This window comes from Chenopodium album, chromosome 26 (genome assembly GCF_948465745.1).
Source record: "Chenopodium album chromosome 26, dcCheAlbu1.1, whole genome shotgun sequence".
NCBI classification, from domain to species: Eukaryota; Viridiplantae; Streptophyta; class Magnoliopsida; order Caryophyllales; family Amaranthaceae; genus Chenopodium; species Chenopodium album.
This window is the reverse complement of record NC_137859.1, coordinates 8,599,246-8,671,334: the sequence shown is the minus strand read 5'-3', so window position 1 is coordinate 8,671,334 and position 72,089 is coordinate 8,599,246. Positions and strand designations below refer to the sequence as shown.

At 32.3% G+C, this 72,089-nt stretch overlaps 7 protein-coding genes and 2 pseudogenes across 7 annotated transcripts in view; 5 read left to right on the top strand and 4 right to left on the bottom strand.

Moving 5' to 3' along the window:
• The window catches only part of LOC145618124 (putative mitochondrial import inner membrane translocase subunit TIM21), an 11,571-nt gene extending 7,138 nt beyond the window's left edge, over positions 1-4,433 (top strand). The window contains exons 4-7 of the mRNA XM_081672913.1: positions 518-696; positions 782-830; positions 1,821-1,940; positions 3,558-4,433. Of these exons, the coding sequence (XP_081529039.1) occupies positions 518-696; positions 782-830; positions 1,821-1,940; positions 3,558-3,716 (507 nt within the window). The 3' untranslated portion in view covers positions 3,717-4,433. The remainder of the gene's footprint in view (positions 1-517; positions 697-781; positions 831-1,820; positions 1,941-3,557) is intronic.
• Positions 4,434-5,502: 1,069 nt separating this feature from the next.
• LOC145618613 (auxin-induced in root cultures protein 12 pseudogene) lies at positions 5,503-6,542 on the top strand (annotated as a pseudogene).
• Positions 6,543-22,989: 16,447 nt separating this feature from the next.
• Positions 22,990-25,720, bottom strand: LOC145617172 (cytochrome b561 and DOMON domain-containing protein At4g12980-like). Its single transcript, XM_081671855.1, has 3 exons — positions 24,964-25,720; positions 23,902-24,156; positions 22,990-23,592 (listed from the first exon to the last, which is right to left on the bottom strand). The coding sequence occupies exons 1-3, from the start codon at positions 25,585-25,587 to the stop codon at positions 23,323-23,325; spliced, it is 1,149 nt and encodes a 382-aa protein (XP_081527981.1). The 5' UTR covers positions 25,588-25,720; the 3' UTR covers positions 22,990-23,322.
• A 2,828-nt stretch (positions 25,721-28,548) lies between these two features.
• LOC145617221 (uncharacterized) lies at positions 28,549-38,226 on the top strand. Its single transcript, XM_081671913.1, has 14 exons — positions 28,549-29,040; positions 29,552-29,661; positions 31,515-31,577; positions 31,663-31,852; positions 31,987-32,091; positions 32,189-32,319; positions 32,431-33,028; positions 33,108-33,173; positions 33,402-33,478; positions 35,731-36,009; positions 36,301-36,631; positions 36,721-36,873; positions 37,028-37,570; positions 37,878-38,226. Exons 1-14 carry the CDS (start codon positions 28,759-28,761, stop codon positions 38,064-38,066), a joined length of 3,117 nt encoding a protein of 1,038 aa, XP_081528039.1. The 5' UTR covers positions 28,549-28,758; the 3' UTR covers positions 38,067-38,226.
• Positions 38,227-38,959: 733 nt separating this feature from the next.
• LOC145616505 (ras-related protein RABA5e-like) lies at positions 38,960-41,882 on the bottom strand. The gene is made up of 2 exons (XM_081671241.1): positions 41,362-41,882; positions 38,960-39,463 (listed from the first exon to the last, which is right to left on the bottom strand). Exons 1-2 carry the CDS (start codon positions 41,696-41,698, stop codon positions 39,147-39,149), a joined length of 654 nt encoding a protein of 217 aa, XP_081527367.1. The 5' UTR covers positions 41,699-41,882; the 3' UTR covers positions 38,960-39,146.
• Positions 41,883-44,416: 2,534 nt separating this feature from the next.
• Positions 44,417-45,264, top strand: LOC145618359 (cysteine-rich repeat secretory protein 55 pseudogene; annotated as a pseudogene).
• A 2,455-nt stretch (positions 45,265-47,719) lies between these two features.
• Positions 47,720-48,508, top strand: LOC145618492 (cysteine-rich repeat secretory protein 55-like). The gene has a single exon (XM_081673261.1). The coding sequence runs from the start codon at positions 47,720-47,722 to the stop codon at positions 48,506-48,508; it is 789 nt and encodes a 262-aa protein (XP_081529387.1).
• Positions 48,509-51,420: 2,912 nt separating this feature from the next.
• On the bottom strand, positions 51,421-54,221 carry LOC145618048 (asparagine--tRNA ligase, cytoplasmic 2-like). Its single transcript, XM_081672825.1, has 6 exons — positions 53,644-54,221; positions 53,233-53,472; positions 52,531-53,136; positions 52,183-52,433; positions 51,888-52,076; positions 51,421-51,793 (listed from the first exon to the last, which is right to left on the bottom strand). The coding sequence occupies exons 1-6, from the start codon at positions 54,118-54,120 to the stop codon at positions 51,610-51,612; spliced, it is 1,947 nt and encodes a 648-aa protein (XP_081528951.1). The 5' UTR covers positions 54,121-54,221; the 3' UTR covers positions 51,421-51,609.
• A 13,167-nt stretch (positions 54,222-67,388) lies between these two features.
• On the bottom strand, positions 67,389-68,833 carry LOC145618614 (uncharacterized). The gene is made up of 3 exons (XM_081673390.1): positions 68,677-68,833; positions 67,977-68,241; positions 67,389-67,789 (listed from the first exon to the last, which is right to left on the bottom strand). The coding sequence occupies exons 2-3, from the start codon at positions 68,238-68,240 to the stop codon at positions 67,625-67,627; spliced, it is 429 nt and encodes a 142-aa protein (XP_081529516.1). The 5' UTR covers position 68,241; positions 68,677-68,833; the 3' UTR covers positions 67,389-67,624.
• Positions 68,834-72,089: the final 3,256 nt, after the last annotated feature.

Sequence of the window (72,089 nt, the reverse complement as noted above, 5' to 3'; positions counted from 1 at the left end):
GTGCTTAATTATTTCTTAAGATTTGTTACTTTCTCCATTCATTAATATATGCAACAATTTGACTTTTACTTTGGCCAACACACTACTTTCACCATTTATACCATTTGTTTGTATAAATTACTTTGGTATTAAAAGTTATACGTTGAGTTTAGTCCAACAACATTTCACGTGTTTACATTTTTTTTTCTATATATTAATAAAATTTTAAAAAATAAGGTCAAATGAACTATATAATTAGTGCATAAGCCAAATTGTTGTGATAATTAAAGAATGAGGGAAACAATTTTTAATCCTTTATGCAAATTGAATTGGTTGCCGGTTTTATATCTGTCAGTATCAGGTGTTGTTTATCTATGTGCATGGAAATATCAATTAGCTTATTTGACTATTTGGTATTAAGTTTTTACTCTTGACGTATAATGATCAACTAGAAATCCTACTCTGCCTGATACATCTGTTCAGCTGTGAGAGAGTAGTTTTATATTTTGATTCTTGCGTTTTGTATTATCATCAACAGGGAAAGAAAGATATATCCACAGTAGAAGATCCTTTTGATTCCCCTACATATCATATCCCAGAAAAACCCGTCACATTTACGGAAGGTGCATCCTACAGCATCGTGATTTTAGCAGGCCTTGGAATAGCTGCTGTTGCCGCATACGGTGTCTTTAAAGAATTAATATTTGAACCAAAAGAGTAAACACTCTCGCACTTCCTACTAATTTTAAATTAGTAAGTATATTTTCTGTCGTTTTGTTTATGAAGTTATGATCTGTTATAGGTACAAAGTATTTAACAAGGCGTTGGATAGGATTCAGAATGATAGTCAGGTTAGACATTAATTTCTATTGTACAAATTTTGTTCTGGTATGCATGTACCTATCTTGCAAGTTATTTCCTTGTTCCTTTATTATTGCAATATGCAACATTTGGAGCTTTATGCACCCCAACATACAATTTTAACCATCAAGGCATCAATATCTTCAATTGTTTGTATGTAAAAAATAAAAAGCTAGCATTTTACAAGTACATATCAAGACAATTCTTACAATATTCCACATGACTAGTTTTGTCCTTTGGTAAAATATCAGAGTTGATGATCGAAGGAAGTGTATCAACTAGTTAAAAATTCAATTGTTCAGTCTTAGTCTTTACCTGTTTGGTGTATAGAAGAATGAATGAAGTTATTTACCTGTTGCTTGCTGTTTCAATCTTTAAAACGCTGATCTAATTAAGAGGTAAATGGAGTTTGGAGAAAGGGATGTTCTATGCCTCTCCCTCTTCCGCAGCCAGTAAAAAATACTGTTCTAGATACTATTTTTGAGTAAGGTGTAATATTCTTGTAGCATGACCATATGATTGCCTTAGAGTCTTGATAGCTGATACAAGCACTCCAAGAAATGTCTCTAAGTATCTTGATGTAATTGCTAGTTGGTTTATTTTACTCTTTTCCAAGGCTTTAATTTGCATATTACGAGCTTTGCTTTCCTGAGAAGTTTTGTGTCATCTAGCATTAGCAAAAACGAAGGCTAATTTTCCTTATTTTTGGTTAGTTTAGTGTGGAAATCACAACCCAACCTATGGGCAAAGCAATGCCGGAGCGAATCAGTTGATCTCTAGAGTCTTAGTGGTGTGTCTTATTTAACATTTATGAATATGCACTCATAGAGTAATTGTTACATAATCTTTCTTTTTATCATACAGCTACTTGTCTCACATTGATTTTAAAGCCATTTTAGCTTAAAGCTTTAATTTCAATCTTTAAAAGATGCTTATACTTTCTGAGACATGCTAAAATAAGTTAAATTTGCCTGTTTTAGGTCAGAGTGAGGATTGGATCACCTGTTAAAGGATATGGCCAGGAGAGCAGGAATCGTGCTGCTCGCCAAAGGATTCCACATAGAGTATGGACTGATGAACATGGGGTTGAACATATTGAGGTAATTTTATACTTAATAACAATAACATTACTTCTTTTTTCCTATTGGGTGACTTCTATTCAGGTTGGCACAAGTATATTCTTAACCATCTTCTCTTATTTCATTATTTGGGGGGTGGGGCATCAATTCTCTCTTGCAAGTCAAAGAGGTTATGTGAGGAAGTGAACAGACCACTGACCAGATGGTCGGCAATTAGGAGCTGCATAAATGCCAATTAATTAATTGTTATTTCACCAGTAATGCTGTCTTAGCTATGAGATTAATATATCTGCATGGTATGTTGTTGACAGAAGAGGCATCGATAGATGCTGTAAATTTGAGCATTGTTCACTGAAGTGTCTTCTCCTTTGCTGACTCCCTGAGAACCTCTGTGCTATCTTAGTATGTACCACTCTAGGCCAATTCTTTCCCACATTTGCAACTTATACAGTATGAGTAGAAAATTTTCTTTCAATTAAGGAGTGTGATTCAGATCTTAAATTTAGGTGAAGGATTTTGTCTGTATAGAGTTGGACCCCTCTCCTGTAAGAAGTCAGGTACAGAATTTGCAATACCTTGTGCAAAAAGTTTGATAGCTTCCTGTAATGTTTGGGTTGTGTTTGCTGGTTTTGATGTCTCTAAGCTGGCTTCTGCTGCTTATCTCTCTAACGATTCCTGGATTAGTGTCCTAGTTTCTGCCTTTGTAAGAGTTTGCAGCAGAAGCCACCTTTATGGAACTTGAAGCCCCCCCCCCCCCCCCCCCCCCCACACACACACACACACACATCTGACACTTCTATATACTTATCGTGCTCTGTAGTGCGTTTGAGTCTAATGTGAAGGAGAAGAAGACTATGCTTATTCTCACCTTTTCTAAATACACCTCCATCAATTACTTGCATCACTCTCTTTGCAAACACAGTCCCAAATTACTTGTGATACTTCTATTTAAGGCATGAACTCTCTATTTCTTATCATTTTTGTCTTAATTTGAGACCGCTTAATTTTTTTCTATAATAGCGTTAAAAAAAAAAAAAAAAAAATAACGCCTCACTCACACCCTCAATAAATAACAAATCATTTTCTCGCTAACTACATTTAACAAAATAAAAAGCCTTACTGTCAGCTACCACGCAATAAAACATTTAGTCAATAAAGTGCCTAAAATCATGTGCCGGTCAAATTGTTGCTTATAATTCGGGACAGTGGGAGTGTCATTTTAAAGTTAAAGAAAACAATTGTCATCCCATTTTTCAGTAATATCATGCTTAGATTGCAATATCACGCTTTTTATGTGTATGTTTCAACATAAATGTACATTGTGTAAAAAGATCTTTGGATTAACAAGTGCATGTCGTGTCTTTTGACCATGTTTACTTCACTTATGCACCATCTGTGCATGCATGTTATTGAAGAAGAGTAGATACTTCCAGCAGGAGGGATGATAGTTATTTGTTTTGTGATTTTCTGATGATCATGCATGATACAAGTTATTTACTTCTTGTATTCCACCCCCGCCTTACTTTTTTCCCCTCCCCCAAAGAATAACAAAGTAACAAAATAAAAATTAACACGGGCTTTTTTGAATGGGAAGAAACACTAATTTGATGAACTTTTATTGCTATGTCCTTGATACAGGTGAATTTTTATATACGTGGTCCTAGTGGGAATGGAAAAGTCTATTGTGAGATGTTCAAAGACAAGGAAGACAATCAGTGGAAATACATGTATATGATTGTTGACATACTCCACCCTTCTCAAACAAAGTTGATCTTGGAATCATTTCTTCCAGCTTGAAAGTACCAGCAGGTATGCTAGGCAAGATGAGGCACTTTTATCTTTCAATTTTTGCCTGCGGAACATGTTTATGTGAGTCACGGCTTTGTTTTCCCACCCAAAATTTATAATTTGAGCCCCTTTGCCCTATTAGCTCTGTGTAATTACTGGTCCAAGATTAAGTAGTGCCTGAAGAAAAGTATAAATATTTGGCTAACTGCAGCTTTTAAGAATTGTTACAGTAGCCATGTACCTTATCAGTGAACACTGAAGAGTGGATTTTCCGATGTTTTTGGTAAAGTGATATGGTTACTGCAAGGGTTGGCTCTTTCATACATCAATTTCTGAATCTTAACTTAATTCACTCGTCGTGTTTTTCCAATCCTGAACACAGCATTTTATAGAATCTAATATGGTTGTCCAGTAAGTGGTTTATTGTCGCTATTAGTTGGGAAGATTGAAGACTTTTGTGGCTGAATGTGATTTTGATGTGGCTGTCTATTGGGAATGATATTTCTCATATAATCTTCGAGATGTAAATCAATCACAACATATCAGGAACAACTGAATTGTAATCATCTGGATATTGACCAGTATCAATGTATCAAGAATGAATGATTGTGATGTTGTTGGATGAATAAATCTTCAAGATGTTGATCAATTGCAACATCTCAGAAATATATCTAGAATGACTGAATGCACTGTGGTTCAATGAATTATACTCTTTTTTTCGTTACTGTATGTTTTTTTTTAGCGACGGATCCATGTAAAGGAGTTTGGTTTGGACTATACAATAATGTATTTGGGTTTTGGTAGTGATGTGGCAATTCTATAAATACATACTTCGTATTAAACCTGCTATTCTGGTAAAATACATAAAGAGGGTCACCCTAATTTAGCAGTTAAGTAATATTTTAAAAAGCTTATAAAGATTGCCTTTCTAACAAGGGTGGAAAGAGAAATTAAAGCATAGTTATGTATATAATGTATGGTTTGAATTTGGTTGATGTCTTTTGAAGGCTATGATCAAGTTATGTATTGTGAATCATATATATAATTATGTACTGCAAATTTTATGTTATTGGGCGATATTCTAGATATAGGATCAAATGTCGTCTACAATATTCGGCCTCTGTGGTTCTCTCTGCCTTAATGTTATATGACGGATGGAGTATATTTCTAGAGAAAAACAAGCAAAGTGTAGCTTTTTTTGGGGACATTGAGACATATTTTAATTTCAACTAGGATTCTAGGAAGGAACAAGGAATAATGGAAGGAAGTGTTAGCACATGTAGGGTACTAAATGTAACGTCTTTAAGGCAATCATCTATTACAATTAACTTTAAGAAAAGTCTCAAATAATGTAATTATTATACATAAAATGCTATAAAGAGAATAAAATTTTTGCATGAATCATTTTGCTTTCTTTAGCTACAAAATCAACTATAGCCATTGAAATAAAAGATTTACACGTTTTGTTTAAAAAAAACAGATTTACATGTTTTGTTTCAAATATAAAGATTTACACGTTTACACCAATGTATATTTAGTTATCCAATTTATACAAGGTAATACAAATCATTTTGATTACTATTTGTTTGTTAATTTAGCCCAAAATTAAAGGACCATCCTTGTAATAATTCACAAAATCTCTAAAATAAGCAAAATTCAATAATTTCCTTATTTTATTCAGAGTCAATCTTCTTGTATAGTAATAAATCATATGAAATCAACTGTACCTAACATTCTTTTCTTCTATATAAACCCCAAAAACTATCCTATTTTTTCCTTGCATTTCTATCACAAAATGTCTTCCTCAATCTACATTATTTTCTCACTTTCTCTATTCTCTCTCTTCATCCACCCTACATTCTCTCAAACCACATGCAAATCCCTTAAACTCTCCTCCAACGTTACCTTTGAAAATTGCAATGATCTCCCCACCCTAGATGCAGTCCTACATTGGACTTATGACACCTCCAAGTCCTCCCTCTCCATTGCCTTCACGGCCTCGCCCCCGCAACCCGATGGATGGGTTGGATGGGGCTTGAACCCTACGGCCCCGGGCATGAAAGGTGCCCAAGTACTCGTAGCTCACAAGGGAAAGGACTCAGTAACCGTAGACACATATGACCTACGTGATTATCATGACATCAAGAAGGGACCTATTTCTTACAACGTTAGCTCCCTCTCCGCCGAGGAAACTTCCGGTAAGATCACCGTGTTCGGCACGTGGGTCATACCCAAGGGTGAGTCAACGGTCAACACGTTGTGGCAGGTGGGCCCTATGACGAAAGATGGCATAGGAAAGCATGCAATGGAGCCGGCCAATCGTAATGCCGTGTTGAAGCTTAGCTTGACTGGTGCTGGAGCTCCTGGAGGATCTCCTGCCGGTTCGCCATTGGGTTCAAGTGCCGGTGGTTCGGCTCCACCACCAGGGACGGGTGCAGGGGAGAGACTGGTTTCAGGAGTTTTGGCCTTGGGGGCTATTGTAGTTTCCATGGTTGTTTAATAAACTTTATTATCTATTTCCTTAATTTTCTTTTCACAATTTAACTTTGGGTATACTATACAAATTAGAATGTATCATTTTTTTTTTTTTAAGTAGTTCTTTATCTTCTCTACAAAAACTTTTGATCTTTTTGTGCCATATTTGATATGTTACCAATAAATCAAGAGAGGAAAAGAGTCCGGCTAATTGTTTAATATTTTTATCAAGAAACAATGTATCTATCGTGTCATTTTACCATATTTGTCGTTTAAGGGTTTATGAGGATATATTTCTCCGGTTAGTTGTCGAATCAAGTCAGTTTACTAAAAGAAGGATTTTTTATGCCCCAATTTCTAGAGAAGAAAAAGAAAAAGAAAAAGATATCGTGGATGAGAAAATATAATTTTATTTCATATATAGGGTGAATTGTTTTTGGTGCAAATATAAAGGGTAAAGTGAGATGTTGGATTTTGGTCTTTTTAAGTCTTGAAGTAAGGGAAAATAAATGAATATTTGCAATTAGTACTACGTAAGAATACTATGAGCTCGATATTCCATTCTTATGATAAAATAATGTAATTATATTGCCTTTGAGGGTACTTAATTTTGAGTATGTGATTAGATCTGAAATAATGATATTTAGGTGGATGATGCATGAACGTACACTAATGAGCACATCTTCGGCATAAATTATTAGAACAAGTTCTATGAATTTTAGTAGATGAGATAGTCCCACATGAGAAGTCCACATAATGCTGATGAATGTTCCAATCTCTTAGTAAGCTTTTTCATCTGAAATAAGTTATAAATTGTTATATTTTATTCACCTTAAGTACAATTTAAACAACATAAAAATTGAAGTAGATTTTTGAAGACTACTTCATACATAAATACAAAATTTATATATTAAACGAATTTAAATAGTTCCAGTAATTTCATAAAGTTATACTCCGTAATGAAATAAGTTCAAACAAGATAAGTCAAACAAAATATCACAAAGTACTTGTAATTCACATAATTTTGCATTTCCAGATAAGTATCAGTATTAACACAACCCCTACTGCCTTTCATATATTATATTTTTCTGTAGTAAATTCACCTAATCTTCTCCATTATTTAGTGAGACTTGTAAAAATTAACTTATACAGTTATACTTGTAAGTTATTAAAAGTCAACCTATATAATAACGTGAATTAGTTAGACATATATATATACTTGTAAAAATTAGTTGGTGTGAAGGTTAATAAGCTAGATATTGATCAGCAGTTAGACAAATAAATAAATATATATATATATATATATATATATATATATATATATATATATATATATATATATATATATATATATATATATATATATATATATATATATATATATATATATATATATATATATATATATATATATATATAGGGTAGACAAATATAGTTATAAGCACATGTTTGCATGAAGTATTGAACATAATTAGCTTAGCTTGCACCAATTACTACTTGATTAAAGATTTCATAAGTCAGCAGTCAATTAAGTTTATATAGGAAATTATATAAAGGCCAGGATTATAAAATTCTACATGTTCTTGTCTTTTAAAAATAAAAAAAAAAAAAAAAAAAAATTTAAAAAAAAAAAAAAAAAAAAAAAAAAAAAAAAAAAAAAAAAACACTACATGTTGGTCTCCCATAAGGGGAAAACACCAACTTTAATATGCGGCACGAATCATCATGGGTTACTTCATGTGGCTGGCCAATTGGAATTACTTGATTAGTGTTATAGGTGTTATTTTATTAGTGTTACAGGAATTATTTAATTTTGTCATTGTTATAGTGGTTACTCGGTCATGATTACAGGCCTACAGGGGGAACTCATTCAGTGTTATAGTTGTTACTTTGTTATTTTACAAGTGGTCACATAGTGTGGTCAGCTGCACACAAAACACACTAAAGTGAAATATCTGATGCAACCATTGTAATGTTTTAGTGTCTAAATTAACCAAACTCAGGGCTTGTTCTCATACGTTGAAATCCAGTTCAGTTGAGTTCAGTTCAATTCAGTTCAGTGCAGTTCAACTTAATTCAGTTCAGTTCAGTTTAGTTCAGCTCCTAATTAATTTCTTTCTCTTATAAAATATTCATTTCAGTTCAACTCGGCTCAGCTCAGTTCAGTCAATGAGAACAGACCCTCAATCAATCAAATTTTTATACTTAGTATGAGATATTTAAACGAACGGTTAAACATGTGTTTAACAAATATGAAGTACTATAATTTAAAGATATCTTTATGACACATTGATACGGTTATACAAAATACCTAACATTTTTTTAATATAAAATATTCATATTTTATTTAGATATTTTTCCCTATTTTTTGCATGATGAATTGTGATCAACAATTCATTAATTCAATGAAAAATGTTATACATACGGAGTAGTTGGTACGTCATACTAAGAATTCCTGCAATGTGTTTCAGTGTATTAGTCACAGACGACAATGTTGACAATACCTTCAACTCTTCAAGTCTTCAACAATACGGACTTCTAGACTTCTAGTGAGTATATTGTACTTCCGCCAGTTATTGCCAAAATTAATTCCAATTTCGTTGTCTGAATTGCTTTCAAAAAGAATTATCACTAGTGAGATTTTTTTCATAGACTTCAACCAATTCTAATAGGACCATTATATTTTGAATTGCTTTCAAAAAGAATATTATGTTGTGAATTTGTGACCAAAATAATTTGATTAAAAATTGACATGTACAATATGAACATATATATATACATGAGAATTGACACCTTTTTTTTATTTTTATGTACAGGCCTTACAATTTGATTATTACACATACTAATTGTCACTGCTACTTCAATGTCTTATTCGTATACTAGTATTTATTATAGTATATTGAAATTACCTCTAAAACTTTTTTAATTAACTAACTTAAATGGCATCCACTTTAGACTATTGTTTTTTAAATTCATTAATGAATTTATAATCAACTAACTTAAATTCATGCTAAAAATAGAAGAGTATATAGGATAGAGAAAAGCAATTCAATCACTTATTTTTTTTTTGGTTTTTTTTTTTTTTTTTTTTTTTGAGAAAAGCAATTCAATCACCTTATTCAATACGAGTAATATACAAAGTATATTTTGTGTACAATAAAAATAATTTTAATTCATTAAAAATCAAATGAAGACATTGACACCTAATAAGAACATGAATAATGAAAATATAAAAAGTAAGTTGATCATAATTTAATTAGAAACATAAAACCTAGATAACTATAAATCGAATGAATATCATCACATGGCTAATTATTCGGAGCAGTATTAGTCCATAATTTAAGAATGTCAAATCAAGTCGACGAACAAAAATGATTCAAAATAACCCATGTGACGCCGGACCGCCGGGCATTCAACTCCATTTTATATTATACGCAATGCGGTTTCCCATATTACGCATTGTACGATTCCTTGGTAGAAATTAACAGTTTTGACTTATGACTTATGAAGCTGTGACTTGTGAGACATCTTAATTATCTAGAATGGAACATTATATAATATTCAGCACCGTAGTTAGAAGATGAAAACTCTACCACTGAAAATTTATTTGGAAAAACATAAATGTTGCCGATATAAATAAAACTATCTATAAAACTACAAAAGGTTTTGTGTGAGACCGGATTCACTTGAGACCGGGCTCAATAACAAAAGTCCAATAAAAAGGCGCGGGCTAACTAAACCCGATCGTGAGGCCCGCAAAACCAAAAAATGATAATGGACTCACGTGAGTCCGTCTCACCCAAAACTTTACCATAAACCTATAATTAAAAGTGGGGAAGTAGGGCATGTTCACTTTAGCTTCATTTCAACTCAGCTCCAATCAGTTCAGTTCAATTCAATTCAGTTCCTAATTTCCTTCTCTTATAATATATTCACTTCAGCTCAGTTCAGTTTGGCTCCAATTAATTCAGTTAGTAAATGTGAACATGCCCGTAGTCTATACTTTTTTGATAGTCATACTCACTTTAAATGAGTAAAGATCAAATATTTATAAAAAAAAAAAAAAAAAAAAAAAAAAAAAAAAAACCCACATATTCTTTAAATGAGTAAAGATCAAATATAAAACACACACACACATATAAACTATCCCTCACCCTCTAAAATATAGTATATTCCTTATATATATTAAAGGTTTAAACAGAGTAATTAAAGATTATATGATTTTTGTAAGGGTTTTTCCCTTAAAAGTGTTTTTCTAGTTTATTCTAAAATTTCTCCCTTTGTTGATAATTGAAAATTTGAAATGTCTTTCTATTTCTGTTTAAAGTTTCTCACTGTGTTGATAACTGAAAATTTGAAATGTCTCAACTGTCAAGTTTGGTCAACTTATGAACAATGTAAATTTTCCAATGAAAACAAACTTCATTCTTATTCCTACCAATATACAATGAGACAAAGAGTAGATGGCAAAATCCACTGCAAAATGACTACAAAATGATGATTAGCTTTGATAGTATTGGGCTGTAATCTGCTTACTATTTATAAGCTAGTTAGTTGTTTTGGGCTTTGCTTGTTTTAGATTTTCATCATCCTTTTAATATTATTGCGTTTTACTAATTTCTTCATGATTTCTTAGCATTTTCACTTTTCAGGTATGATGAAATATAGTCGATAACTCAATATACACCAAGCTTTATTCACACTCCAACTCAAGTCAAGATAAAAGTTCAACTTCATAAGTAAAGGGTGATTTAATAATACTTAACGTAGTATATGGAGTTTGTCAGGGCCTCTAAATCTCGGCCCATGTAGCCTTCGTTTTGACCCAAAGCCCAACTCAATGGTCTATGATTATTAACTTCTTATCTTTTTTCATCGTAATAATTATAATCGCAATAGTTTGACTTTTGCACTGTCTATAAGCTTACTCTTACTATACTTTTCAAATAACAAGATTAGTTTCAAAAATCAATTCTTTCTTTTTTAATAATCAATTCTTTCTACTAGCAAAATATGCTAATCCATGGTAAACTTAACCTATCTTATTTCAAAAGTTTCATCCGTATCATTATGCAAAAGTTTCGTTTTAATTAGTTGGATGCTATATAAAATAACAAAAATATTTATATCTTTAATAAATACTCCGTCCATCCCATAATATAGTTCATGTTTTCTTATTTTGAAGACCCAAAATGTTGTTCTTGTTTCTATTTTTGGATAATATGTAAAGACTATTATAGCCTCATTTTCTTAACTTTATTCATTGAACTTTCTAATTTACCCTTAAATTATCCACATGCCTTTTAAGAGTACTTTTTTCTACTTCCTCACTCTAACTTTCGTCTATAATTGTACTTTCGTCTTTTCATCCCTTGAATTATCCACTTATTGTCTTGTATTTTTTTGTCCAACTTTTATCCACTTTTAATGTATTTCATCCATTTTATCCTCTCATTTTTTAAATATTGTGAAAAAATACGAACAAGAACTATAATATGAGACGGGGGAATGTCGCTTATCAAATTTAATACTTGTATAATAGTGGTCAAACATTTAGTGTTAAAGATGTGCACGATCAAAACGGAAAGAACAACCAAGTTCATGTCACAACTATGTCATGCTTATGAATTATGATTGCTACTATATTACCCATAAAAAAGAATGAAAATAAATAAATAAATAAATAAATAAATAAGTAAAGGGTCATGTCATGTGCTTCATATTCGAGATTCGTGGATCACCTGATAAGAATTTGAGCAAGCATTTAATTCTTATTCGATGTTTAACCATTTAAAGACAATTCAATCTTTTATCAATTAACCTTTGATAATAATCTAATCCAAATAAGTTCCAGCTGAATTAACGGCTCATTTATGTAGGTTTGTCACTTTGTTGCGTTACAGTTAAACTGTACTTTTTCTTTTTCCTTCTTTTAGTTGTCAGGACTCAGGATTTGTTGTGGACTTGTGGTGCATTTAGATTTTAGAAAGCTACGTACGTAAGAGACAAATTATTAAAGTTAATTTGTGGATTATGTGTCCCACAATTTTATTAGTGATGATTAATCACATATTTACATGCAGAGTTGTATGTTAATCCTTATTTGAGTTCCATCCCGAAATGTATATGTTAATTACACTTTTCATCATGTAAATAAGATTTTTTTCTATATAAAAAAAATGCACACGCAGCTTTATATATTGTATATATATACGTTGTATTTTTTTAACTTGTTCAACATCACAAAAGTTCAGATAAACATAGACAATTTATATTATGTATTAGTAGTTTTAGACTAGTTTAACACTTATTTACTAAAATGACAAAAAATTTCTTGTGCTAATTTGGGAACTCAATTAGTTTACTCATACTTGATTTAGTGATCTAAATTTTCACTCTGATCACCTTAAATATCTTTTTCTTAAAAATATGTTTACTTTGTGTGTATTATATGAGTCGATAATCCCAATTGCTATCTCTCTTCACTTGACTAAGAAATACGTGTCAATTTCACTGATCGCCTTAAGTATGTCTTTCTTAATTAATAATGTACAAGTATTTACTTTGTGTATAATCATATGAGCCAATAATCCCAATTAATACCTCTGTTCTCTTGACTAGGAAAACGTGCTAATTAATTGCAAGTGTTCTTTTGTTGTAATTTTATACAAAGTAGATAAAATGGACATAAGTACTTTACTTAATTTGACGCATAAATTATTTCTATATACTTGTAATAATCATAATCAAGGAATAGAATGCATGTCACTAGTCACACTAATTTTTTGTTACTAGTCACACTAATTAAATGTAGGAATAATGAACTTACTGGTACTTTTAATGAAAGAGGAACCTCAAAAGTTATTTTATACGACTGATTTGACAAGCTTACTCCTAGTCATATGGACTCTGAAGTTTCTGGACAGCACACAAAGAACCCTTTATTTTATTGATCATGATGTAATGATTAGTTCATGATGACCTCATGTAACCTACAAATAGTTTGAAGAATTTGTTACCCCACAAAAAAAAAAATTATATATATATATAAATAATAATAATAATAATAATAATAATATAATAATAATAATAATAATATAATAATAATAATAATAATATAATAATAAAATTGTACGAGTAATTTGTTTGGCCATAAGCCCATAATAAGGTTTAGATATACGGAGTATTGCATTTCTAAGAAATATTGATATTTTATCTAATTTGGCTAATTATTAGGTTCAAATGTACTTGTATATCATTTTGACAGGTATTTTGCTAACGAACGCCCTTTAAAATATTACTTAAAGTGGTATTAATTTAGGAAAGCATGACAAAATCACGCGTCGATCAGTGTAATTAATGTTAATTTTAATTTAATCTTTCTATTTTTAGCTAGCTTATCCAACGTCCTTGGGGCATTTGTTAGCTTTTGCCTTTTAACAAATATAACCTTATGAAGAAACAATAACTTATTGCATAGTCTTGAGAGAAGACTATTCTAACATCTTGTTTGTCAATTGGTGGTTCGTACACCCGGGTGTACTGTGCACATGATACACCTAGATTAAAGCGGAATGAACATCGTATATACTTATAAAGAACATCATGAAGTTATAAAAGAACATGCAGATCACTGAAATATAAAAAACATAGTAATTTCTGATAAATGGTATTTTAAAAAAGGTAAAAGATAATTAGTAATTGAGTTTTACCAAAAATTTAATGTCAAATCATTTCAAAATAATTAGATCGATATTAAGAATTTGTCTATCCAAAATTATTTCCACCCAAATATAATTCAAACTTTCATCTTTAAATTTCAAAATTCAAAATTTAAGAACATATTATTCAAGTAAAAAGAACATAATTTATATACCTTAAAGAACATTCTTTGTAGTATAAAGAACATATAGTAAGGACTCAAAAACATATTTATTAGACTCCAAAACATAGTCCATTTAATATGATAAAAGAACATTCATCATGATATGAAGAACATCATCTTCAACCTTTGAAAATATTAACAAAACAGAAATATAGAAAAAAAATTGAAAAATACCTTCTCTTCAACAACAAATTAGTCAATTACACTTTTCAATTAAAAGATTCATGGGAATGATAAAATCAACTCCGTAATAATATTAAATCGTTTCAAAATCCAAAATTTATCATGACTTCTCTCTATAAAAACTTCATTTCACTCTTTTAACAAAAAAAAAAATGAATTTCTATATACCAAAAGTAATATTAAGTGTAAATAATAAATCAATAGATCAAGGAATATAAATAACAAATCAATCCCTTAAATCAAGGAGAGAATCGTTTTGATTTTTTTTTTCTTTTCACTCGTGCACTTTGTATTTGCACACAATGTTCTTTTTGTGTTTGTATAACTCTTGTATTTTAAGCGGTGTACCGGGTGTATAATGAAAATTTCATATCACATATAAGGTATAACTTAAACCATAAAGTCCATAATACATTCTAAAAAAATTAAAAGGGTTAAAACTTAAAAGTTAGCCGATATATATTAATTGTTGCAAATAAGAGATTCAGTATGGATAAGGCCACGGAGTATAATATAATACTAGAGTCGCGCTACAAAACTGATTGTTTTATGGCCTGATCTACTCGAGTTTAAACATCATATCAGTAATCTTGTAAAAAATGGATATATTGTAAGAGCACAGAAATGTATGAAACTATTTGCACTATAATTTAATTTGCACTATATAGGAAAAGTTATATAGAAATATAGAAATATTTGCACCAAAAAACATATAGAAATTGCTGGTGAGCTCAAGGAACCGCGAAATATTTATTAGGTGTGCTCAGAGTACGTAAACATTAAACAGAAATATGATTGAATAATCAAATTAAACATCGATCAAACTCTAATACAATAGTTTTTGTTCATTGTATGTATTATTAGGAAAAACAATTTTAAAAAAAAGTTTGAGACTATAATAAATCAACAAGATTCATCATAATTAGTGACACAAGTGATTGGAGTAGAAATCATAGTACCCTTCTCCAAACTACATGGGTGTGAAAATTCAACCATAATACCTTTACAAACAATCTTCATAGGGCATCCATGATCACTCGCGGAATCAATATCCCAATATTCACCTTCGATGATCAAGGCAAAGGGCAAAGCACGGTGTTTTACCAAATCCTTAACAATTAAATCAGCCGCTATGTTTTCAAGTTGTGTATCCCTAACACGAACATTACTTACTTTAATGTTCCAGTCGTTCTCTTGATAGAAAGGCTCAAGCTTAATAGGTGACGAGATATTCCAATGTCGATACTTTAATACCATCCGGAGAGAATCGAACACTTTGGTCGTGTGTGAAAACCATTTCGCCTTCTTAACAGATAGGTTTAGGTTTATATCCGCCGAGTAATTGTTATTGTTACTCGTATCAATTTTCATGGAAGACACATCAAAAGAATCAACTTGGAATCTAAAAGGAGGTAAGGCATAATTATAAAGTACTAGAAGTAGAAATATTAGTAAAATAGATATTATTATGAAGAGGATATACAAGCAGCAATCATCATCTGGATGTCTCGTTTTCGTGTTCTGCGAATTCCGGTTGATATTATTGTTGTTGAGAAGCGGCTGTTTCTTGGATTCACGAACATTATTACTCTTTTCATATTGACAACTATGACAAGCTGCCATGGTGTAACTTCGAGCACTCAAAGATTTTAATTGTTCTTCTCAAAAGAGTTCAATTTATACACTTGTACATAGTAATACTTCTAGGGTTTTATTTATATTTGTTAGAGATAATATCGGAAAATATATGTGTGATATATTTTCCGTATTGATCTTATTAGGAGAATAATATATTTAGGATATTTATGTTAAGATATTATTTAGAGAATATATCTTTAGGTTTATGATTATGGTAGTATATCTTTTAGGAATATTGTTTCCTATCTTATGTTCGTAGGTTTTGTATAAATACTCTACCTATTGATGAATAATAATCAAGCTAAGCAATTAATATATCACACATATATTTTCCGATATTATCTCTAACAATATTCGGTTATTTATTTATTTATTTACTAGTATTCATAAAATAGATATTTGGTGCATATTTGTTGATAGAATCAGGAAACTAATTCTATCACATCGGAAAAGCTAGAATATAGTGCGGATATATTTAATTTGATTGCATAGAATGATAGAATATTTAGAGGATATACACGGATAACAGAAAAATTTAACATAATATCCTTATTTTTAACATAGCAAGTACCCGTGAGTCCGTGACCCAAGAAGGGTTGGTGGGTTAGTGATGCGTCAAATAACTCAAATTAAACCCATCAAAGCATAGTTTTAGTGTCATAAGAATTTTTTTTTTTTTTTAAAAAAAAAAAAAAAAATTCATTCTCGTATAATGTAGTGAACTGAAAGGTGCTAAACTTTCTAAATAATTCGTGTTGATTACAAATGCCTTATTTGAATTTCCTCTATAATGCTCATGCATGTGTGCTCACAGCAAAAGGCTTGAGGAAAACGAGAAAAAAATGCCTAACAAAATTGACTAGCTTCACTTTCATAGAAAAAAGCATACTTGCCATGTTCTCCATCTTTCTTAAAGGAAAGGATTTTTTGTGAAAGGATTTTTTTGAAAAACTACCTCTATATATATACATAAAATTTTGTGAAAAACTACCTTATAAAAAAAATGGGTGCTGATATTGCCAAGGCAAAAAAAGTCATTTCCAAGGCTAAATTATTTACCCATTATTTGTAATCTATGAGAATCGATCTATAAATGTCAAATTCATTAATTTTGTAATCTTTTAATACCTTTTGTTCCAAATATTGTTTTATAATCTTTTGTTACTATAATTTAGTAGCTAAATATTTCAATTTAAATATTTCTCATTCTAAAGACAATAAACATAACCGGGCAAACCAACTAGTTATCATTCTCTGGAGAAATATATCGTACGTCCAAGGAGTTCTACATCATACGATTAATATCCATAACAAGTACGGAGTAGTAGTTTCTCAATGTTAGAGTAATTTTTTTTAAAGCTTAATTAATTTGTATATTATTAAAAAGGTTAAAACTTATACAGAGTACTATAACAAAAAGAGTAAATAACCACTTACATGATACTCCTAAGAGACTAAAAACAATCAATCTAAAAACACATGAGGTGCATTATGATCAGTTGAATTTGGTGCACTATTATCACCATGGGCTAGATAACAATTATATGAATCCGGTACAAGGAATAGTAAATTGTAAGAGTATTGACACTCTGTAATGGTGAATAATTAATGGAGGATTTTGACGAAAATAATTAGTTGGTGGAGTTTGGAAAATTTTTAATCGGAATATTTAGCTATTAAAAATTATAGGTAATAAAAGATTATTGGCAATAAAAGATTATTATAAGATTACAAAATATTTCATTGAATTAATACGTTTGACATTTATAGATTCTTATAGATTACGGGCAATAGTAGATAATTTAGCCTTGGAAGTCACTTTTTTGCCTTGGCAATATCAGCACCCAAAAAAATTGTTGTAAGAAACTACCTTATAAAAACTAAATGTTGTAAGTACTAACATGTGCTTAATTTAACAATGAGAAGGAGATCGAATCAGGGGTTATGTAAGGAGGCTATCTAGAAATTGGGTGGAAAAAGGAGAAAAAATGATGAAAAAGGAGTCATTAAATGTCTCTTATTCAATATAATAATTCGGCAAAATGTAACTTTTTACAACACTAATTGTTTTATTAGGCAGTTTTATAAGGAAGTTTCTTATAACTCCTATTGTTTAATGGGTAATTTCTTATAATTTGCAATTTTGTTACGCAAAACGAGTCACTTACGTTATTTTTTTGCTAATTCCGAGCGAAATTCGAATTCCTAAGGACTAAAATGGCCCTCTAAAACCTTAACCGAAGATTTTTCGACATGTAAACCGATGAAAAAATTGAATCGGGCTGCAATTTACAATTTATACGAACTTTTGGGCTGGAATTTACAAATTTCAAACTTTAAATGGCTGCAATTTACAAATTTTTCTAAGTTTTTGGCATAATGACACTACTTCATTGAAATCTATAATCATGTTAATAACATTATGTAGTTTTATATCTCTGTTTCACCAATTCACCACATGCTCTTTACAGTACTCGTAATAATATACTGATTATTATTGCATAAAAATAAAAGACAAAACATGGTTGAAACAAATCATATGCTTTATTACGCTTTAATTGATCTGCTATCATTCAAAACAGTTAGTTTTTAATCAATAATGCTAATTAATTGCCGTAAGCTAGGGTACGTATGTAATGATGTAACGTAATTGGTGCCATGCATCATATCGCTATGTTAGGGGATGATGCATCATGCATGGGGTGCACGTACAAACTCAAGTCATAAGTAACAAGAAAGTGATGCTTTCAATTAGTCCTTTTAATTAAGAACTTGGAACTATTAACACTACCTTTGTTCGAGACTTGTGAGCTAGAGTTCGATAGTTGTATAGTACCTAGCTCGATCTAGGTACACCCAAGACTAAATTTCTCATAAAGCTCTCCGAATGAGCAATTGAGAAGAAATTTAATTATTAATACTTCATATACTAGTCGTTGATTAATAATGCAGTTGGTTAATTGGGTAACATACTATAATATAAAGTAGAACTTATACGTTTGTCTACTCATGATCATTTGATCCCCTAGTGTCAAAACTCTAAAATAAAACACCCAGTACGCTTCAATAACAAAACTTTATAAATTAACATTGTTATATATAACCCCTGTGTTTCATTTTTAAAATGTAAAAGTCCCATCATTTAATCTAAATTTGGTGTTGGTGCTTTGTGTAAAAAAAAAAAAAAACAAAACAAAAAACAACTAACTTTTGCTTATAAAATATTCCCTAATTATGAAGACAGAATATGGCCTGGATTTATTACTCTATGCTCTATCATCAAAGTGTACACTTTAATAGATTTGCTATAATGCAATCTACTATACATTTAAGCACAATACTAATTAATTGCCGTAAGGTACGTATGTATGTATCAACGTATGTAGTGATGACGTGATGTAATTGGTGGCACAAGATCAAGTTGCTTGTAAATAGACTATAAGAGAAGTTTAGAAGGCCTAAAATATACAAAGTCAATTAAGATAGATCTGGGAGAAAACCGTGGACAAAAAATATAAGTATTAAAGAGAAAGTAATATAATGCTCTCAATTATCAGTCCTTTAGTTTATTTTTTGGTTTTTTTATTTTATTTTTTTTATTTATTTATTTTTTTGACAAAAAGTCCTTTAATTTAAGAAACATCAAACTTTTTTTTTTTGTTTCGAACTCTTAAAATCATACTTAGACCGTAAAATCAGACTTAAATATAAAGCTCTAGGCAGTAAACACACACAAAGGCGATATTATTTTATCTAAGCTCTCCAAACGAGCAAATAAGGAAAACTATTGGCTTTGATATTCATATACTACGTACTTATATCTATATATGAATACACCCGAATTGGCTAGTATATATAATAGAACTTGCACATTTAATTTGTACCCTTGTGTTGTAGTCATAACTCTAAAAATCTTCCAATCCTCTACATTTTAGGTCCTCAAATTAAAGTTATTAGCTTAGTTATAATGACTATTACAAAAGTAATTAAAAGCTATAAATAAAAAGATGTTTTGATCAAACCATGACAACTTAGGGTTCGTTTGGCATTGCTGTGGTTTTCTGTTTTTTGGTTTTTTATTATATGAAAGTATATAATATATGCCACATAATGAATCAAAAATTATATAAACTTATTAAAATCATAATATTTTTGAAAACTGGCAACAAAAAAGTGGAAACACCTTTTTCTTGTTTCCTGTTTTTGATTTATAGTTTTGAAAAAAACAGAAAACTGAAAATCAAAAATGATGCCAAACAAGCCCTTAACTAACCAAAAACGGAGGAATCTAATTCGAAACAAATTGAAAAGATGAAGATGACAAGATAAAGAGAGGGACTCTAATATTTTGGGGTGGGGTGGCGTGGAAGATAGGTGTGTTTCCTTTGCAAAGGAACAAAAGACAGAGAAATGATGAAAGTGAAGACAGGTTAGAATTGCACCATTTTGCTATTCAAATTTGGGGACCCCATTTTTTTTTTCCCGAGTCCTTTTGACAAATTTAAGTTAAATAATATCACACTCAAATCACTTTGAATTAATTAAATATAACTATAAGTGGCTTTTTTTTTAAAAAAATAGTTAATTCCTTATTGAATGATCTTTTCTATTCTATTGATGGAAATCTTTTGAGCTTTGGTCTAACATACATGATTCATTAATTAATTATACACTACTTCGATCCGTATTATTATGCAATTTGCTAATAAAGCTCACTCCCTAAGAGCATGTTCACTTTAGTTTAATTTCAGTTCAATTCAGCTCCAATCAGTTCAGTTTAGTTCAGTTCATTTCAGTTTCTAATTTCCTTCTCCCATAAATATTCATTTCAGCTCTATTCAGTTCAGTTCATCTCAGTTCGGTAAAATGTGAATATGCCCTAAATCCCTCTCCTCTTACATGACTTCCAATGTACTAAGTGAGACTATAAAATGATTAAAATCTACTACTATCAATACAAGTGACTAATGGAGTAGTAATATTATTTCTGAAAATTTCCATTGAGATGAAACTAACAAGATCTATAAATTATGGTAAAGCGACATTTTTTTTATCACAAATTAAAAATGAGTTAAACTTTAGTATCAAAGTTTGTATTTAATTATTTAAGCTTGTTAAATTATTATATTATACTTATATAATATTACCATAATCATCATTAAGCATGTTTTTTTCAGAAAACAAGCCTTTCTTTAAGGGTTTATATCACTTGTATGTTGTATGTACACTTAAGAGTTAATTGATACGAAGTATAAATTTTTTTATTGAAACCATACGAAGTATATATTATACTACGTAATAAAGTGTAAATATGTTGTAAGTGTATGTACACTTAAGATTAAATACGGCATAGATTGATAATATACAAACCTAATCAACTGCCTAAACTCTTTCGATGATTGATTTCATACTTGCATTTGGGCTAATAATCTTTTAGCACATCACTAATCTAGTAGTCTCCATTTGCTTTATTATTTATTTACCTTGGAAATGACCTAGATTGATAATTGACATGTCATTGATTTGAATGTTGCTTAAATTTAGGAGATTAGATGATATTTGACTAATGGAGTAGTTAAACCTTTCAATCCTTTTAATTTTGCTTAAATTTTGAGTCTTTACATATATTTAAAGTAACCTTTTAATTTACCGTAGCATCAATTCTCACAGAGTCAAAGATTAATCAGTCTTATATGAGACACACTATCTGTTGCTCGATCTTAAGCCATGACAATATATACTAATACAAATAAAGTACATTTCTCTAAGGGCTTAATCATGCATTCATGCATGCTTAATTACTTACTAGATATTACTATATAAACTTTCAACTCAATTTCATAGACCACAATTATTACACCTTCCAAAAGAAAATAAATTATATAATTCATCAAAAAGAACTTTGTCTATCCTTTATGAATTGTCCACTAAATTAATTATTGCATGGTTCATTCATTACATTTTTATATACAAATTAAATTATTAACTTTCCATTAAAAAAATATAAATAACAAGATGATGACTACTCTCTCTATTTTTGCTTGATGCACTCAATTCCTTTATTCCCACATTTAATAAAAATTACTAGTATGAAAATTTTGATGCAATGAAAACAAACATGATCCCTAAAAAAAAAAAAAAAAAAAAAAAACCATGAAAATTGAATGTATAATGACATAAGTATGTTTCTTTTTCCTATACATCAATAAATAATCATGGTCAATAATTTTCCCTTTAAACATGTTTCAAAATGTGTGCACAATTTCTCTTTTAACATTGTTCTGTAGTTCGTAATATTTAGAAACTTTAACAATTAATTACCACTTAGAAACTTTAACAATTAATTACCACTAATACATACGAAGTATATAAGAAAAAACATAGTCAACTAATATTTTATAAGAAATTTCTCAATATCAACTCTTATAGTATTAGAAACTTTTCATAAGTTTTACCAATGCAAGATTAAGTAAATTATGGTCAAGGGTCAAACTAATAAATTATAAGTCAACTTAACTACTTTGTATTTTAAAATGGATGAAATATTTTACCCTCCATATATAGTAAGCAAAATTTGTCAAAATTAGAGAAAGGAAAATTTGAAAGTGGTCGTACATCCTTTGCAATATGCCAATAGTACATCAGTACTCGTACTTGCTTCCATCTCGTTTGACAAAACTTGAATTAGTTTGGCGGCCTTCTTGAATGCAGATAATTGCTCCCAACTCATATCAGTAAGTATCAGTGAGTCAATCACCAACTTCTTGGTCAATTTACATTTACTGTTGTTTGTTAGGAAGTCTGAATTGTCTCATGTTGAGACGTTTAACACAGTAATTGCCGGTCAGAACCAAACACGTCAGTACGAGTACCATTGCTACCACTTTACAGAATACGAGTACTAATTATGTAGAGTACCGTTATCATTGCAAACATACTTTCGTATATAGTACGACTATAACATCTAATGGTACTATTAGTCCGCTTAGTGGTAGTGCCTTGTTATTGTTATTCACCAAGTAAGAGCAAAAACGAGCAGGAGTGCAGCACACATTATAAAAGAAATGTGAATTTCTAATATCATAGTAAGCAGTATAAAATCCTGTTCTAGGCTAAAATCTGAAATGTGAATTTTTGCTAAAAGAAGTAAAAGAATCTAGCACACTTACACAAACAAATGAAGATGGGCTCACATAATTATGAATATCTGCCTATATGCAACTATCTAAGATACATATGATCTTCAAAATAATCGGAAAATGAGAGTTTTTCTGTACCACAGCTATCTCAAACCAATATACACTAAAGACAGACAACAAGAGGGAGCCATATTCCCTGTCGAATAAGTTAACTATAAAGCATATTAATCATCTTACAGGCTTTGATGATCCAAAGAATGGAGTCGTCGTGTTTGAGAACTTTTTCATCAGCTGATCAAGCGTAGGGTTTGGTGGATCTACTAGATTTTTTTCGTAGGACAACGATCCAGGTAAAGACTTCTAGTACTGCAGTTATGCCACCCAACACGATAAGAATGGTAACGTATGTTGATTTCCATTTCTTTTCAGGTTCGAGTATTTTTAAGCCTTTGAATACATTGATGATTCCGAGGATAATGATGGCATACCCAATGCCGTGGTGATATATGTTCCAGTAAAATCTCAACTTGTGCTCTTTCTTTGGTCTTAGAAACAGCGCGAAAATCTGCAAGATCAGAGCAGTCCAAAATGAGAATAGCCCCTCAGCAAATGGGGCAAACAACAATCACTAAAGTCCCACAACTTAAGGGACCATTTGGTACCATACTAACATTTAGTTGAGTTATTAGACAAAAAATCAGAACATCATATCAAGAATTGTTAAGAGTTGCATTAATTTCGGAAATATCTGATGTTCTGAACCCTATTAAACCTTCAAATATCACAGGTCAAATCTACATTCAGATCTTCAAGGTACAAATAGGCTTATATCACAGTTGAATGAAGTGTTTATAAAACAGCAAGAAAGAGTTACCTGCAGAGTAGCCAGGGCGAAGAGGGCAATGCCAATGTAGCGATGACTCGAATAAACAATCCCTACAGACTCGCTTCCGAGCTGAAGTCCGGTGGACCAGCCGGCAACACCGATAGCATAACCAGAAATTTGACAAGAAACATGAACATAAAACCATGCAGGATCTGCAGATTCAAATGTTCTCATGTATCTTGCAATAATAGCTCCAAGTGGAAACAATAATCCCCAACTAATTGCATTCAGAATTCCATGAGTCTGAAAATTCAACAAACCAAGATACCAAAATTGTCAATATGATATCAGCAAATTAACATGAACATTTTAACAGAAATTTAATTCAAATGGGGTAGTTGGCAATCATAATTCTGACATGCAATTCAGGAAAACAATGACAGCTAAAAATTAAAGAACATTGTTTCAGGAATTTCTATATATGAATAAAAATTAACATAAAAAGTCAATTTCAGAATCTCAACTACAACAAGAAGTAGCTTTAAAGCTAACAGTGAGATCCCAGAAAATAAATATGAAATCACAAACATTTCTTGTGTGTTTGACCAGTAGTTCCTCTTGGTATGAACTATGGTTGACTGGTGGTTGATCAACACTGAATTTCAGTTAACACACATTTAACAACTAGTAGAAGTAAATGTCAGCTAGCTTAGTTGATTAAAGACTCGTAGTGTTATCTGAGATCGAATCCCGTCCACATCTCTCATTGCACCAAAAAGAGATATAATCAAACAGAAAGGCCTGTATTTAATGCTTAAAATTGTTCTAACAAAATTTATTCAAACACTTTCTGATCTGATCATCAAACAGAGCGTACAATCTACTACTATAATCTAACCATAACATCCAATTTCACTAATACTGCAATTTTTTTTCTTCTTTTTTATCAATTATGGATATATAGAGCACTACACAATTATATAGTATTTTAATTAAGTGGAAAGAATCATAATTGATCCATAAAAACCTCAATTTTCCCAGAATCTAAGAACACCCAAAAACAGAAAACAAACCAACAACCAAACTCGAAAGAAGTAACAATAAACCCACATTTCTCTTCTTAGTAGCAGCATCACTCGCAGTTTCCGACGCTTTACTGCCACTACTTGCTCCTCCGTTTAAATCCAAAGTACCTTTCGACTGAAGATTCTCGGGTTTAAACTCGTGTTTCTCAGGAAAACCTTTCGAAACACCAGGACCAACTTGCCAAACATGGTTAATCTTTCCAGTACCAGAATTTGCGACGCTTGCGAAAATAGTAATCGACCCATCAGCAGCGTTAAAAACCGCGCGTTTTTCGTAAACCGGAAAAGACAACTTTCCTTCAATAATGTCGGAATATGACGAGAGATTGAAGGTCTTGACAGACATCGAACCGTCGGTATCTTTGAAAGCGACAATGGCTTGGGTACCGGCCATGCCGGTACCAATAGGGTTAATGCCCCAGGCAACCCAGCCAGAAGCCGAAGGCGGGGTTGCCGTAAAAGCGATAGAAAGCGATTTATTCGAGTGGTTATATGAGTAGTGGAGTGATGAGGTGAGAGATGGGAGTTCGGTACATGATTTGTAGGTGGAAGTGAGCTTTGGGGAGGTGCAGGTTGAGGAGAGAGAAAGTGGGAGAGTGGTTAGAAGGAAGAGGAGAGAGAAAGTAACGGAGGAATGAAGAAACGCCATTGATGAAGAAGAAGAGGAAAGTGAGGTTGGGAAAGTAGAGAGGAATGGGGAAGGGAGAAGGGGTTAAATAGGAGAGAGAAAATTAGTTAGTGGAGGTGGAGTAGCCAATGAGAGGGTGACGTTTCGAAATTGGGGACAGAGGAGAAGTATGGGATTTGTCACGCGAATTTTTGTGTAATGAGTGAAAATTTAAAATGTTTAGAGTGTGTTTGGCCTAGCCACACCTAGTAATAGAGCTGTCAAATTGTCAATTTGGGTCAATGAGTTGGATTTGTGTCAAATTTCGTGTTTTTTTGGTTAGAGCGGTTAAAATTATTTGCGTCATTATAAAATATGCTAAATGAATTAGGGACTGTTCTCATTGACTGAACTCAGCTGAATTGAACTGAACTCAGCTGAACTGAACTGAACTGAACTGAACCGAACTGAAATCAGCTGAACTGAACTAAACTGAACTGAAATGAATATTTTATAAGAGAAGGAAATTAGGAGCTGAACTGAACTGAACTAAATTGAGCTGAACTAAATTGAGCTGAACTGAACTGAACTGAACTGAATTTCAACGTAAGAGAACAGGCCCTTAGTATATTGGGTTGATTTCCGTTCGAATTTGGGTTCTCTTTTTTTTATTCATATGAGCCACAAGGGCGGTTACAACGGGGGGCAGGGGAAATTCCAGCATATGCTGAAGGCAAGGATCGATCCCGTAACCTCGAGGGTACGAGATGGGAGTGCTACCATCAAGCTAACTCCACATCCTTGAATTTGGGTTCTCTTTCAGTCACTCGATTTTGGAATTGAGTCGGGTTAAAAATTGACAGGCCTAATCACACTCCTAAGGCTTTTTCTCTTCATTTTATTTAAAAAGTATAAATTGTCACGAATTTAATAAGATTCTTACATGATTATATAGTTTAGAGCTTATTGAATTTGGGTATGTAACCCACACTCCTGTTTAGGGTAAAATTTGAGTTTATTGGAACTTACAATCTATCATTATAACTTAGTTGAGTATAATGTAACTAATCTCCATCATCTAGACAAATACTCCAAGAACATCTTAGTCAAGTTACATATTGACTAAACTAACTGCATAAAATGAAAAAATTGCATCATTCCGTTATTAGGAAACTTTAATTCATGTAGTTTCTTTAGCTACTTAACTAGTATGTACTACATAGTAGTTACTCTGACCAAATATTTCTTATTTAAGCAAGCCCTATGCAAATACTACATGCTATACATGTAATGTATTGGAAACAGAAATACTTGCGTGGACCTGGTTCACAATAATATTATTGTGGACCCGAGGTTTATACACACGCAACTGACATTATATTGAACATAGTGACCTTTATTTTTAACATAGTAACCTTATTTTTAACATAGTAACCTTTATTAAAAGTTGTATAACGTTTAATACTATTGTAAACTTGAAGTATGACGTTATGACATTAATTTTAACATAATGACCTTTATTATCAATATTGACCTTATAAAATATTTCATTAAAAAAATTAACCTCTTATAGCTTATATATTACCAAAATGACTTTTATTTTCAACATAGTGACCTTCATTTTATTATAGTACCTTTTTTTTTTATTAATAAAATAACCATAGTTTCTCTAATGTTAGTGGTTCACAATAAATTAGTGTGAACCAGGTCCATTTAAGAATTTGTATATTGGAAAAACCGAAAAAGGAAGATAAATTACAATTACTCTTTAGTCTTTACCATATTGTAAGAGTTGTAAAGTTGTAGTAAGTTTGCTATTTAGGGAAGTATTCGTTATGTTGTGTAACAAGTTAAAAATGAGATTTGACTTTAGAATGTGTAAAGAATTAAATAAAGACTAAAAAGGTTTGAGGGTTAGGTGTTAGAAAGGAGGGAAGGGGAGAGGAAGTTGCAGTTGCACATACACAATGTGTGAAACAAGCTTTGTGAAATCAAGGACAACGGTGGGTTTAGGATTCCATCATGTGGACTCCTTTAATGACCTCCTTTTTATTAGCTCAACAATTATTTGGTGTATTGTCAATATTCCTAAACCTTTAAAGCTAAGATTTTTAGATTTGCATTGCTTTCATATATTGTAGCTTCATCCACACATGTTTGGACTTTCAATTGATAGAGATTAGAAGGATCAGAGTTTCGGTAGTTCGACCTAAAAGTCACATGTTAAAAATTTCAATTCTCGCCATTGAAGTTGCTTTTTGTGAGATCTATAGATATATGTTTGTTTCTTTATAGGTGCATATTATAGAAAAAATAGAGTTATTAGAAATTACAACTCTTATTAAAGAAAATTAAACATATCAATTTATTACTTCCAAAGTATATAAATACTTTGTAGATATTTAATTTTATGTCAAACAAATGATCACTCAGCTTTAAAAGTAAGAAAGTAGATAATATATACTCCTACTTATACTAAGTAAGAGATAATGGATAACCTTCGATTTTATAATAATGTTTGCCATGGAAAACTGTCAAACTTATGAGACATAACTTATAATTCATTCACAAATTTTTCTATGTGACACACCACATTGTTGTGTCAAGGATATGATGTATTGCAATAAGGTTAATAACAATATATAATCGGCGAATCGCAAGTCAAACTCGTGATATGCATTGGTAAATTTAAAATGAAGCTTACTATCAATACTTCAATGATCTACTTAGAAAGATTTAGTGGGGTTTTAATGAAAATTTTATTGTTTGAGTAACCTACCATATCATTAAAAATCAATAGATTATGTTGTGGAGTCTTAAAAAAAAAAAAAAAAAAAAAAAGATTATGTTGTGGACACCATAGAGTTTCAATTTTCAAACTTTCAATCCAATTTTAGCAACTTAATGGGCCAATCCAAAACAAATTAATGGGCCACCAATCTCTTTCAACACTTATCTTTCATAAAAAACAAAAGACAAAATTCGCAACAAAAAAACTCCAAAAATTCTACAATTATCGATTTCAATAACATTCCTAAATCGCGGGAGTTCGATTCCTCAGTATATACTTTTTCTCATTCCCCCTTTTCATATCTAATCCACAAAATTTTCTCACAACAAATTATATCTTCTTCAAATTACCAATTCAATTTCAAATTGAAAATTAGGGTTAGGGATTTCTACCAAACAATCGAAAATTTTCAATGATCAGCGATGAATGTCGAAGGATTACAACGCAAATTAGAGGGTTGGATCAAAGATCAAACTTCAAAGTTCCCGAAACTTCAACTTCCGCCATTGCCGCAGTTTCGAGGTTGGGTAGGAGTGAAGTGGCCGCCATGGTCGACTGATCGAGAACAACGTAGGAAGCTTCAAGAAGAGTATGAGAGAAGGAAGAAGCAACTTCAAGATCTTTGTCGCGCTGTTAAGGCTGAATCTGTTTCTGATTTGCAGGATATTCTTTGTTGCATGGTTCTTTCTGAGTGTGTTTACAAGGTTTTTTCTGAATTTTGAAGTTTTTGATTGTTTTTGTTTTGTGTTTAATTGATTGTTCTGAGTTTGAATTTGGAAAATTGCTGGAATTTCTGAAATTTTGTTTGTTTTCTGCTAATTGAACTAGTTAGTGTAATTGTTATTAAGAAGGATGAGTTTCTTATAAAAATCGAATGCTGTATAATTTGAATGAGTTTGTTGTTACCTAGAGCTAAATTTCGTTAATAATGCCGTAAATTTTTATGTATGATATGATGATTGTGAAATCTGGAGAGGTATGAAAGGCAATTAGAGCTTTATGTCGTGTTGTACGAATGTCGTCGTGTATATTATGCATTTGAACCAGGGGATTTCGGTGTGGTTTTGCTATAATTCGTGCTGTGTTGAAACGAGAGATTTAGGCTTTTAACTCACTTAGCTAGTACAATCAAGTAGTGTGTATTAGTAGTTTATGTGCTTATTTTTTCTGCATTTAGCTCAGATATTTATTACTTGTTGCTATTTTTGATCATAGAGGCCTGCAACCGAGCTAATTCGAGCGGTAAACAAGTTCAAAGCTGACTTTGGAGGGGAAGTCATTTGTTTGGAGCGTGTTCAGCCATCTCTTGACCATGTTCCACATAGGTATCTTTTGTTTGGCTGAAGTGTTAACGTGTATTCGTTATTCAAATATGGAAGTTTATGTTTCATAAATGCACGACTTACTTGCTTATGATACTTCTGATTTTTGCATTACTTTTTCCTAAAATATTTAAGCTTCAGGCAATAGCAGCTTGTAGCCATGTCACCGTTTGGTATCAGTTAGCATAATTAATCTCTGGTTTTTGGAATAATGACAAAGATCATTTCTTCAAAAATAAATGTCATTCTACTTGATGAACGTAGATGGCTTGTCATGCTTTATATGCGTTGACATCCCACCATTGACCTCTGAATTGGTTTTGCGTTCATTTGCTCCTTTTTAAGTTAACAATTACTCCCTCTATTTTTTTTAACTGACACACTCGCTTGTGCCCTGAGTTTGAGGAGAAATATATAGGGTGTATAAGTAGGGTGGTTTGTTGGAGAATTAAATGTTAAAATGTGCGATGGGTGAAATAATAATGTAATAACGGAGACCATGAGGAAAGAAAATTATTTAATGTCACTTAAAAAATGGAGGTTTAAGGAAAGTGTGCACTTAAAAAAGCGAAGGGAGTATGATGTCAAGGCTTCTCTGCAATCTGTAGGTCTGTTTTTTTAGTCCCTATTTTTTGTTCTTTGATTTTGTGAAGCAATCATTTCTAATTTGCCTATGGAGATGTATGGCATGTCATTGTACATAGTATTTTACTTCTTGATAGACCATTGTAGCATATCAAATTTGTTTCCTTGGCATCAAATAGTGAAGTTATACGGTAGACAACTACGCTAGCTAAGATCATCAGTCATAACATCCAGTGTATAAGGCGTGCCTAGGCACTACTGCACTAGGCAATTAGGGTAGAGCGCCTTTTTTGCTCTAGGCGAGGCACACTCAATGAGGTGCGCCTAAGGCACTATAAGCAAGGTTTTATATTGTGCGACTCACTTCAAAGAGGCAAGGTGTTATATTGTACGCCTCACTTCAAAGAGGTGCAGCAGGACTTTCATCGTGTCATTGTGCCTTGAGAGCTTTTTTATACATTGATCACATCGGTTAAGCTATTCTTATCTTCTCAGCACTAAATTTTCTAAATTTCCTGGATAGGATTCCTTGAAGTCTTATCTGCTGGACTCTTCTGTGAGCTGGCTAGAATTGGGAATGATCATATCTTAAATTTAGGAGTTCAAATTCTCTGTCTTAGTTTATTAGTGTCTATTATTGGATCCTTATTAGTTCAAATTCACTGTTCTGGACTTGAGTTTCTACATAGCAGCTATCTTCCCCGTTTAATTTTGTTTCGGTGGAAAAGCATAGTTATATATTTCTGTGATCAAACTATATATCATGGAAGATTTTATAAAAGTTTTAATGTCTTTTGATACTTTATCTCTAACGGTGCTTATACTTTTCTTCTTCAATAGTTTCGAAGAAGTAAAGTTTGCATTTTGGCTTTATCTCATCTACACACTATCCATCAAGAAATTTTTGATCAAGTTTAGATGTATTTGGTGGTTTAGATATGAATTTTGGTTGAAGTTGCGTTTGTAATTGTGACATAATAATGGCTTTGTTTTTAATTCCATGTTCAATGGGCATGAAAGTTATCATCTTTTACATGTTAATATTGCTAACCAAAGGAGTATTGTCTTCATATGTGTGTGAGTGTGTGTGTGTGTTGACCGTTTTATGTGTGCGTGTGTTGACTGTTATATTCCTAATACTATAGAATAGGACTTGTTTTGGCTAGTGGTGGAGAGGTAATATAGGATGTGTGTAACCCAGTGAGCTGTTTGTTTGTTTTATCATGGGTTCTTTTTTTATTTAATTTTGTTTTTTTTAATTAAAATTACAGATACCTGTTGGCAGAAGCAGGTGACACTTTATTTGCTTCTTTCGTTGGGACAAGGGAGTACAAGTATGTCATTTAGACTTTTTATTTAAATTTGTTTTGTGTACTTCTTCCACAATTTTTTGATTCACATGTTGTCCTTGAACAATAGAGATGTGATGGCCGATGCAAATATATTTCAAGGAGCTTTATTTCACGAAGATGACATGGAGGTTATGGAAGAAACTGATATTGCTGAGTCAGATATGTCCAATGGACAAAAAGGAAATGTAGATTGTCATGCAAAGACGGAAACTAAACCTAAGCAGTTGAAACACAAGCTGAGACCTGCTGCTCATAGAGTATGATGACAGTGTATAGCTTTGTTGTTTAATTAGAGTTCATAGTCTTGAATGCCTATATCTTGTTATAGCGCATGTGAAATTGAATTTTATGCTTTCATTATCAATTGTCTTTTGAAATAATTTAATTACAGGGTTTCATGTCTCGGGCTAAAGGTATACCGGCCTTTGAGTTGTACAGGCTTGCTCAGAAGAAGAAGCGCAAACTTGTCTTGTGTGGGCATTCTCTAGGTGGAGCTGTGAGTTTACTTGGAAATTTTGCTTCATCTTATTTGTTTTCCTTGCTGAGTGTAAATCATTGCAATTATCAATTATGCTGTCTTGCTTTGATCATAGGTTGCAGCACTGGCCACACTAGCTATTTTAAGAGCTATTGCTGTGTCTTCTCCAATGAAAGACAATGAAAAGCTACAAGTCAGATGTATTACATTCTCCCAGCCCCCTGTTGGGAATGCAGCTCTCAGAGAGTAAGTTTTGTTATTTAGTTGATTACTCATCATTATTTACATCTTAAAATGGAATTTCTATGACATGATTTTTACGTGACAATATGCTTTATTTTTTGGTTCATTATCCAGTTTTGTTGATCGAAAAGGATGGCACCATTATTTTAAGACTTATTGTATTCCAGAAGACTTGATACCTCGATTTTTATCCCCAGCGTATTTTGATCATTATAATAATGCGCAGACTTCATCAGTTGATGGTGGTGCTGCTGCTTCATCGTCAATTGGTGATCAAGGGAATGGTGGGGTGGTATTAGAACATGGGAAACTGAGAGAGAAGCAAGGCGAAAAACAGAAAGAGAATGAAGGAGAGCAGTTGGTTCTTGGTGTTGGCCCTGTTCAGACCCCATTTTGGAGATTATCTCGTCTTGTTCCTTTAGAGGGTATTAGAAGACATTTAACTGGAAAGAAAAGTGAAGAAGATTCTGATAAAGCACCCACTGTAGCTAATTCTGATTCTACATCTTCTGATAATGTAGCTGCACCACAATCGTTAGAGATTGAAGAAGGTTGTGATAGTGTTTCTCTTAAGCCAATATCTGAATATGATTTGAAGGTGTCAGCTTCAGATGTTGTCAGAAAGGTACCTGAGAAAAGTGGCAACAATGAAAGGGATGGAAGAGCATGGGGCAGAATGCCTTCTTTACCATCATACGTGCCTTTCGGCGAGGTAACTGCTTAAGTTTATCTGGTTTATTCTGCAATTGAATGCGAGAGGAAAATATTCAACATGTCTTTTTTATAAACAGCTGTACTTGTTGGGGGCATCATCGGCGGAATCTCTATCTGATGCAGAGTACTCAAAGTTGACATCGGTATGGTTTTTTTTTTTTTTTTGAATATATGATATCATTTGGAGAATTTTATTGAAAGATTTGTTTCAAAGTACTAAAATTTCTATTAAATTATCCACTTTGTGGTTTTGTGCTATATGCCTATATATATGCATAATTTAATAAAAATTTTAGAACTTTGATGCCACTTTCGTCTGTATTTCAGAACTTCTCAGTTTCTTTGCTTTTTTCTGGCAAAGACATTTTCAGGTCAAATCTATGATTGCTGAATTGAAGGATCTTTTACAATCACATTCAATGAGATCTTACAGATCAAGATTTCAGAGGTAATTTGAGCATTCTTTTTTGGTGCCTTGTACTGCTATCATAGCTTTGCTTTAGGCTCATTTTTGGTCTCATCCATCTTTTATGCTCTGTATTTGATTGTACTAATCTTGTGTTCCCTTTCCCTAGTGCTTTTTCCCCCTCTCTATTTTGAGTGAAAGTGGGAGAGAGGGGGGGGGGGGGGGGGGGGGGAGGGGGAGGGACGACAATCTCTTTCTTCCATGCACTTTTCGATTAACTTTTAGCCTCGCAAAGGTGTAACCCTTTGCCTAGGGTTTATCTGTTTCATACTTTTCTTTCCCTGCTTTGTTTCAACCAATGCAGATGGAAATGCATATTATTTTCCATGTCTTCTTGTATTAATGGTTGTCACTTGATAAAGTTGTTATCCTCCAACGGGAATTGGACAAAACTTGTCCGGGTTTACTCTCGTCTAAGCTAAGCCACATGCTTACTCGAGAATACGACTCCTACTCTTGTACTAAACAAGACTTCCTGCTTAAAAAGTACTTGATTCCCATGCGATTTTTTTTATGCCCTATAAGTGATGATGGGCACTTGGGCAGTTTCTTTGTCTTTTTGCAACCATTGATACAATCATACAAACTCGATGCTTTTTAACGACTTGAGATCTTATTGGAGATGCTTACTTGGAAAATTTCTTTCATAAAGTAATGATTTAAGAGAAATTAAGACGTTAAATACATGGTAATTGCATTACATCAGTTTGGAAACCCTAAAGGATTTTACCACGCATATAACCACTCTTCTGCTATTTGAGGCAAATTTCAAAATTTGCTGGTCCTTGTGCAAATGTTAGATTAAGTGATTAACACTTTTGTGGTGGGGATTTAAATTATTACTATTTCATAGTTTTGAATGAATAATTGGAAATCTTAATTCAGAAGAATGTGTTTAGTGAATTGTTTGAATGGGAAATTACACGAGGTAAGTGCTGAAGCATTTGCTTACTCTTTTTATTACAATTACTATTTCTAAGCGTTTGCTTAATTACTTTTTTTTGGTACCTATTTTCTGTCTATTTCTATATTATATTACTACTACCTCCGTTTTTTTAGTTGACAATTTGACATGTTTTGACTTTAACGCTATTCACACACTTTCCATTAAATGTGTTTTGTGATTTATACGTAATGAAAAATATAGTCATGTGGGATCTTGTTAGATTTTTCATGATAAATTTTCAAAATATCATTATTTTATGAGTTTTGCTTATTGGTAAATAAAGATATTAATGGTAGAATTCGTGCATTGGCAAATGTGGCTAAAGAAACATTTCAATTTAAAAAGAAATGGAGACTGTATTTTTTTTATTTTTTTTTATTTTGTGGCAATCTATGTCATTGCTACTTGTTCTTAAGTCAAATTGGATTCTCTTTTCTGTAATCTTGCATTTTTCTAAGGTGTTTGGGCACCCTTCACTCACCATCATTTTCCTTGCCCCTACTGCCTTCCCTTCCTCGCTGCCCAAATCCCATGTCACCAATTCACCATCATTCCTTTTGGCTGTCACCGGCTTCTCTTCTGTGTCCTCTTATTCCTCCAATGCTACACCTCCCCCATCATCTTTAATAATTGTGAAAATTGAAGCAGTAGTCTACTTAACGCTATAACCACTCCCTTTGCAAAAGAAAAAACAAATATGTAAACTTAGATATTATCATCTGTCTTTGATCTCTAGCAGTAGTGTATAATTTTGGTTATTCTTAAAATTTTAGATCTTAAATTTTGTTGTCAAAACTTCCTCCAAAGGTTGTCGCTCCTGACGAGCAAAATGTATGAGGGAGAGGAAGAGTGAGGGAGGGAGGTGGAGCTCAGAAAGTGGCAGGGCTTGTTTCAGGGAGGGAGGGAGGATGAGGTCAGAGAGAGGATTTTAGAAGGAGGGAAGGAAAACAGGGGAGTGAAATATAAAGCAGAGGAGTTTATGGGGCTTTTAATTTGAGGTTGGGTTTCTTGGTATCAGTTATTCTAAATCGTATACATGAACTAGATATGAATTAAACACCTTTTTCTGTGCTGTTGCAATCTTTACATCTCCATTTTCAGTGTTGGTTCTGTGATTTAAGAATGGACCACTGGTATCTGGCAGTGGCAGGATGATTAGTCAAAGACTGTATTCACTGCAAACCTTCATTGGCTCTACCAAACTATTTTTGATGCTTCTTAACTAGGAAGCTGCTAAGCTATGACATGTTCGTCATGGATTCTCATTAATCTGTATCACCCCTTACAGGATCTATGATTTGTGCATGAGTGATGGTCCTGCATCTTTTCTGGGAATTGAGCAGCTTCAGCAGTTTCCTAATCTACACCAATGGCTTGGGCTATCAATTGCTGGAACAGTTGAGCTTGGGCATATTGTTGAGTCTCCATCAATCCGTACTGCTACTTCGATTGTTCCACTTGGATGGACTGGCACTCCTGGAGAAAAAAATTCAGACCCCTTAAAAGTTGACATCACAGGCTCTGGGATCCATTTGTGTAAAGTTCAGGCACAAATAAATGGTAACTGGTATATTCTCTTCTTTGCTTTGGTTGCCTTCTGTTTAGTGTTTGATTTAATGATTTACTGCTATCTGGAGGTTTTTTAATCATCACAAGATGGATCCTTTAGTTTCTAATTCTTGGAAGTATTCATCAATTGCATAAGGTGGTGAGCATTTTATCTCAGGAATTGAGATTTACGTACTAGAATTTTTAATGTATGCTGGAAAGTGTAAAAATGGTGCTGCTGGTACCTTAATACAACAGTTGCTGTGTATCATGTTTGTTCTGGTTTTTATATTTCTGTTTCGTTTTCTAGGTGTTATACAACAGTTGATACTCATCCTCCTTCACCAAGTTACTCAGATGAAACGCAGCCTGAATTGGATAAGATGAGAGTGCTTATTGGAGCTCCATTAAGAAATCCTCCAACGCATCAGATTGTTCCAGATGCGTTCACAGTTTTCCCTTCCATTGATTCAGAATCCATTAATCTAAAGGCACAACAAATGTTAGGATCATTATCTAAAAGTAAAATTTCCCATCCTCCTGGGTTAAATAATTTTTATATATACTGTACCACAGACTTCACCACTGTTTCCAAAGAGGTTGATGTTAGGACTCGCAGAGTGCGATTAGTTGGTCTTGAGGTACTTGGTGAAATATTCCTCAATTTACGTAGCTTTATATTTTGAAATTAAGTTGTTTTCCTTACATGAAACATGATTTGTGATGTCAGGGTGCTGGTAAAACATCTCTTTTCAAGGCTATCTTGAATAGAGGTAGACAATCAACTTCAACTGATGGTGAGAATATGCAGCCCGAAGCAGATATTCAAGAAGGAATTGCTGGTGGTTTGTATTACATGGACTCAGCCGGAATAAATTTACAGGTGGGCTTCTGTAGGAAAGTCAGTTTCACAATCTCGTAATGCAAATTTCTGAAATTCGTTTGTTTGAGACATCTTAGGGTTTTTTTATCAATTTTTTTTAATCAATGTTTTTCTAGTAGGAGCTGTTTGATAATCAATTTTTTCTTTCCTTTAGGAGCTGAGTGCTGAGGCTTCTCGATTTAGAGATGAATTATGGACGGGTATTCGAGATCTTAGCAAGAAGATAGATTTGCTTGTGCTTGTTCATAACCTTGCTCATCAAATACCTAGATACAGTGATTCCAATGTATTGCAACGACAACCTGCCCTCTGTCTTTTACTGGATGAGGCTAAAGCCCTTGGTATTCCTTGGGTTCTTGCAATAACTAACAAATTTTCTGTGAGTGCACACCAGCAAAGAGCAGCAATTGATGCTGTGTTGAAGGCTTATCAAGCATCTCCTGGAAACACAGAGATATTAAACTCTTGCCCTTATGTTATTCACACAGCAGGCAGTTCCTATGCCTCTTTGTCCAGTGTTGTGGCTAGAGAAGATGCTAATAGAGGAATGGTTCCCCAAAGTCTTGTTCTCGGCCCATTAAATTTTGTGCGGAAACCTTTCCAAAGAAAAGCCACTATTCTTCCTGTGGAGGGTGTGGATTCCTTTTGTCAGCTTGTTCATCGTGAGCTCCGGAGAAAAGAGGAGTTATCCTTTGAGGTACAAATTTTAAAGTCATTTTGTGATCTTCCATGTAAAGTCATTTTGTGATCTTCCATGTCTTGTTTGAGTATAGATTCAAAGATTGATTAACAATTAAAACAAAATGAAATAAAAGTTCATTTTGTCCATGGAAATCTTTCTCCTGCGAAATCTGCCTTCTGTTGGGGCACGATAATGCATATTTGTCGTAGCAGGCGTGACTGAATCCATATATGTCAGCTTGCAAAAGTCAGATTTCTTTTATCTGTCATATGAAGTATATTATTGAGGTCTAATCCTATAATTTATGCCTTTCTGGTTGAAGAAATTTGCAAAGGATAAACTCTTACTAGAGCTCTCACAAGATCGTGCTAAGGGGATTGCTGGGAAGAAAGATGTGCAGGACAAGGCCAACTCAATGTCTGCAGCAACCGTCGGTGCATCTCTGGGTGCTGGTCTTGGGCTTGTAATGGCTGTGGTGATGGGCGCTGCATCTGCTTTGAGAAAACCATAACATCTTTCTGAGCTATACCTAGCCTAATAAATATTAATATATGTAACATTACTGTACATAGTTGATTTATTGCTATATTAGTAAGTCTGTATTAGTGTGGTTCGTTATATACATTGCCTCCCATTTATTCATTGGTTTTAATGTTTAATGCCTTAAATCAGATAGGTCATACATAACCTACCGTGAAACCTCACCAGTTCCTTTGTAGGCACTACTTTGTACTTTGTGTGAGTACCATGAGGCTAAAGAGCAGAGACCCACTAGAATTTGGTGCCTCTCTTAACCAATTTTTGAAGTCCAACACGTCCAGGCCTCAGCTCGAAATTATGACTTGCTTTGTATTATTATAAAATGAAGGCCCCAAGACCCCAAATGAGCTCACTCAAACAGGTTGACTAACCAAAACTCGAATCAATTGATTCATCATCCATTCATCCTAATATTAACTCACCAAAGCCAAATGGGATGTGAACTATCTAGTAGATCCCTCGAGTCTATGTCATATCTGCATTTGGGTCTACTTCACATCCAAACATGTAATGTGAATTACCATCCACATTCTTGCATTCTAATCTTTTTCCATGGTCTAGTTGTGTAGCCGTGTAGGTCTGGATTGATCTTGTTTCCTTAGTCATCTGGATTCTACTCAGTCGGTCAGTCCTGAAAATGCACAATTGCACAGGGTTCTGCAAAACCATCTGTCTACTTGCACCCGATTTGTGCAGAGATGTCTAATGGCAGAATATTAGGTCTCTTTTTATGTTAAGAGTAATGGACTAATGGTCTTGTCTAGCAGGGAAAAGAATTTTGCAAGTTTTAATTATACCAAATAATGTCAACAAACAAAAATGGTAGAATAGAGTTATGTTTAATGCAGCTGAAAGTTCATAACCTAATGGTGACAGATTTCAATAAATTTAAACAGCTCTAAGCAAAGGGTTTCTGTGCAATTGTATTAAATCTCATATTTCTTAGATATTCAATAGGATCTTTGTTGAGTGCCCTTTGACACAACTTGAAAATCTAACCAGACAATTATAAAACATTAAATCCATGAATGACAACAAAATTTAGCAAATCTCAACTAGAACAGCAAGAGCCCAGACGACTTCGATTTGAATCTGCACCATCCTTGGTTAGGCTTACTCGATTGACAGACAACTCAGCCTTGTATGAATCTGAATTTAATAGTTTCCTGCTGATATTGTTGTAGATCTCTTTGATTGATATCTCAAATGCCGTTCTGACATTAGTTGAATCCAGAGCTGACGTTTCTATAAAAAATAATCCTTCAGACTCAGCAACACTTTTGGCCTCATCCACACTCACTTCTCGAATATTTTCTAAATCACACTTGTTACCAACCAATAATCTTGCCACTGCAGTATCACAATGAGCTGCAAGAAAATTAAACCAATAATAATTGAGTTAAAAATCACGTAAAAGCATAAGAACCATTTCCACTTACTACAGAAAATGCTTGATGTCTCAACTTTGGATAAGCCGGTTCTATACTTGTATAGTTATATCTCAATCGAATCTTCAAAAACTCAAGGAGTGTACTATAATAGACTTAAGAGTCCCCCAATCCAATGCAAAGGAAAGGGGCACCAGCAAATCAGTTTTACAGGAAGCTAAGCATATGTCAACTCAAAGAAAACAAGTCACAAGGTAACTTCTCGTCTTCTCATACAAAGATAACAATGCATAAACACAAGAATTTCAGAAGGTTTAGCATAAGCCATAGGCAAAGGAAGTGAAATTTCTTGGCCCTATTGTATCAAGAAGCCAAGTGAAGCAGATTACATCACAAAATCCTTCTTCTCGGCGTGCTAAATTCCTTTCAAAAGCCTAAAAAAATTAAACTATCTCAACCTAATATATATAGTATAGGACTATAGGTAAGCAGGGAGTGAAATGCACATCTATCTGTGAGGACTTTTAAACTAGATACTAATTTCCTAGAATTCTAACTACAACTAGTAGTTATGTATTAAAAGTAGAAGTGATTCTAGAGGTGCAAATTGCAACTTCTTGATTTAGTACTATAGAAGTATCCATGGTGAGTAGGTAAATGGAGACTCAAAGAATACATTGATTAAAAAATATGTAAAACTACAAAGCAGAAGAATTTGTTTTCCCTTTGTCAGCTAATTGAATCACGTAAGCTATAAGAATTAAATGCCATATCACCAAAATACCTTTTTATAGCAAAGGGGTTAGATTTGTAACAGTCAATTGCTCTTCTTGGAGGGAGTATAAAAGGGCGTAGGTAAAAAATCACAATCACACACAATTCTAATCATAGGCAAGTGTTTTTGGAGTCACTATTATTGAGCAGATTAGGCCTTAAGAACTGTCCAAACTACCAACAAAAACTGATCTCATCCTTTTTTCGCAATGCCTAATTAAACAATATAGCTTAATGAAAACTGGCGCTACAGAGTTGAAATGATTTGACTGTTGTAAAGGTTCGTGGGGACTGTACTGATACTTGGCATAATGTATTAGTCAAGAAAAAGAAAATCTATAATTAGTCTCTCTAGCACGGACTAATGACGGTAATTCCATACCAACATCAACCCAAAAGACAGTAATACCCAATATCTGACCAAGACACCCTTTTTACTATTTTAAGACACTGCATGATAGCAACATAAAACTTCATGTTTTTGAACATTGTTGGTATAGAGGTTATAACGAACTTATCTAGAAATCACATAGGACACTCAAACACCTAAATTCAGTATAACTCAAGTGTAGCACACTGCTACATAGAATCAGATAAGCTTTTACTAAGAAACGAATTCTTAATTTCCAAGGACACAAAATCCGGTACAATAAACACAGCATCTTACAGCATTACACATGCACAAATTACACTAACAACATTGAGCCAACGAAAACCAAAAAGATCCCAAATTTCCATTCTTAGCAAATTTTAACATCCAATTCAGAAAAGGAAAAGCATAATTCCATCACTCAAAAATTCAATTATAGACTAAAGCATGAAATGAACAAAAAAATCAACAAACCTAAGACTCAATGTCTAATTCATCAAATGGGTCTAGGCTGCACCCGTCAATGTAGGAGAGTCGGACCACATACAAGCACCATACACAAGGTCCGTCCTAAAACCAATTGGCAATATGAGGAGTAACTCGAATACGAACAATTAAATAAATCCAAACAAAGTAATTTAAAAGACAAACATTAAACAAAACCCAATTGACAAAAATAAGCAAAACAAGTAAATAGCATTAAAAATAAAGGAAGCAAGATAAGTGGGGCATACTATTGAGTTCATCAAGCCAACGACTAACACTCTCAAAAGTAGTTTTGCGGCTGATATCATACACAACAAGAGCACCAACAGCACCTCTATAATAAGCAGAAGTTACAGCTCTAAATCTTTCTTGACCAGCAGTATCCCAGATCTGAGCTTTTACTTCTTTCCCATTAATTTCAACACAAACTGTCTGAAATTCAACCCCAATTGTTGCTTTTGTGTTATGATCAAATTCATTTCTTGCAAATCTTGATAATAAGTTGGATTTTCCAACTGCTGAATCCCCAATTACAACTATTTTGAATAGGTATTCTTCCCCTGTTCCTTCTTCTTCTTCACCCATTTGATTGATTGAGATTAGAGAACAGGGTTTATTGGGATTTGAGAGAATTGAAAGAGAAGAAATGGGGGAAAAGGGAGAAGGGTTTTAGCTTTGGAGTGAGGCAAAGTGGTGGCAGAGAACACTGCGCGATTAGCGGGTGGAAGTAGTGAATGTTAGAGTGTAAGGATTAGAAAATAATCAAAGGGGATAGGTATGGTCATATGCCCACAACTTTGTGTCCTAATTCTTGCATTAGACTAGGGAGCAAAGGGGGACATTGGGACGTGGGGTGGCTCTTATGATTAAGTTATAATCGAATGCGACGTATGTTATATGGTTGACTAATGTGGTTGATTAAATTATAGGTAAAGACTTTACGGTGTATAAGGCTAGTTGGTGGCACAGTATGAACAATCGTGTAAAATCATGACATGTCACATTGTCACGACATGAGCATGGTATAATGTGGCTAAATACGGTAAAATATGCTAAAATAATTTAATATTGACTTAGGTAAAGCAAGCACGACACGTCCACGATACTAAATATCGTGGGCTTAGGTCATGTATGGATAGTATTTTTGAAGATTCTAACATGACATGTAGACATGTAGCCCATGAAGTCAATCATGAACTAGGCCTAGTCAACTCAACATAACCCACAACTATCTTTGTGTGTGGATTGGAAAGTAACAAAAGGGATGGAAATAGGTGAATTTCAATCCGATTTTGAACCAATAAATATTTCCTTCAATAATGAAGTATGTATGTATATGCTTTTTTTTTTTTTTCAATCAAAGAGGATTTCTAAAGTAGATGGCGGAAGAGCCAAAACAAATAACGCCTACCCCTAGTATGTTAAGTCTCTAACCCTACAAACAGCAACAAAAAGTCGAAAACCATTAAATTTGGGATGACACTCTAGTTTAAGCCTTCAAGGTGTTTTCGAGTGATTATACCTTTTTCTTATTTACGGAGTATTTATTTATACAACATTTTTTTGTATTCTTTTATTTTACCTAAGCTAAAACTCGAGATCAAAGATAATTCTCATTAAACACTATCATGTATTCATAAACTTGCATTATTGTATAACAGTATTATCCATCTTTTGAACCAACGAGAACTTTTTCTAACTTCAATCCATGTACAATTGTATTGATAAAAGAGATAGATAAAGTAAACTTATACTTCGTAACTCATTTAAATCTGTATATTTACAATGTTTATACGTTGTACTTTTTTAGTTATCATTATTTTGACTTCACTCTTACACGTATTTGTATAACATGATTAACATCTACGTCCAAACCCTTATACATATCCATTTGACCATTTCAAAACCATCTAGAATTTTGGCTACCTTAATCTTCTAGACTATATTGAATAATATAATAATTCAGGACTTATAAAAAAAAAATCATAATGAAGATGTCATGTCTTAGTCGGTGTGGTCAACTTAAATATAAAGTCAATTACCAACGCTTTTTAAAGATATCCTTATATGTTGATTGTTAGCTTGTACTCTCAATGTTATGTATTGTAATGTTAATTTAAGCTCCATTTTCAACAAATTTGGAATATTCTTTCAATCACAATAAAATAGATCAAAATTTGCGTCTGAATTGATGTGACTAATTACGTAACCCTTTTTATTATCTAGTTAGGCTGCAATCAATTAATGCATGTATTATAAACTTGAAATGTATATGGTTCTATACTTATCTGCAGTCAGTTAAATTGGTTTATCAATCTAGTATAGGTCTAATGGACTAATGGTAAAGACTAGGGTTTGTGTATATTGATACTCTTGGGATCACAAGTTCGAATCCTTTCTTCCTCATTTTGGCCATTTACTCATCGGTGTAATGCCTTTGTGACTAAATAAATCAAATTGGTTTTATATAGCTATTGTTTTCTGATACATTGATGCAATATTAGCAATGACATAATTAGTCAACCTTTTTGACTTGGTTAAAAATTTAATATGATTGGTTAGCTACATGCTTTATATAGTACTAGCATTTGATTATTTAGGCACCATTAATAACTAAGTGGGCAATATGTGATTATGTATTACCAGAATTGCATCCAATGTGGACTGCATTACTTACATTTTAAATGAATTATCAGAATTGCATCCAAGGTGTGTGTTTTGACGTTAGACAACATTAATGTTCCCAATAGGTTTGACTAATTAATATGAGATTCACTACATGTATTATAAGGTTAAGTTAATAAATACGAAGTCACAGAAGATTTCAAAGTGGTTAATACTTACGTGTTACTACATTATGATTCGTCTTTAATGATATAACCAATCAAGAGTCAAACCACATCTAAATTAGAATGTCGTAATATTGCTAAATTTTTCTAGCGATTTTAGTTTAAGCTACAGATTAATTTTTTTTTTCCTGGTTTTCCACCCATTTCACCCTTTGAACCTATTTAGATTCGGGGATCAATTCCGGGTGGTTAGGTTTCAGTCCTCTCCCAATTGAATCCACGATTAAGTTGTAAGCTATAGATTATTGAATCCACAATCCAGTTGCCTTAAAGTTAGGGGGGTTCCTCTAACACTAAAGGATATTCTAATCGTCAAGAATGTCTGCTGCAATTTACCCCACGTACATCACCAATAAGCAAGCTACCCTCTTACTATATAAACACATCAATTTTGCAAGAAACTATCCAAATTACAAACTAACCAAATTACAAAACATTTTTATAACATATTAACATGGCTTCATTTTTCCATATAGTTTTGTTACTTTTATTATCAGTCACATATTCTTCAGCTGATAATCCCACAGAATACTGCAATCCAAACACTGTCATAAGCAGTAGTAGCCAAATATCAGCTAACATAGACCACTTGTTAGCTGATATAGTCACCAAATTCCTACAAGGTGCCACCTTTGTCGAGGCCTCGTATGGCAACAACAAGGACACGGTCTACGGTCTAGCTCAATGCAGGGGTGACTTAGGCTCAAAGGACTGTTTGGACTGCATCCAAGACGCGGCCAAACAGGTCCGAAAACTCTGTCCTACCCAATCTGATGCCCGAATTTGGTATGACTATTGCTTCCTAAGGCATAGTCAAGATAAATTCTTTGGTAATGTAGATACCTATCCAGGCATATTATATAAAAACACAGAAAATATAACAGATCCTGTTATGTTCAACAAAGAGTTGGGAAACATATTCGATAAGATTGATTCAAAGGCGGTCAAGCCTTCGAGTGGAGGGCTAGGGAAAGATCAGAAGAAGTTGACAAATTTTGAGACCTTATATGCTTTGGTTCAGTGCACAAGGGACTTGTCTCCTCTGTCTTGTGGACAATGTTTGGCTCAAGCAATTCAGAATTTTGAGGGATTCTGCAGTAATAGTATTGGTTGCAGAGTTTTGTATAGTAGTTGTTATGTTAGATATGAACTCTACCCCTTTTTCTTTCCTTTAGAAGGTCAAAATTCAAAAAATAAGGGTCATTATACAAGGAAATTAGTCCCTAATCATCATTAAGGTACCCCTAAATGTTACAGTACTGTAAAATTACAGAAGGAATCAAGGAAATAAGCAGGCAAAAAAAATGTTTTTTTTAAAAAGTTGGTGATAGAATTGAAAGTAATTAAGGGCTTTTTCAGGCTATACAAGATGTGTTATGTATAATGTATTGAATTATAATAATAAAATTTCCTACTGTTGAATTTTTGTGTATTGACTATTGAATAATGATAGAAGATTAAGATTTGCTTTCATCAAACATTGTCACATGGAATCTTCTTACATTTGTGTTATTGTGAATTTTATTTCAATTTATGTATGACATTATATATCATTATTTTGTAATATACTTCCAATTCATAATATTATTGCGCAACATGAAGAGAGTGCACAGTTTATTTTAAGAATATAGGTATTAGATGGGAGATCGAGGACCACAAACAAATGTAATTCATCCTCAAAGAAAATCAATTAGAGTGTATTGAATAGTTTTAAGTGTGAAAGAAACTATAATACTACCTCCGTTTCGCATTATCTGCAACAAAGGGGTATTATTTGTGAGATATAAAATATTTCTTTGTTGCAGATAATGCGAAACGGAGGTAGTATATGGTTAAGTTATGTAATAGTTTTAAGTGTGAAAGAAAATTAAATGTAATTCATCCTCAAAGAAAATCAATTAGGGTATACTGATTTGCACCATGCATGTAGATGCGAAATTTCTCTTTTGATTTAATTTGTTAGATTAAAGTTGTCTCATTTCCTTTGTACTTATATATGGTTAAGTTATGTAATATATTTCGATTTACGTACTTTATTTTCTACCTTACATACTAGAAGAGTAAAAGATAAAACTACTCATCATCAATTTAATACAAGGGCCTGTTCACTTTACCGAACTGAGCTGAACTGAACTAAACTGAATTGATTGGAGCTGAATTGAACTGAACTGAACTGAGTTAAAATGGATATTTTATGAGAGAAAGAAATTAGGAGATAAACTGAACTGAATTGAACTGAATTGATTGAAGCTGAACTAAACTGAACTGAACTGAAATTAAATAAATGTGAACAGACCCCAAGTCATACAAAAAGTCAAAAACTAAGAGTTAAATTTAAGCATATATATTGTAAATATTAAATTAAAAGATACAATGCAAGGAGGATGTGTTAGCATTTAGCAATTCATTCAAAATTTGGGATGACAATCTATATGAAGTTGTGGATCATCGAATGAATAACGTATTTATTTAAAATTAATACGTAGTATATTCTTTCACAATATTCACAGCCTTGCCAAAATTCGGTGCTCGGTCACATGCTGCAGAGGCGTAGCCACATTTGAAGCACATGAGTTCAATACAACTCATCCACTTATTATGAGTATAATAATTTGAAACATATTCAACTCTGACTAATTTAAATTTGAGCCGAGTTTTCAATTACTATTCAATCACTTGTCTATCTTCTAGACCATTTGATTAAAATAATTGAGAACCATTGGACATTGAAAGGGAGATGCATGTCATATCTTAATCGGTGTGGTCAACCTTTAGACTTAACAAACACTTTAATTATAATATTCTTAAGTCTAAACTATTGATTGTTATTAAACTGTTACTCCGTCTTATATTGTAATGTATAACCTCCATTTTCAACAAAAAAGTAAAACTTCTTCCAATCACAAATTTACATTAAAATAAATCAACATTTGCGTACAATTTGAAGTGGCTAATTACGTAGCTCATTAAATAGATGGCTGCTAATTTCATGGTTTTTGTTTCTAGATGTTATCCCGTAATACAATGGTGCAAAATCATTCGTGAACATCTTTAATTTGGTAAAATTCAATTGGCCAACTCAATGTTTTATATTATACCAGCATAATTGTTATGTAGGCGCCGTTAATAAGTGGGCAATTAGGCCATTTACCCATATTGATCACGTCCGTGGACTGCATCACTTTTTTTTTTTTTTTATCCTTTTCTTTTCTAGTTACATCATCTCCTAAAAAATCCCTGAAACACTTAGCTTCTAGACATTCCTATCAATATTAGAATTCAAACAATGTTTGATTAATTCTAAGAATTGATAGATCTAGTGAAAATCGGGATTAAAAAAGCCGAATTTTTTTTATACTATGACTTGATCAATCAAAAGTAAAAAGGCTATTGTTAATTTAGGTTGATAAAGTCGATTTTATTTAACGAGACAAACATGAGTATACGAAGATATGAGTATATTATATAGGAGTATATAAGTGTAGAAATTGTACAATTAAGGGCATGTTCTCATTTATTGAACTGAACAAAATATTTTATCATAGAAGGAAATTAAAAACTGAATTAAACTGAATATAAGTTGAAGAGAACATGCCCTAAACTTGTATGTCAAGAATGTCTGCTACCATATACCCCACATCCATCACCAATATCTTACTGACCTTTAATTTACTATATAAACCCACCAATGTTTCATGAAATCAACCAAATTAATTACTTCAATTCATACAAATCATTAGAAAATTATTATCATCATATGGCTTCTTTTTTCCATATAGTTGTGTTACTATTATTGTCCCTCACATATTCTTTAGCTGAAAATTCTCAACTAGGAGAATACTGCAACAAAAAAACCATCATAAGTAGTAGCAGCCAAGTATCAGCCAACATAGACCATTTGTTAGCTGATATAGTCACCAAATCTCTGCAAGGTGCCACCTTTGTCGAGGCCTCGTATGGCAATGGCAAGGACACTGTCTACGGCTTGGCTCAATGCCGAGGTGATGTAGACTCCAAGGACTGTACGGAGTGCATCCAAGATGCAGCCAAACAAATCCGAAAACTCTGCCCTAACCAATCTGATGCCCGAATATGGTATGACTATTGCTTCTTAAGGCATAGCCAAAATAAATTCTTTGGTAATTTGGATTTATCATATGGCATATTATATAAAAACATAGCTAATGTCACAAATCCTGATGTTTTCAACCAAGAGTTGGGAAATATGTTCGATAGGATTGATTCAAAGGCGGTTAAGCCTTCGAGTGGAGGGCTTGGGAAAGATCAGAAAAAAGTGACTGATTTCGAGACCTTATACGCCTTGGTCCAGTGCACAAGGGACTTGTCTCCTATGTCTTGTGCTCAATGTTTGGCTCAAGCCATTCGGAATTTCGAAGGTTACTGCAGTAATAGTAAGGGATGCAGAGTTTTGTATAGCAGTTGTTATGTTAGATATGAGCTCTACCCCTTTTTCTTTCCTTTAGAAGGTCAGTTTCCAAAGAACAAGGGTCATTCTCTAGGAAAATCTGTCACTGTACATCATTAAGGTGCCCTAAAAAGACTAATAAGGCATTAAAAAGTTTGCCAAGTTGTTATTTGAAAGTTATTAGTTAAAGTTACATAAGATGTGCAACGAATCTACGATACAGCAAAAGTTGTAACTGTTGTAATATGTGCATGGATTATGCATGTGTTATTGTGCTTACTCATTTCTAATTAAAGTTTAATACAAGTGAATTTTATATGCTAGAACAATGATGCAAAAGTGCAAATGGAATTATTCAATTTTATTTCTTAGATTCCATTGCATAATTTTTCTATTGCATATTAAGTACATCCTCTGTCCCTTATTTTTTAAGTCCATAAAAGTAATGTTACTTCATTAATTTTTGATAGGAAAAAAATGATGAGATCAGATAAAAGTGGTGGGGTTAATGGGGTGGTTGTAAGAGTAAAGGTGTGGTTGTGTTACTCTGATATCCTAAGTTAGCGTTCTAGGATACTATAGGCTAGCTCTCTCCACCTAGTTTGAACATGTATCACATGGCACTATATTATTGGCTTTTAAAATGAGAAGTTAAATGTTAAATGAGAAATATAACAATTTATGGCATGAATCCTCAACCATTTGGTAAGAAAAATAAAAATACAATGCCATCTATTATCAAAAAAATAGCTCTAAATATTCTCAACTATTGCTCATGTGCACAAAATAATACGACTTAACAAGGTACAGACTCTCAACATCACCACTACCTATTCAAGTATTTGTGCAAAATAATATGCCGGTGATCAGAATGGGCATCTTAGGGAATATTCTGCTCAAAATAGAGCGGCGATAGATTTGTGTTCTTCATTTCCGACTCGCAAAATTTGCATGCCCTGCTAAGTTTTGGGACCCTTAATGCTCAATTTGCAATAATTGAAATGGGCAAACAAAAACAACGGGGGCCCTACGTACTTGTCCAGTCCAGGACAACTGAGATCTTCCGTTCTGCGTGCGTGGGAACAGCTCAAACAATGATTAAAAATGCCTCAGTTTGTGTGCAAGAAAATGCCTCGGTTACATGCTTGAAAACCGAGGCATTTTTATGCCAATTTCAAACTCAAGTTTGTTTCTTAAGGGTCAAAATGACCTCTTAAATCCTTAACCGAGCAATTTATGCGGTCAAAAAATAAAGCACACAACACAAGGCGTTTTTTTACATGTAAAACAAGGCATTTTAAATATAAATTATTAAGATGATAACAAATTTGAATGGATTTCCTTTAAGACTCCTATTGTGGTAATATTAGAACTCAAGAACATCAAAAGGAATGCAGATCGAATGGTGGACATACTTTAAGTGTTAAAACTCAAATAGGCCTCTCAAATCATCAGTAACTCACTAACTCAGTATGCAACCCCACTTGGCTGCTTTTGTGAATACAAATTAATGGTTGACCAAATCATGGTTGACTTTGAACAACCTTCTATTCAAACCCTCCACAAACACACCACGGTCTACACGACCACACCCCTCCAAAAATGGCCCGTGCAATATATAGCCACATTTCTTTTCATGTCAAAGAATGCTGCTGAGTGCTGACTAACCCCACAAGCTCAAAGTTGACTTCTAGTCTTTCACCATGCAAAATTTTTAAGGCAACTAAAAAAAAAAAAAGTCTCGCAATGATGTACAATTTTAAAATTAAAATTAAAATAAAATCGTGTTGCTCACTTTTAAAATAAGAAGTACAATACGTGTAGAGCAGTGAAATATAAGCTCTCAAAATGAATGAAACCCAAAGTTAATTATGAAGTATTATAATTGCTTTTTACAATAACATACATACGAAGGGGAAAAAAAAAGTCTACAACTTAGTACTCGTAGTCAGTAGCATATCCGGGATTTTAGTATACGGTATGCACAATAATTATAAGTGTATAAATTACATGTGGTAACATTAAATCATGATTAATCATTCACATAAATCACAAAAATAATCTCGTATTGTAGCATGATAATACGTACAAAGTACTTCACGTCTCGTATACAAGAGTCTCATGGTGTACATATATGCACTTGCGTACCCTTGGTGTTGTATCCGCCACTGTTCGTAGTATATATTGCAACATGCACGTGCATGGATTATGTCGTGGTTGCTACTTTGGTGCCTTAATAAAGTGTACTGGACTTTAATTTGTATTTGTAATAATCATCATGGTTTTGATTAGAAACATTTAAGTCTTAATCAGTTACAAAAATAATGCATATACCTTTCCAAAGTATAATTTAGCATAAAAAGATACCATTGTATAAAATTCTATAAGTTTGATGGTGGACCAAAGTTGACTTTAAGAACTAAAGCTAGCATGTAGTGTCTCTTTTTATGTCAAACTATGCTGCTATGAAGTCTATTATATAACCCTACCAGAGCGACCCAATGAGATTTTCTTCTGGAATCCGGATTTCGGTCCGGAAAAGTAAGCAAGCTTATTTACACAATCTCTAGATAGCATCAAGAGGAAAGCAACCCTATTTTTATAGTATTCACTAATCACTATTATCATGAACAAGTTTGAAAAAAGTTGTCACCTTTTCTAACAGAATGATTGTATTATTTGTATATTAATTGAGTATTCTATACTTCATACATATTACACCCTTCGTCCCTTACTTCTAAATAAAGTTATATATGGTAAGTTGTAGTGAAAGAGTATATACGAAGTATGCATCTTTGTAGTTTCATGTATGTCAAAGGTTGGAATAATGTGATGATGAAGTTTTTTATTTTCTGGTTAGAAACTTGAACTTTGACCAAGTTTGCTTCATGTCACATACTCAATGAGTATTTGACAGAACAGAAAGTTTTAACCTTTAACTAAGGTTGTTACTCTGTTCTTTAGAGCTAAAAATGTAAAAAAATATCAATAGATACTTGTATAACATAATAATTACACAAGTAATAACAGGTATACAGCATTTTACATTTCATTTATATCACTATACTTTTCTTATGAATCTTATGATATTTACATACATAAATGATTAAAATCATTGTAGTAAACATTACATAATTATAAACTAATCATGTACATATTCCTGGTCTTTGTTCTGTTTCAGACCCTGTAGAAGTGTTACAGTAAGCTTCAGAAAATAGAGTTTAGTTGCTAATTTTTCCATAGCTCCTTGGAAATGGGACAACATCACGAATATCCGAGATTCCAGTAGCCAGAAGGACAATTAGATCGAAAGTGAGACTAAATCCAGCATGTTTAGCTGTCCCATTTCGACGAAGATCCAAGTACCATTCATATTGTTCACTTGACAGGCCTAGTTCCTTGATTCTGTTACATTTCATCAAGAAAAAACAGCTCTTAGAAATTCTTCATTTGCTCAAAGTTTTATGTATAATGTAGAGTGAAATTGAACAACCATTACCTTGTACTTAGCACTTTAACGCGTTCTTCATTCTGACTTCCTCTTATCACTGCTCCTACCTTAGGCACAATAACATCAAATGCGGCAACTGTCTTTCCATCATCATTTTGGCGAACATAGAAGGGCTTAACTTCCTTAGGATAGTCATAAATAATTACTGACTTTTTGAAGATTTCATCAGCCAAATAGCTTCATTGAGTCAGATCAAAAGACAAAGACGGTTAGATTTCTAGCTCAGTTGCTACAATAACAGGAAACAAATTAAAGACAGCAGCTAGAATAATAAGTACATTACCTTTCATGTTCTTCAGTAAGAGGAACACCCCATTCGATATTCATGTCGAACTTCTGCTCTTTAGCCTGTTTCAGAATATCAATGGCCTCACAGTAAGGTAGTTTCTCAAAGTTTGTCGATACAACGGATTGTAGACGGCCAACAATGCTTTGATCCACCCGTTTTAGGACAAACTTCATGTCTTCATTACACTTTTCTAAGACCCATTTGCATAAGTGCTTCAAAAGATCAGTAGCACAACACATGGCTTCCTGCAAAAGAATGTAAATGCAATAAGTATTACTCCTTGTTCAATGAAATTACTGAAAATCGGAACAATTTTAGAAGAGTGTCAATGAATTGGGATACCTCTAGTTCAGCAAAAGCCATTTCAGCCTCGACCATCCACATCTCAGAAACATGCCTAGTAGAGTGAGATGTCTGAGCCTTAAATCTTGGACCAAAGGAGTACACATTACCAAGTGCACAAGCATAACTTTCGAGGTGAAGCCGCCCTGAGACTGTAAGAAAAGCTTGGCAGGAAAAGAAATCGTCTGTGAAATCGAGTCTATCAGGCTTAACCAAAGCAGTAGCCTTTGCTTTCTCTTTTTTCTCCTTGGCTTCCAATTGCGAGGCAAGCTCGTTTGTTTTCTTAAGATCCTGAATCGCGGCAAGTAATGCTTCTCTATTGCTGTCTGTCCTCTTTAGCTCTTCCACTTGGTTACTCTTCTCCTTAAGAGAAGCCTTAATAGATTCAAGGCTAACACCACTAACTTGTTTGGTTACAACACTTGGCTTATTTGATGGTTCTTCTGTTGTCTTACCTAGAAGTGTTGTAACATTGAATTTGTTACTCAAACCCTCAGAATCCGTGGTTGTGATAACCGGCACTTGCACGTATAGGAAGCCATTGTTCTGAAAGAAGTTGTGTGTCGCTTGTGTAAGGGAATGTCGAATTCTTGTAATGGAAGCGACCTACAAACAAAGAAATCGAATGACATGATAAGAATATACTTCGTATATAGTAGCATAAGATAATGTAAATGGAATCTTTTAAGGAAGGAATATTACTGTAGTTGTCCTAGGACGAAAGTGAGCCCAATCCCTTAAAGTGTGCAAAGGGAGTCTTTTCTTAGATAAGGGATACTTTTCATGATCTTCTACTACACCAAGATGTAACACCTTTTCGGCTTTCACCTCGATGCTATGCTTTCCGCCTGTCGAAGGCGGCTGTATAACACCTTCCACCAGAATACAAGTACCACTTAGCAATATTTGTCCAGGAGGAGCCAGAGTTGAGTCCACCACAACCTGAATTTTTTTGTTGATTAATAATGTTTAACATACACAAAAGTTACATTTATATACTATGTAACACTAATTTCTCGAAAGCTTACAATTGAATATATAGCTAGCAAAACCACATTTGAAAAAGAAAAAAGAATAATAATAAATTACTAAAAGCAGGACTACATTACATACCTGAAGACTGTCAATGCAAGAACCATCACTAATTTGCAAAAACACAGTGGACATAACAGGATGTTGCACTCTGTATGTTAAGCCTCCGGATGAATCTTTCTCATTATGAGTGCCAACCCCAAAGAGCTTCAAGAATGTACGAAAAATCGGCATTCGATTCTGCAAAATTTCAGTACAAGTCACATCCTTCTGCCCGGCTTTCGCCCCCGGTTGAGGTTGAGTAGTATCGGGTTGAGGTAAAGGTGGTTGTTTCCTCACCTCTTTAGAAGACTTAACCCAACCTCCAATCACAATTCTTTCTCCAGACAATCCGATACCGCGATCTTCCCGGCTAAACACGGTTTTCAACACTACCCTCTTAGAATACTTGGAAGTTGGAATGTGGGTTTTAACAGGGGGTGCTTCTTGTTGTTGTTGGGGTGCCATTTTTGGTGCTTCGGTTGTCGCTGCGGCAGGTGCTTCTTCTTTAGGTGACATTGTTGTAGGAAAACAGAGTATATTGGTGTTGATAAATGATAATTAGTTGGGTTGAAATGTTTGATTTTATGATGAATGAAATGAAGGGTTTTTAATGAGATTGAAAAATGCTTTGCTTGGGAAAGTTGTTGATGAAGGAATTAATTAATTAAGAATTAATTAGTAGTATAATTGGAGGGTTTTTTTGTTAGGAAGGAGAAGTAATGGAGGAAGAAAAGGAATGTAGAAGTGTACAAGCTTCTTTAACAAAGAAGAGTAGAGAAAGGAAGGGAAGGATCAAAGTAAAGAGGGTTTTAGGATTTCTTTGGTTTTGGTTTTGGTTTTTTGCGGTTTGTACTTAGTTTCAAGTGTACAAACTTCTTCAACAAAGAAGAGTAGTATTATCACACATTCACATGAAAGGCACTTTGAATTTGAAATGTAGATGCAATAGGCCCGCCTATACCTGACGCGAATTAATTTTACTTTGAAGGGAGGTGGATAAGATTTGAACCTTTGACCTCTATGGGCTTGTTCATATTTACTCAATTTCAATTCAGTTCAGCTCCAATCAGTTCAGTTCAGTTCAGCTCCAATTAGTTCAATTCAGTTCAGCTCTTAATTTCCTTCTCTCATAAAATATTCATTTCAGCTCAGTTCAGTTCAGTTCAGCTCGAATCAGTTTAGTTCAGCTCGAATCAGTTCAGTTCAGCTTAATTCAATAAATGTGAACAGGCCTTATGTCATGTTGACTCTGAACCATGTTAAAGGACCAACTCAACCACAAATTTAAACCTGATGATTGAGGCTCAAGAATATGTTTTATACACTATCACAATTGAATACTACTCCTTATTTGTTTATGAGATTCTTATATCACCCAACCAGCCGTACACATAAAATAAGGTGAATTCAGGGTTTTTTTTTTTTTTTTTTTTTTTGGGGGGGGGGGGGGGGAGTTTCTACATGATACCTCTGAGTTATTGCGTTTTCTATGTTGTGCCCTCCTAAATCCAAACTTCTATACGGGGTGCACATAAGTTATGTGTATTGTTTTATATATGCCCTTCATAAGTTGTTTTGATAACGGTAATTAACATGTGGTTAAGTTAACCACCCACCTTAGTTAATTGCTACTTAAATTTAAAGACATAACTAAAATTAAAATAGAAAATTAAAACCCCTTTCTGATCAAAACCTTCACATTATTCCATCTCTCGCCCCTGATGTTGTATTGAAAACGTTTATCTCATTTGTTGAAATTCATTTTATCAATGTTTATTCTGGAGAAGAAGAAAGAAGTACGGAGAATGGTGGAGGATCGTGAGTTTGGAGGGAATATAACCACATTAATCTTATAATAACACTAGTTTTGTGCCTCGTGCAATGCCCGGGTAATTTATTGAATTTTAAGATAATTTTTTAATCTATATGTCAAATTTTAAAATATATCATTGATACAAAATTAGTTAGGAATTGATGTGCTTTTGTGCCGATTTAATCTATGTAGCAAGCATGTAATGACTAAATAATATTGCTGAAATTGTCGAATTAAATATTTTTTTATAAAAAAAAACAAAGTAAATATGAAATATAAAAAAATTCTAAAAATTAGCAAAAAAAATAAATTATATGAAAAAATTGTTTAAAGCTTGTTAGGTTGACCCAAACCCAAAACTTTGGGCTTTGGTTGAACATTTCTTGACCCATAAACTGAAGTGGCCCTATCCGAAATGACTCATGACCCGACCCGATTGACAAGTCTTTATTTTAATCGATTAAAATATATTATAAATGAATGTTGTAAGTTTTGAACTAATTCGTTCGCTTAAAAAATATTATGATATTAAAAATAAATTTATATGATGATTATTGAGAGTTATAATCTAAAATTTTTGAATAAAATTATGAATCAATTTGTATATATGAAATAATGGTATTTTATCGAAAATAAAACTTTAAACTAACAATTTTATCCTTAAATTTTATCCAAATTTGATTAAAAGTAGAATTCTAAACTCCCGTTTTCATCCTACGAAATCTTTTTAATTCTATCCAACGTGGCGTGACATTTGGCAAAAAATTTGAACGCCAAGTGTCGATGTCTTGTGGTCTGGCTAAAAGTTTAGCTTTATATATTAGTTATATGATATGATATGATATTGCTAACCACTTTTTTTTTTTTTAAAAAAAAAAGGAAAAAATATATACTTGTATATTGCTAAACATAGTTAATAGTCAATTAATAGTGTTTATCATTAACTTAACAAAGGGTTAAAAGTGATGAAGTTAATAAAACTTATGGATACCGTGTAGAAGTTTGAATTTAAGAAGGCACAACATAGAAAACACAATAATTTAGGGATACCATGTAGAAAATCCTTTTATATTTTATTTTTAACTTTAGGTATACTATATCTAGGTACACCCAAGTGCTTATATAAGAATATTTCACTAATTACTGTTTGTTAAAATAGTTCACATCAATCACACATGAAATCTTGTGTATGGAGAAGAGAATAGAGCGGCAGATTGGTTAGTCAACCGCTGAGGCATTCATCTGTCAACTTGAGAATTTTGATGTTATTCCGGTAGAGTTAGGTCGTATTTTAGAGGATGATACTAGAGGTGTGGCTTTACTACGCTAAGTCCCTCCATGTTGAAGAATATCCTACCACATAACACATGTAAGTGTCTCACATTGGTTAAAGAGTTAATCACTTTATAAGGCCAAGGGGCTAAACCTCCTATTGCCATATGGTTTTGAGATGGACCTTCCTTTAATCTTGTGAACTTGACTCTCTCTCTTAGTTTGCGAGTACGATCTAAACCAGTATTTAACATGGTATTAGAGCCAGACCCACAGTTGGGGTCTCTAATGGCTTGAGTGTATTACTATGCCCATTGTTTGGGACCTTTAATTTAATGGCATTAAGTATTTTGAGCCAAATTGAATTAAATCATGTGATCCTTGAGTTAAACCTTACATGTGAGTATGTGACTGATGTGAGGGGGAGTTTTGAAATATATCCTACCAGATAACACATATAAGTGTCCTACATTGGTTAAGAGGAGAGAGTTAATAACTTTATAAGGTCAAGGGGCTAAACCTCGTATTGCCATATGATTTTGGGATGGACCTTCCTTTGGTCTTATGAACTTGACTCTCTCTCAATTTGCGGGTGCGCTCCAGACTTGTATTTAACATTCCGTAGGTTGTATCTATGTAGTTTTATTTTTTGTCTTTTTTGCTCTTTGCTTCTGTTGAAATTTTTTTCCTCCGAATCAACAAAGAATAAAATCTATTAACTATTACTAAAACAAAACCTTGATGATGTCATCAATTTCTTAAAGTGCTTACGTGTCATACTCTCATAAAAAAATTTCCCTCCAAATTTTACATATGATGTCATCAATTTTTTTATTTTTTATTTATTTTTTTTGCCTTTTCTAGCTAGAAACTAGGACTGATTAGGTATGAAACTTGAATTTGACATCAATATTGTTGTATATACTCCACACGACTTTTGGATATTCATAATATAACAATCTTAAATAGACATATATATTGGTAGCTAATTATACACAGTTTTTTGAACAAATTAATACACCTTTTTTTTTTTATAGTAAATACACATATATTTAGCTTTCACTCTAAACGTATAAGCTTAATGATTATACATTTATACAACATTAATATACTTAATCTAACCATCATTTTAGTGTATTTTTAATAACATAGTAAATATTACATTATGATGCAGCATTAAATAATAACCATTTAAAAAAAACTGTGTAAAAAAAAAAAAAAAAAAAAAAAAAAAAAAAACATTTAAAAAAAAATAGAAAAATTACTAAGCAACTACCATGCAACGCACGGTTACTAATCTAGTAAATATCTAAAATGAAATCTTGCGTGCATCGAGTGTATTATGTATAAATTTCTCTTTATGCAAAGTACACTTTAAATGTTTAAAAGTGATTATTCAAAAAAAAAAAGAAGTGATTATTAAAAAATTTGTAGCTTAAAACAGCTGCATAACAATAGAATGGACAACTCGTGCAAAACTAATTTGGTAAAGAGTTGGGCTTGGACAACAATTGAATTGATCCGATATGACACAAATGGTACATTGCTGAGATGTGACTCGTGGGAGTATCGTATGGACATTGTTTTCGAATTAAGGGATCATCGACATGATGGGCCCATAGATATATGCATAGCTACAAATTTTTACCCATACTCTAGTGTAGGATGACTTCATCCCTACACCCCTTTCAAAACGACGCCGCATCAAAGGCATGTTCTCATAGGCTGAACTCAGCTGAGTTGAATTGAACTGAACCGAATCGAACTTATTAATTAGTGATTTTTAACTACGGATTAGTGATCTTTGATTTTTTATTGATTATTTACTATTATACATATGTGTATATACAAATATACATATTAAAATATTTAAGTTTATATATTATTATTATTATTATTATTTATTGATTATTATTATTATTATTATTATTATTAGTAATATTAATTAACAACTGAAGTTTCGATTTCATAAATCAAAATGATAATATCACTTCAAACTAGTAATTACAATATAAATATTAATCGTTCTACAAATGAACATGAAGTTTATCTAAAATCTAATATATATATATATATATATATATATATATATATATATATATATATATATATATATATATATATATATATATATATATATATATATATATATATATATATATATATATATATATATATAAAGTAGGCATTTTTCGAGAGCATTGGGAGCGCCACGTAAGCAAAGGTATATATTTGACCAATCAAAAATTAGAATTCTATTTTATTTTAGAATTAAAAAATTCACTTGCCACCTAAATAAAAGCGACGAATGAGATTTAAGAAATTTGTCACTTAGGTAAAAACGACGAATAATGATTTATGAGTATTTAATTTATTTAAAAAACTAAAATTTATCTCTTAAGAAAATCATCTTAAGATAATCTTTATACTACCTCCGGTTTCAATTATCTGCAACAAAGGGGTATTATTTGTGAGATATAAAATATTCCTTTGTTGCAGATAATTGAAACCGGAGGTAGTAGTATTTATGATAAGAAATAAAAAATATTATTTAATTGTAATTAAATTAAAATTTGTGATCCCTACCACTATAAATTGACGCATTATATGACACACATAAAATCTCATATCAATACAAAACCAAATCAAGCGAATTTTGTGTCCGTTTTAGGTCATCAATGGTTGCGTAATTCTTAATTAGTTTAATTTTTTAAATTCCATGTGTTAAATGTATATATTTGTGATTATTTTTATTTGGAAAACTTAATGATTATATGTTTATGTTTTGTTTATTGAATTTTGTTTTTACATGTAGATCTAATTAAATCAGAGAATTAGATTCAATCAAAAATGATTGAAAAATCAAAGTACAAAGAGGTATTATATCTTTATAAATCGTTTACATTTTTTAAATTTTTTATAAACCTTTTTTAGTTTTTATAATTAATTTTATGATTAAAACAATTTTTTGTGATTTTGGTAGCATAATCAAGCCTTCAAATTAACTTAATTTTATTTTTAATTACATTGCGTTCATGTCTCAATTAAAGCCAACTTTATACAATTTCGTCCAAAATAAATTGAAAGAAAAGTTTAGGCCATTAGATATTTATCAATCGTTACAAATAAGAAGTAATATCGCACACATTGTTAGTGACAATAAAATAATGATTTAATTTTTTGAAATATTATTGTTCGGGCGATTGAGGATGATGATAAAATTCAATGTATAGATCTATATTTGATTTTGTACAATTAACATTTTTCGTTCAATTTCACAACAATTTTACTTCCCGGTAGATATATATTTTGATTTATTTTATAAGACTATAAAGATTAATTTTATATGAATTTTATTTTTGCTAACATGTTTTATTTATCCATTTTAGTTATATGGAAGCGATATGGGTGTGAACGAAGGTGGTGATTTTATCTAAATTGAAGATAAATAGTATACATGATTTTATTATTTTTTAATATTTTTATCTTTTAAAAAACAACGAATAATGATTTAGGATTTTTATTATTTAAAAATAAAAAAAATATCTTTTCATATTAAAGATTTTATCCCAATATGTAATAGATAAAATATCACATTTACAAAAAAAAAATTGAAAGATATCATATTTAGCATTATTCATATTTTTAAATTCAGTAGTCATATAATTAACAACCACAATAAAATACAAAACAACAATAAAAAAAAAAAAAGTCGAATTATAAATTATATTAAAAAAAAAAAAAAAAAACTTTTGTAATAGGCAATAACACTTTAATTAAAATATTACGTAGTATGTGTTTTTTGTGTGAAATTATTAGATAGTAATTAAAATAAATCAAATAATTAAAAAAAACATTAGAATCTATTCGAAAATATATTTCTTGAGATTTATAAAAATACCGTGCATCGCACGGGCTTTCATCTAGTAAACATTTACGATAGATTAAATTTATTAGGCGAAATTCACCGTATAGCAGTTTATTCACAAATAGATAATTTTAAATTATAATTAGTTTCTCAATCCTAGTTATCCAATAATATTCGAACATAATAACGTAACTGCAAGATTCTAGTGGTTTTAAAATGAAAAATGATTTAAAATAAAACATCAAAATAACCTCCATATAAATAACATGAATCACTTTAATTTCTACATTATATAATCTTTATAAAAATCTAGAAAAAGCACCTAACATCAAACTCATCACAAATTACCACACAATAATAATTAAACAAAATAAAAATCAAAATCAATAATCAGAAAAAAAAAAAATTATGGATTGTACTTTATACTTTTGAAAAATGATCAAATCAACCTACAATCTGATTTCACATCTTTCTTTTGGAGAAATTTCTTGCAATTATGCGATTTCAACTCTTACTACGTATATCAAAAGTTGTGCTTGATTTTTGTAGAGAATTTTGAGTTTATTAGTGAATGTTTTTGCAAATTTTGATGAGAGAGAAAATTTAATGAGTATTTTGATTTTAGGAGTGTGAAAAATAACACTTTTGTTATTATAAAATTTTTGGGAGAAGGAGTTAGCGGCAGTGATTGCTGTGTTTATTAAAAAAATTGGGTAGTGGGGGTTTAGGTAATGCTAATTACACTAGAGTCTAGGTGATATAATTAATGCATAGTTCGTCCCAATTTAAGGCTGAAAGCGCAATTAGTACCAAATGTACTTTGATAACCATGGACGGATATTAAAAAAAATCAGAGAAATAAAAAAATTAAAAAAAATAAAATAAAAAAAAGAAAATAAAAATGATAAAAAAATGAAAGAAATCAGCGAGACATGCAGCACGTGGGTAGAAAAAGAAGGAAAGAGAAAATTTTTCATAAAAAAAGGGAGGAAAGAGAATAATCACTATTACAGTGATTATTGTATTTTACTGACATCCGTAAGTAATTTACTCTCTCAGCGACTATCAAGCCAAATTGTTACGCTATAGTTGACAATTTACTTTGTTGGGATTTACCTAAAGGAGTCTTAAAAGACCAATATTAGTGGAAATGGATGTTGCAATTATTCTGTATGATATTTCGAATCACAACACTACAATTGGATTCGGATCATTAGGATGTAAGCTTTTCTTTAAACTCATCCCTTATATAATTTAATTGCATATTTATATTTTAATTATATTAATTATACTATTAATTTACAGGTTTAATAGAGAAACTCCTTTTTGTGTGTGGGAACAAGATTAATATGCTCGCCAATACCTTAAATCAACCATCTCAAATCTTTTCAATTTTTTTCCCGTTATTCGCAACTATTTTTCAGTCAAGAATATCTTTTTACTAGCTTCTTGTTATAAATAGGTAAAAGATAATAAATATTGATTCAACATTGATGAAAATGATAATATGAAAATTATGAGTATTTTATCTATAGACATAATTATATATATGTGTCAATATAATGTATACATATAATAGTTTTATGTAATTTGTTAATATATATTAATAATTATATAATTTGTTTTATGTTGATTTAATGCGCTTATAAAAAAATGTCAGATTCGATATGGAAAGCAAATAGTAAACCACTAATGACTAAACGACACGTGTTCATACTTAGATGATCCACGCCGACAACTTCAAATAATCAACCATCTGCTCCGTTTATTATCATAAAGTTGTAGTCGTAAGTGAGTTTGGAATGGTTAAACTATCCTACCCAAGCGATTAGATTAGAAAGAAATTTAGTATGAACTAAGTTAACTTACTTTATACATTTCTTATTTGATTCCATTTATTACATGTTTAATATTGTTTTATTTATGTTATTTTTTTGGAATTTATTTATGGTTATTCATTTAACAGAAAGAAGAATATAATATTTATATCTTTTTTCTAGATTTTATTTATGATTATGTATTTTATATGAGAGAATATTATGATGTATTAAATAATTTTAAAATAACAAAAATCTCACAGTTTATGGTTTTATGTTGGGAAACTTATCAAAAATAATACAACCAAAGTCAATATTTTGATTATTTCAGAATAATACAATTTTTGGGTTATCTGCTTATAACAAATTATAACCGATTGCTCGTAATAACCTAATTAACAGATTATATAGAATATGTGTCATTATCTTATTAATTTGACAATTTAATTTATTTTTATTTTTATTTTTATTTTTTAAAAGATTATTAACATTATTTTATTTTATTTTATTATTTTTTTAAAAAAAGCTCCCTTCCATCTCCTCTACCAACTCCAGCCTCCCTCAATCCCTCACATCCTTCCGTGCCGGTCGTGCCCAGATCTTATTTACTTTATTCAATTCTAGGATAATATTACTGTATTATTAAGTATAGTTTGTGCTTAGTTGTTATGTACTACTACTTTGTGAATAATACAACTCTTTTTTTTGTCATAAAAAATTGGAAGACAATATCATAGGAATTTTGTTTTGTGTTTTTTAAAATTATAGTAAAAGCTATGAGAAAATTATATCTGTAAAAACTAAAATACGTAGTACAGAGTATATTTTATTAAATCAAAAATATATGAAAATCTTTTGCATAAACACCAGGTTTACACTAATATAATAATATTAGTGTACATCGAGCAGTATAAGGGTAACTTTTAGCTAATTTTCGAGTAACTTTTTGCATTTTTTGGGTAACTTAAAATATAATACAGTTTTTATATAAATAGACAATAAGAAAAGTTTTATAAAGATAATTTAATTACATTCAATTACTAATAATTGATTTAAAGTCATTTAAAATGTGATTCTTTACTAATAAAACATAGACAATATTTATTCGTATTGGGTTACTTTTATGCATATTGGGGTAACTTTTATTTATTTTAGGGATAACTTTTAATCACTTTAGGCTCTCTTTAAGGAAAAATTAGAAAAAATAATCCCAACTTTCATCAATTTTGGTAGAATAATCCCAACTTTAGATTATTCTGGAATAATCCGAACTTTAGGGGTATTCTTTTTCTTCAATCCCAAACCGGTCAACGAAAGTCAATGATCTGTTGTAACAGGTTATGTGCCACGTGTCAAGCTGCAATTGGTCCAAAAAAAGAAAAAAAAAACCAGAAACCCCTTATTCTCCTACCTGACCACTGTAAACCCCACCACCACCACCACCACCTGCATCGCCGACCCCGCCTACTCCTCCCTTCCCCTGCCCCAACGGTGCGTCGCTTTCTCCCTAAACCCCCTGTGCCTGTGCTGCGACCCACTTCCACCCACAAGTCCCTCAATTTCCATTCGAAACTCCTCCCTCACTCTCGAAAACCCCCCAAAACCCACCTTCTCACCGTCGAAAACCCTAGCGGCTTGGGTTTTCGATGGTGGGGGTAGGGTGTTTCGGGAGTTGGGGATAGTTTCTAAGGGAGTTTCGAGTGGTGACGTGGTGGTGGTGGCTCAAAAAGGAATTTCGACTGGTGGTGAGCGGCTGAAAATCGAGTGATGGTACCGGCGGAATAGGAGAGAGGAAGGTGGGTCGCATCACCGATGTTGGGGGAGGGGGAAATCGGCAATAGGGAAGGGGGAAAACCGGCACAGGGGGGGGAAGAGTAACAGTGGCCGCCGGAGATAAGGTTGAGGGTGGTCGGATTGGGTTTGGGTGGTGGTTTTTTTTTTTTAATTTCATTTATTTTTAATTTTTAATTTTTTCGGTTTTTATTTTTTTTAACCAATAAACGCGAGACACGTGTCATTTTTTAAAAAAAAAAAAAGAAAAAAAAGAAACCCATTCAATCGATAACAGGTATTTGGGATTGAAGAAAAAGAATACCCCCAAAATTCGGATTATTCCAGAATAATCTAAAGTTGGGATTATTCTACCTAAATTGATGAAAGTTGGGATTATTTTTTCTAATTTTTTCTATCTTTAAAATGGATATACAATATTGTACACCCGATTTTTAAAAAATATATACATTCAGTGTACAGTTTTTACCGTACATCATGGGTCACTTTTTATCAAAGTTAGAGTCACTTTAACAATTTTTTTGGTAACTTTTATTAATAAAGCATAAATACTTCGTAACTTTTTTTTTTCTTCATGTCAGGGTAACTTTTATCCATATTAGGGTAAGGGTCTGTTCACATTTACTTAATTTCAGTTCAGTTCAGCTCCAATCAATTCAGTTCAGTTCTGTTCAGCTCCAATCAGTTCAATTCAGTTCGGCTACTAATTTCCCTCTCTCATAAAATATTCATTTCAACTCAGTTCAGTTCAGTTCAACTCTAGGTAATTGTGAACAGACCCTAACTTTTGGTCATTGTAAGGGTAACTTTTTAACGGATGTACAATATTACTCTAAGTACTAAATATTTGTTTTATTATACATCTAATTTATTTAAAAGTACTACTTCGTATTACCAAAAGTACTAAATATTTGTTTTATCTATTTATTTATTAGAAAACCCATCCGAAGGAGATTCCTAAAACAACTACAAGTCTACAAGCATGCATAAAAGATTAGGAAACTAATGAGTAAGCAGTTATGGAATATTTAATAGGAGTACTTGATAGATACAAGTATACAGAATTCCTTAGGACCTGTTCACATTTACTGAACTGAACTGAGCTGAACTGAACTGAACTGATTGGAGCTGAACTGAACTGATTGGAATTGAACTGAACTGAATTGAGCTGATATGAATATTTTATGTGAGAGGAAAATTAAGAGCTGAACTGAACTGAACTGATTGGAGCTGAATTGAACTGAAATTAAGTAAATATGTTTATAATTTATGATACAGAGTCCTAAAACAACTACAAGTGTAACAAGTCTACATGCATCCATCCTCTATAAATTTGTATTATTTTTCTTCTCGTGAAAAATATAAACCTTAGAGCTTCATCTAAGATGGCCACAAAACCCAGCATATTCCTTGAATTGGCAATTCCCGAAGACATAATTCCCTATATCCTCCTAAAACTACCTATTAAGGGCATGTTCACATTTACTGAACTGAGCTGAGCTGAACTGAACTGAACTGAACTGATTGGAGCTGAACTGAACTAAACTAAACTGAATTGAGCTGAAATTAATATTTTATGAGAGAGGAAAATTAAGAGCTGAACTGATTGGAGCTGAACTGAACTGAACTGAACTGATTAGAGCTGAACTGAACTAAAATTAAGTAAATGTGAACAGGTCCTAAATCACTCCTCCGTTTAAAGTGTGTATCCAAATATATCAAAACCCTAATATCAAGTCCACAATTCATCAACTTTCATCTCCGTACCCTAAAATTATCTTCCCATGATGAAAAAATTCTCCATTTGGATGATCATAGTCTTTACTCTTTAGATTCAGCTTCTCTATCATCTCCGTCACCTGTCCAACGACTCGAACTTCGTTATCCCGGTAAAAGTAATGCTGAATACACTTTAATAGGATCTTGCAATGGCTTGCATTGTATACAATGCAAGCACAACTCTTGCTTAGATTACGTGATATTCAATCCATCTATTTGAATTTACAAGGAAATAGGTTTTTTACTTTCTGGATAACAATGGAAGTTTTTTAGTAAATTCTGGATTTTGGTTTCAATGGTGACTACAAGATTGTTATGCTAATATCAACATGTGTTGTTGGTGTTGGATTTTCGTGTCAAATGTTTGTATATAGCTTGATGACCAATTCTTGGAGATCTTTGAACATCCACTTTCATGTGATGGAATTAACGTATTTTTCGGCTGCAGTTGTTGATGGACATCGACTTCATTTCCTATTCGGTGATGGTGTAATTGGTTGTTTTGATATTCAGACTGAACAATGGAGCAAATTTGTGTTCCCTACTTCTATTACACATGATAAATTTTTTTATGAGCTAGAGGTTTTTGATGATTGCTTGTATATAATTACACGTGAATCGAAAACTGCTTTAAGGGAAGAAATTTGTAAGCTCGTGTTTAAGGATAAAGAATATCAAGTTTGGGTGATGAAAGATTACAAGGTGAAAGACTCATGGAGAAAAATTACAACCCTTTGGAGTCCAGAATTGTGGCTGCTGAAAAGGGGTTTACGTCGCGGTACCAATTCACTTCTTAGCAAATTAAGAGATGGCCAAATTTTGTTATGGGATCAGTATAATTCCACCATCATATTTCACAATATCGAATCTAAATCATCAAAGATACTTAAATCAAATAGTGTGGTTTCTAGACTTTCTACTACTTCTGAAGCTTATTTTTGTCACGAAACCCTTGTTACCATTCCCGATGGTAAACAATTTCGAGGGAATTCTGAAAAAATAACCAACAAAAACTGGGTATACTCCGTAGATGTACCATTTTACCTATCCCATTTTTATTAGACTTATTATTATTTTTTGAAATAAACCGTCCTAACTGTTACCATTCTGCTAAAAATAATCCCATCTATAATCCTTGTTTGAGCCAAACTTTGAGATGTATTTGATTGTATTGGGCCAAATCAAAGTGATGCATTTAAAAAAACAGGTAATACTTATTAAAGTTATTATAGTAGGTAAACAAGTCATTAGGCCCAATATCATCAAAAGAATCTCAAAGTTTGGCCCAATATCATCAAAAGAATCTCAAAGTTTGGCCCAACCTAAGATAAACATTTGGTAGGACTGTTTGTAGCAGAACAACAATAGTTAGGACCATGAATTTCAATTTTCTTTCATGTTACGTTTACTTTAATCACTAGTGTTTATCAGTAGAAATTCAACAAAAGCTCAACATCTCTAATTTGCTATATAGACACAGCACAAAAACATATAACCCATCATTTATACAAACCCAATTTACCCGTAACAATAAGTTCAATAAAAAGATGCATAACTAAAGCAACAAACTACGCTGTTTATCTGCAATATATCCAAAGTTATCCTAGAAGACGGCTGACTGAACTACACCACATGATTTTGCAAGGTAAGGTGAGGAGTGTCAAAAGTGGCACATGAAAATCAAGATGTGTGATTCTCTAGAGGGCAGTTTGACTCCTGCTCAGCTTGAAGGAGCCACTCTCTTTCCAATTGTTCAATCCATAACTGCTGGAATAGATATGCCAAACCTCCGATCAGCATTATCACACTGCCAACAACTCCAACCCACACATACGCATTAGTTTCCTGCACAATGATTACACAACAACGAATAAGTTAAAACAGATAGATTTTAATTACAAACACTGTATTTGTTTCCTACATGTTATAAACCAGCATCTGTTGTTTTTTTTCTTTCGAAAATCTACGAACGAAAATTGTAAGCAATGCAATGGCACAATGCAGTAAACCAGAATAAGATTACTATGTATACCATGGTTGCAAGTGAGATGACACCGAGCATAGAAAGAAGTGAGCCAATATTCTTAACTACAGAAATACCGAGGTCATAAAAGCTTCGTTCCTTGCTACGCACCAAAACGTATTTACAAACCAGTGCCATCAACATCAAGTTATAACCAACAGAACGGGCAATCGTCCCAGCTTTCGCGTATGACGAATATTGGGCCAGAAAACCCCCTAATATTACAGCAGGGCTCACCACAAATAGTTTCGCAACAGATTTCTGATCAAACATCCTGCTCAAATTAAACAGTGGGAACAAGTTGGTCTATGAGTTTCTCACCAAATCACTTTCTCAATTAAACAAATAATCGAATAAAACCTTAATTGATCAGTCCAATTGTCAATCCTAGGTGTTTTGTCAATAATTAATCTCGTTTTTCGCATAAGTTGCAACAAAGTTATATAAACCCTAAAAATTGAAGTTGAATTGAAAACAAAAGCAAGCATCCTGAAAATTTCTGATGATTCTTGAAAAATTAGGGTTCTTTAAGGGCATTACTGATGAAATTGGGAGTAAAATTCAAGATTCTTGATGCAATTGGATGTACATTCAAACAATATTTCAGTAATTTCTGATTCAAGAACAATCAAAATACTAGAAATTATAGTCTAGTGTAAACAAAAATAAGCAAATTATGGAAATTACAGTGAAGAGAGAGAAATCGTACCTGAAGATTGATGAGTGAACTGAGAAGAATTCGAAGTTTCGGAAGGGTGAAATTTGTCAATTTTGGGTTTCTGAAGGATGAAATTCTAAATTACTGCCAAATTTGAAATTTCTAATGGAAGTCTGAATAATGTTGCGTGGTAACTAATGTCGATTATTTTAGGGCCTCGGCTACTCTGCTTTCCGCAACAACTCAACATTTAAGGGCTTGGCCCATTAAGGACTTTAGGAATGTTTATAATAACCACTTTTTTTTTTCTTTTTTTTTTCTTTTTTTTTTTTTTTTTATGTTTTTCCCGATTCACCCTTTGGATTAATCCAGATTCAGAAATCCGTTTGAATGGTTAGATTCCAGTCCCCTTTCAATTATCGTTGTGGGGGTTTGAGCAACTATTTAACTATTACTAAAACAAAAGATGATGACATCATCACTGCCCACGTGTTGTTCTCTTAATAAAAATTTTCTCACCTAAATGCAATGATGATGTCATTTTTTTTGGTAGAGTTATCCTATTTAAAATTTTTGAAATTTAAATATATATTAGAAGCTTCTATCTTACAACTAAAACCTATATAACTTCGTATCAATTTATCATAGGAAATTGAAGCAATTTTTAATAACACGCTAATAAATGATCTCCTACATTAGACGACGTCGAACAGATACTATATTATAGTTTTGATGAAAATAAAAGATTTTAAATTACAAAATGTATGAAATTCTTATTTATATTCATGTATAATAGTGATTTATTATTATTATAAAAAAAAACAAAAAAAAAAAGGATTTATATAAACCGTGCATCACACGGGTTCTAACCTAGTTAGAATACCTAATTTGAGTGGGAACTAGAGTTGACAGTCTTAGGCACAACACAACAATTTACCATGTATATGAATTCCTCAAACTCCTTGCTAGAGATTTGAGATAAAATCGTCTTCAAAAAAAAGATATGACATAAAATCAATAATAGAAAAGATATGTGTGATATGATATATTGATATTATTGGATATTATATATGAAGTATGTGGTTTTTAAGATAATGAAATATGATACAATAATAATTGAGCCATACTATTAACTCGCCCCAAATTTGTCAGTCCTATAAATTTATTACTACTTGTATTATCAAAGCTTTCTTAGCTTTTTCTCGTGAAAAGACTCTGAAGCTCAACCTTGTTTATCGGACATTGCCAAAGATATCATAGTTCCACATGTTCTCATGAAACTTCCAGTTAACTCACTCCTACGTTTAAAGTGTGTATCAAAATACTTTAAAAACCTAATATCAAGTTCAGAATTCATGGACCTTCATCTCCGTACCCTAATATTATCGTCCGATATTGAATTACTATATAGTCTCCAAACATCTCATGATGATCAAGCTCCGTCATCCACTTTATATCGTCTCTACTCTTTAGATCCAGCCTCCCTACCATCTTCTTCACGCGTCCAAGTCCAAGTCGAACAACTCGAACTCCGTTATCTTCAAAAACTATGTGGACGCGTTTTACGTCGTAAAGTTGTAAGAAAATAAAATCAGGCAGCAGCATTTTAGGTCAAGAATTGTGGTTGCATATTGTGTCCGATAGAAAATAGATCAGGTAGAATGTCGACTCTTCTTAATATATTAAGAGACGAAATTTTGTTTTGTAATTACTAGTTTAATTCAACATTCATATTTTACCATATCCGATCTAAATTACTCGAACTATACTTAGAATTTTTTGAAGGAACTATACTTAGAATTGATTATAGATTTATAGGGTTTCATTTCTGGATATTAATAATTTTATCTAATTATAATTTTAAAGCTTATTTTTGTCATGAAACCTTGTTATCATATCCGAGGGCAAACATGCAAGTTGAAGGGATTGTAACAAATAACCCTAATGTACTATATCATTTGTAATTTATAATGCTTTAATTCATATTCATATTCATGTTTTATAAATTAAGTTACAATTTAATCGATTTATCATATCAATAAAAATAAAATATTGAGAATATTATTGATTGCGTATAATATTAACTGAAATCATGATACTCGTAATATTTTTCGTGATTTGTGTAGAATTTATAAAAATACTCGTATTTCAAATCACATTAGGAGGTGTATCATTATATTCTCTAAAAATATTTTATGCAATCAATATTACTCCGTATTATCTTTATGATAGAATTAGTTTCCTAAGGTGTGGCATGATTCACATGAAGCTAGCACTTGCAAAACTATGCTTTTGTACGCGTAAAATTATGCTTCTAACTTCAAATGTGTTTGCATAACTGAAAATTAACGCCCTACTAGCTCCCTCCGTCCCCTTTTGATAGTCACTTTTGGTACTCCCTCCGTCCCTAAATTACATTCTTGTTTGGAAATTTACACGGGAATTAAGAAGGGAAGAATAAGACATATAACAATAATTAGATAATGCAATGGGAAGTACAAAGATAGATTAGTTATTACTCATGACATGTCATCAATCCTTTGAAAAAAAGGACCAATCACATGCTCCTATATGAAAATTTTTAACCAATCATATTCATTGTAATTTGGCACAAGAATTATGAGTGAGATCAGGTAAGGATGAGTGAGAAAACATTAAATATAAAACAGAAAAAGAGAGTTGATTTACTAAAAAAAACTTACCAAAAATAGAAAGGAGGAATGTAATTTTGGAATACAAAAAATAGAAAGTAAGGAGGAATGTAATTTAGGGACGGAGGGAGTAGAAAATTACGAGAATTGATAAACATAAATAAGAAATAGCAAAAGTACATTGAAAAAGTAAATTTACATTGGGTATGCAAAAAAGTAGAGAGAGAAAGTAATTAAAGTACGTTGTAAACTAAAATTTACATTGGAAACTAAAATTTGCACAAATATTTTTGCAAATGGGAGATAATTTTGGTAAAAAAAAATAATGTTAATGGTACTTGAAAAAAAAACCAATGTGATTAACATTTTGGGTCACCAAATATGGCAAAAGTGACTATCAAAGGGGACGGAAGGAGTATTAATTAAGTAATTAGTGATCTAATAAGAGGCATCCAGACCTAATACTTGAACTTTTAACAAAATTACAAGTTAATTTTAAGACATACATACATTCTTTAATTATTGTCGTTTGCCCACCTATATCACAATTTTAATTATTTGATAAAGTGAGGAAATGTGCACATAATAATCAGTTGTCCATATCAGCTATGCCTCATCAGCCTGATCTTTAAAAGGTTATCAAGTTGATTTTTCAAACTAATTAATTCATTTAGCATGTTCCTAGCTGACGCATCACGCATGTGTATGTATTATTAATTATACGTACATCTAGCTTTCATAATAATGTTATTATATAGTATGACATCATAAACCCCCCCTTGTTTCTTTTTTGGCGTTGACTTTTGTTCTGTT

Coding starts and splice junctions, on each gene's coding strand:
- LOC145617172 (XM_081671855.1), bottom strand. CDS start 25,587: ATGGCGTTTCTTCATTCCTCCGTTACTTTCTCTCTCCTCTTCCTTCTA. Junction 24,157..24,963: donor CTGCTACTAAGAAGAGAAAT/GTGGGTTTATTG, acceptor TTGAATTTTCAG/ACTCATGGAATTCTGAATGC. Junction 23,593..23,901: donor TCGCCCTGGCTACTCTGCAG/GTAACTCTTTCT, acceptor CTGATCTTGCAG/ATTTTCGCGCTGTTTCTAAG.
- LOC145617221 (XM_081671913.1), top strand. CDS start 28,759: ATGAATGTCGAAGGATTACAACGCAAATTAGAGGGTTGGATCAAAGAT. Junction 36,010..36,300: donor GCACAAATAAATGGTAACTG/GTATATTCTCTT, acceptor TTCGTTTTCTAG/GTGTTATACAACAGTTGATA. Junction 36,632..36,720: donor TGCGATTAGTTGGTCTTGAG/GTACTTGGTGAA, acceptor TTGTGATGTCAG/GGTGCTGGTAAAACATCTCT.
- LOC145616505 (XM_081671241.1), bottom strand. CDS start 41,698: ATGGGTGAAGAAGAAGAAGGAACAGGGGAAGAATACCTATTCAAAATA. Junction 39,464..41,361: donor TTGGCTTGATGAACTCAATA/GTATGCCCCACT, acceptor ATTTTCTTGCAG/CTCATTGTGATACTGCAGTG.
- LOC145618492 (XM_081673261.1), top strand. CDS start 47,720: ATGGCTTCTTTTTTCCATATAGTTGTGTTACTATTATTGTCCCTCACA.
- LOC145618048 (XM_081672825.1), bottom strand. CDS start 54,120: ATGTCACCTAAAGAAGAAGCACCTGCCGCAGCGACAACCGAAGCACCA. Junction 53,137..53,232: donor TTCGTCCTAGGACAACTACA/GTAATATTCCTT, acceptor CTTTGTTTGTAG/GTCGCTTCCATTACAAGAAT. Junction 52,077..52,182: donor CTTACTGAAGAACATGAAAG/GTAATGTACTTA, acceptor GACTCAATGAAG/CTATTTGGCTGATGAAATCT.
- LOC145618614 (XM_081673390.1), bottom strand. CDS start 68,240: ATGTTTGATCAGAAATCTGTTGCGAAACTATTTGTGGTGAGCCCTGCT. Junction 67,790..67,976: donor TCATCTCACTTGCAACCATG/GTATACATAGTA, acceptor ATCATTGTGCAG/GAAACTAATGCGTATGTGTG.